Source organism: Canis lupus, chromosome 1 (assembly GCF_048164855.1).
Source record: "Canis lupus baileyi chromosome 1, mCanLup2.hap1, whole genome shotgun sequence".
NCBI classification, from domain to species: Eukaryota; Metazoa; Chordata; class Mammalia; order Carnivora; family Canidae; genus Canis; species Canis lupus.
In genome coordinates, this window is record NC_132838.1 from 3,418,920 (window position 1) to 3,473,509 (window position 54,590).

General features: G+C 45.6%; 1 long non-coding RNA gene across 7 annotated transcripts; it reads right to left on the minus strand.

Moving 5' to 3' along the window:
- Positions 1-2,789: 2,789 nt before the first annotated feature.
- Positions 2,790-49,655, minus strand: LOC140629512 (uncharacterized). Of its 7 annotated transcripts, none has more exons than XR_012027436.1 (8): positions 49,627-49,655; positions 49,274-49,343; positions 38,901-39,170; positions 35,027-35,241; positions 11,254-11,325; positions 10,612-10,679; positions 5,372-5,478; positions 2,790-5,210 (listed from the first exon to the last, which is right to left on the minus strand). It is a non-coding gene; the product is annotated as an uncharacterized lncRNA (long non-coding RNA). The 7 variants fall into 7 exon arrangements; XR_012027448.1 differs by lacking the exon at positions 49,627-49,655 and adding an exon at positions 8,142-8,306 and having other exon boundaries at positions 49,274-49,387; XR_012027483.1 differs by lacking the exon at positions 49,627-49,655 and having other exon boundaries at positions 2,790-5,161; positions 49,274-49,387.
- Between the last annotated feature and the right edge of the window lie 4,935 nt (positions 49,656-54,590).

Here is a 54,590-nt window from a genome sequence, read left to right on the forward strand (position 1 = left end):
TTACTAAAATATTAATATTTAACAGAATTTAAAATTAACTGCTCTTATTACCCTCCTCCCAAGCAATACAAAGTCTTGGAACATGTTTGTAACACTGGCCACCCTTTCTCGCTCTGCCTGGTTTTCCCGTCCAGTTTGTCACCTGACCTCCCCCTCATTGGGCATGATGACCATTGCTGTACTGCACAGTGATGTTCATCTCCTTCACCCCCTAAATGCGTCTGAAGCCACTTGAGGATCATTTTCCTCTTTCTTGAAGAATATGTTTCAAGTCTCCTTGAGCAAGGGCCACTGGTAAGACACGCTCATCATTCCTAACACTGTGTTTCCTTGGCCCCATCACTGAGTGGCAGTTGGCCAGTGGGCAGCCTTCTTGTCTCAGCACATTCAGGGTTTTGTTTCCACCTTCTCGTGGCTTTTGTTTTTCCTCTTGAGAATTCAGCTACCATGGTCTTTGTCATTCTTCTGTGGACAATTCCACTTTTTTCTCAATTTGCAATACCTTCTCCTTTTATATTGTTAAATTATTTTGTAATTTCACTTGGTTGTCTCTGATGGTTGTCATTTTTCCTCCTTCTTAGGGCTTGTTGACTTTCTGAGGCTGGGGATGCATATTTTTCATCAGTTTTGGAGAATCTTGGCTATTAGTTTGTAAATAGTGGCTTTTTCCACTCATGGCGTTATGTCCTCCAGGATGCTGAGAGATGTGTGTTAGGCTTTTTCGCTCTCTTCTCTGTATGTCTTCATTGCTTGGCACACTCCGTCTGTGGATGGGACTGGTTTCTCAAGTGTGCTACATCCGCTGCTGCACTACCTTCTCTTGAGTTGTGACAGCTCTTTTTTCTTTCCAAATCTACCAGGACATTTTTTTTTTCTTTCTCATTGCTCATGTTTCTAAACAGTTCTCTTGTTTATTCAAATATTTTAAACATGCCGAGGTTATATTCTGAAGAGCCTAGCATCCGAACTCCTGGCAGCCTGAGAATGCTGTTCACTCTCTCCATGGAGCCCCTTTCTTGCCGCTCGCGTCTGTGCCTCATGGTTGCTGCTGGTGCTTGGTTTTGCTCTTTAGACCTGCATGCGACCAGGGTATGTCTGTGGGAATTTCATAGCACCTGCATGAAAAGCACATTCTTACAAAAGTATTTCTGTTTGCTTCTGCCATTCATCCCCATGGGCTCCATCAACTCAGAACTTTTTAAGTGAATTTCTCAGCTTGATGGTTCTCGGGACATGTGAATATGATTTCAGACTCCGAAGCTCCTATGAAGAAGGTAATATGGCATAAATTCTCAGAGAAGCCCTTTTCTCCACCTGGTTCTGAAGCAGGTACAGACTTTTCGAGAAGCTGTATTTTGGTAGTTGTTTTAATGCTTCCAGGCATTTGCCACATGCCCTGTTGGAGGATAACATACCTGCCCTTACTGTGCGATAGTTCAGGTTCACTTCAGCAGCAGGAATGAGTTCCACCCAGAGACACCCTGGGATTTCATGACTTTGGCACAGGCGGCCCATCTCAGGGCTGCTTCTTGAGGCTGTCTCCTGGACAAACTCCCCTGGGGCAGGATTTCGGCTGAGCCCAGTCGACAAGTCACATGAGCAAGAAATAAAGCTTTGTGGCTGCGAGGTTCTGCACCTGACCTAGGAAGGGCTGAGAAATGCAGGCCTCGGGCCAGAGGGGTGGTGGAGCCGCCTGGCTCACTGATGGTGTAACCCTGCAAGGACCCTGGTGTTCTACAAGGGTCCCCCTTCTGATTCTCCATGTTGTTTGAATCCAAGACATTATCTTTCTTAATGGAAATTAAATAATAACAGAAAACCTATGAATTTTCACTGAAGAGTCAGCAATCTGTGTCCAGGCCCACATAAGATGGTACTTCTCAGCCCCAAGCCTCTGGGTGGAGCCGCATGAGGAGTTATGTCCAGTTAATTATGAAAGGAAGAAGGGCTCCTGGGAGGCTCAGCAGTTGAGCATCTGCCTTCGACTCAGGTCGTGATCCTAGATCCAGGGATCGAGTCCCAAATTGGGCTCCCTGCATGGAGCCTGCTTCTCCTTCTGCCTGTGTCTCTGCCTCTCTCTGTGTCTCTCATGAATAAATAAATAAAACCTTTTTTAAAAAATCTTAAAAGAAGAAGAAAGAAAGAAAGAAAGAAAGAAAGAAAGAAAGAAAGAAAAAGAAAGAAGAAAGAAAGAAAGAAAGAAAGAAAGAAAGAGAGAGAGAGAGAGAAGAAAGAAAGAAAGAAAGAAGAAGAAAAGAAAGAAAGAAAGAAAGAAAGAAAGAAAGAAAGAAAGAAAGAAAGAAGAAAGAAAGAAAGAAAGAAAAAGAACGAAAGGGAAGAAGAGACATGTCGTTTCCAGGCCAGCACAGGGTGAAGCCCATGCCTGGTGTCCATGTTCTCTCTCCTGCCTGGGTGATGGTGAGGGATGCCTGCTGCCCACGGCCAGCCAAGGAAGGGAGCTGGCTAGATCCCAAGTCACGGATGGGAAAAGTCACCCGGAGCAGCAGCACCTTCACGGAGCTGAAACAAAGCATAGCCTGTCCTTAGCAGCTCCCCAGAATCTTGGCTACTGAGTCTGGCAAAGCCCTCCCTCCAAGCTGGAATGGCTTCAATGTCGGACAAGCCATGCTCAGCTCCTCCTCCATTTTTTCGACTCCAGGAAATTTCCCATTTCCTTGAAAGCTTATTTATGGGCACAAGTTGCTTTGAAAAAGAAAACAAAACAACAAACCTAGTAAGGCCTTTCAGCAGAGAGTCCATGATACTGATAGAAAATTATGTCTGAAAACTGATTTTTAAAAGTGAACTTTAATGCCATAAGTACAATAAGTGTATTGGGGGAGGAAAATTAGAAAATGCTCCGGAAGAAAGACAATGAAAAGTTTCATGAGAACATGAAGAAATGAAGTTCCCATGCCCATGTACGTACTACCCTGTGCTCCCCTTACAGGGGAAAGTCTATAATTCAGTGTGTATTTCCATGGGTTTTCCCAGTTTGTCTTATGTAATCAAGCCCCCCCGCCCCCGAAACATGCACGGGGTTTGGATTCACAAGCTGTGGAGAGAATCGTCCCATGGGGTTTGTAGGGCAGGACGAGCAGGCAGGGATGAGGCCTCAGCTCCCCATCCTGCAGAAGGCCAGGAGGTTATCTTCCCCTTCAGGAGTGCTGCCTGCCCTCCCCGCTTACAGACCTCCGGCTCCAGGGGGCACGGGCCCATACAGGGCCCCCAATTCACCCCCAAGTCCTGGCTCCCGGGCATCCTGGCCCTGCCGTGGGCAGGCAGGCAGCTCCGGTGGCATTAAGGGCTTTCCTGCCACACACCGTGTTTGCCCAGAACCCTGCGCCTTTGTGCATCCATCTGACTGTCATTTCTCCTTTTGTTACACGGGAACACTCTCACCCATTGTTAACGCCCTGGCTACCATGCTCCCTCATTTCTGGAGTCTTTCTGGTCTTCCCTTTTAGGGCAGATCGCCCCTCCTGCTAGAATCACAGAAACCCTGCCTGTCAGTGCTCTCAGATCACTCAGCTCAATGCAGAGTAATTTTGTGTGCCCAGGGCTTGCGTTTGCCGAGCTGAAAACTCCAGAGCCTCCTCTGAGTAAACATTCTGTCTCTCCTCTATGACATTACTCTCAGCTTCTGGAAGGTTCCTGTATTAGCTCCACTTCCTGGTCCCCCTGCTGAGAGGCAGTAGTGGTCCTCCTGAGGTCACTGCAGAAGCCTCTGGAGCCACTGTCCCCACCCTCCTGTGCCCTCACTGCACGGTGTCATCAGGACCACTGTCCGCTCATGTCAGCATCACCGAAGAGAGGTGGCCTGGGAGGCCTTACCTGTCTGCGCAGTGCACACCCTGGGCTGCGAGCATCAGCAAGACTTCCTTATCGGGTGATGGTGGGTGGCACCGTCCTCTCTGTTCCTGGGCCCCAGCCCAGCCACCTGGGGCTCTCAGCCTGACCAGTTCCACTCCACATGTGGTTTTCTTAATCTTCAGACTTCTAGCACACATTTGGGATCCACCTGAGCTGGTACGGGGCCTAGGGGGCAGCATCCTCTAGTGAATGTATGGGGACCCCATTGTGCAGAAATTTCGCGATGGGTTCATCTGCCCAGCATCCCTGGTGGGTGCTGGAAACACTGTCTTGACCATTCTGCAGTAATCCTGATTGACCTTTCCCTGTCCTCACCCTGCTCCAGAATGAGCATTTGCCCATGCTTGGCCAATCAGAAGATTCCAGAAGTTAGGCTTCCTGAGCCACTCCAGATCACAGGACCTTCATAAGGTGAGAACTGCCTTTCTTGCCATGTGAAGTGAACCCTTGGAGACCATAAATAATATAGAGGAACTCAAAGCCCAGGGGTGGAGAGAGAGTTCAGAACCACATCTCTGTAGCTGCTGGATCCAGCCATACCTGAAGACTTGTCATATGAGACAATACATTCCTTTTTATTTTTATTTTTTAAGTAAATTTTAGTTCAGTTTCTGCAACTGGGAAAGGCTGTAGCACTGCTTCAAGACAAATGTCTATAACACCTCTCAACTGTTTAGATATTTATGCTCAATTTGAGAAATGAAACATATGAAACAGAAGAAAATGTAAAAGATGACATGAATACTTTTTTTTACTTTTTAAAATTTAAATTCATATAAATTAAATGGATAGATACTTGAAACTAGTTGTTTTAGCCTGTTCTCCAGATTAAAATTTTCCAGTATTTAAATTTTTTATCTTTTTATATGTATTTATGCACGTTTAAGGTAACTTGTTAAGATCTCAAAAAAAATAAGGTTTAAAAACTAGTGAGGGAGTCACATCACTTTTCATTTGAGAAATCATCTCTTTGTAAAGAATTTTTCTCTCTGTAACGCATTTGTTCTATTCATTCATTCATTCATTCATTCATTCCCTGAAGGAAATCAGGTAAATCATCACAGTATTCCTTCCTGTGGAAATTAAATGTGGTACATTTATGCCAAGAAAGGATTACTCCGTGCAGCTTTTCCTGAAGAAACCTTTCTTCCTGAACTGTAGTAAACATACAGAGGCACGTGCAGATAGCTCGCTTACAGGTTACCAGATTCTCAAAAGTCCTTCCATGCTTCATCAGAGCTGCATTCCTGAGTCTCCTGTGGAATACGCGAGGTCACTGTGCTGGGCGCTGGGAGAAAATCACAGACCAGAAAGGCAGGGCCTTGGGACTGACTGTCCTGGGACAGAGAGAGCACGGGATGTCCCATGACAGTCCTCCCTCACCTCCTTGCCATGGAGCGACATGATGTCACTACTGGGGGTGTGTGAGCGGCCGGGCTTCCACCCTCTGAGTGCTGCCCGGCGGCTGCGGCCACACAACCCGTCACCCGTCACCTACCTCAACTCGGAGAGGCTCCTCTTCCTACTGCTGTGGCCAATGCCTTATCTTCACGGTAGTTGCCCTTGTTCGTTCTGCATGACGTGTTTGACGTCTTTGCTCTCCACCTTGAAAGTCAGGTTGGATTCCAAAATCTACAAGGTGCCATTGAGGTCATCTACCCAATATTATTCACGAATCTGCTCCCTTCTCCCCTCCACTCCATCCTGAGCTTTGCGGTAAAACATTTGGGGGAAACATGATCTTTCATAATCAGGAAAAGCATGACAGCCCGGCACTGAGGGGAAGCTTCCTCCCCTGGCCCGGATGTGGCCCCATGTCTCAGCCTGACAGCCACACACCTACCCGTGCCGGGCTCTGGGCTGCGGGCCACTCCTCTCTCCCCACCCCTGCAGGCTGGTCAGCCTGAGGGCCGAGCGGGGGTCTGTGCAGGACCACAGGCACGAGCAGAGTGTCCTGCGAGACCCAGGCAGGGGACAAGAGGACAGCTCTGAACCAGGCCCACCCGTGCCAGCAAGTGCACAGGCTTGGGGAGAGCGCGTCCCTGGGAGCCTTGACTTCCTCGCCCCAGACAAGAAGGGTGATTTCAGGGTTCATTTCCTTGAAATTGTCTGTGTCCCACATCGTTACCTGACCTGCTCGAGTACTTAATAGCCCGTATGAAATGATGTAAACGTATGCACTGTGAACAGAACTCCATAGCTTCAAATTCGTTTTCCAAGAGGAGAGACAAATACTACTCATGGGAAGTGATGTGTAACGTAGGATTTACCAAACTGAAATGAATAGCACAACTGTGTGTGCGTTTTTAGAACCTTACAGAGTAACAGAACTGGAGAGACTCAATGAACTTCCTTCTGTTCCTGGCCCTGCCTCAGTCTCCCCAGCATGCACGTCCACCCACGAACGTCTCCAAGTGGTGAGGGGCTGGTTATCTCCTCTATCTGTGAGTACAAGAGAGGAGCTGATCGTATCCTGTCAGCATCCGAATAAAGAAGCTCTACTGTCCCCCTATTTTATTTCTTATTTTCACTGCAATTCGAAGCAAGCACTGCTGCCCAACAACCAAGCTAGCTCTGAACTGGCCGCAGGGAGCCAGGGCACTTTTCCGTCTCATCCTTCACAAGTGGGGAAACATCTCCAGACTCAAAGTCTCATAAGCACTTTTAGGAGAGTCTGAGCCCTAAAGTAAATCTGCTAGTCTCTGTAACAACAACAGCAAAGTGACTGAAACTGTGGGTCATGACTTAGAGGCTGATGTGTCCTCAACGTGACGTCATAGATGTTGGGGCTTTCCCCTCTTTGGTGACTAAGTGGATGAGGCCAGAGGACAGCTATGTGCACAATGGCATCGGGGTCAGAGTTAGGGTCAGATTCTGTCCCTGCTTCCTGAAGCCACCGTGCTGAGATGACACCCCCTCTGTGTGGGACAGACTCCCCCTCCCATGGGATGGCTCAGCACCTTTGCCAAATGTGTAAAGCATCCTGTGGCCACTGACAGCTCCACAGTAGAGGTGGGTGGGGCACCAAGGCCTGACACCCTTTTGGTCGTGTACACAGACCTTGACACACACGCTAAGATTTTTTAAAAAGGCATCATATCCACACCAAAAATAAGTCAATAAATCCAAGATTCCTTGTCTCCGTTTCCAATCCCAGCCTGGGTCGTTTTAGCATGCCTCAGTTTCCTGACGTCGAGAAGAGAGGCCTGACTTTGCAGAGTTTGGCTTGAATCTGTGCCTGTCAATTGTCATCTGCTCAGAGCTTGGAGCACTGGACTGCTCCCGTCAGCTTGTTTTCAAAATGTGTTTTGTCTTTCTGATTGGGTGAAAGTGAAGGAGTAGTTTCATGGTAAATATGTGATGAGGTGTCTGCAGCAAGTAGCTGTTGGTGGCCATGCTTCACCCTCTAGATCTACCTGGAGACTCCCCACGGTGGGAGGATGACACGTGAGCACCAGACCAGGGGCTATGTGTGGCATCCATCCCCCTGTCACTCAAGTGTTTTGAACTTTTCTCATCCCACCTGCCCGATTTCATCTATAACATGGCTTATCAACTCATGGGCCTCTGGCTCCTGTCCAGGTTCTGTGGAGGCCTAGAAAATTAAGGCCATTCCACTTTAAGTTCAGAGTTAGCACAAGTACAGCCATCCCAGGCACCTATGAATAAGAGCTGGAATTTACATTACTTCAGTTACAGAAAAAAAAAAACAGTTTACAGGTTAATGTCCTAGAAAGCCCCTATTAGAATGAGAACAGAGCTCAATGCCCTTGAAAGCCCCATATCAGAATGTAAACAGAACTTGAGGAATTGCTCCACCCCTTCTGGAGGTCCCAGAGACCAGCCCTTAAAACTAAGCTGAAACCCACCTCAGGGTCCAAGTCCCTGCTCCGCTGTGTCGCTGTGTCGGATATACTTGGACCCAAGCTCAAGCTTGTAAATAAACCCTCATGTGTTTGCATCGGTGTCGGCTCCTTGGTGGTTTCTCGGATTCGCGATCTTAGGCACAACAGTTCAGAACCATCCCCCAAGGACAGGGACCTGCTGATGTGACTGGACCTTCATCACTGCCCTCCTGAGCCTGGTGGGAGCCCATGAGTTCAGGTGGGGCTAGCAGCACCCCCGAGGGACCCAGGGGACTGCGCCAGTCAGGAGCCTCCGCTTTTGGGCTGCTTTCCAGTACAAGGAAAATGAAGACCCCCCTGCCTAAGCCAGTGTCCATGCATGAGTGAGACCATATGATGATTGTCCCTCTCCAATTGACTTACTTCATTATACCCCCAGTTCCATCCACGTCGAAGCAAATGGTGTGTATCCGTCCTTTCTGATGGCTGAGTAATACTCCATCGTATATATGGACCACATCTTCTTTACCCATTCATCTGTCAGAGGACATTGAGGCTCCTTCCACAGTTTAGCTCTTATGGACACTGCTGCTGTGAACATTGGGGTGCAGGTGTCCCAGCATTTTACTACATCAGTATCTTCAGGATAAACAAATCACAAGCCCAGAGCTGAACCCTTATTATACTCTTATCAGCTCTGGGCTTATGGTTTATTTAAACTCCAACCTCAGTAGAAAACCAAGAGGTGGTGAGTGAGGCCTAAACATTTACATCTTAATGAGACCATGATTTGAGTGAAATTTGTGGAATAATAAGTCCTGGTGAGTGAAGCAAAGGCTAAGGACCTATTATAGCATTCAATATTTTGCTGAAAATTTGTTTTCTCAGACCTAATTAAGACACACTTAAGAATGTATGAAAATCTCAAATTAAATACGTAGGAGATTTTTGCACAACACTGCAGCTTGTAAGAAAGTCATGAATTAAGGAAGCAGAAAAGTCTGGGATAGAGTTACTTGATCCCAGGACCCCAGATCACGCCTTGAGCCAAAGGCAGACGCCCAACCCCTGAGCCACCCAGGTGCCCCTACAAATGATCATTTTAACCTTCGCCTCATCTACATTATCCCACTAATCTTCCAAACAATGTAATGAGGTCATTTGAATCTCCTCCTTTGGTCGTGGAAATCCCCCTAAGTCTTGTTTCTCTGCCTGAACACAGAGCTAGTGACACTAGAGCCCACAGCCTGTAACTAAGAGGCTGGCCGCGGTGTGCCTATGTGAATTAGCAAGGACTTTCTCTGATAATTGTGGATCAATCAAATGTTAGTGTGGGAAAGTCGTGGGTAAGAATGACATAACTGTGTGTTGTGACATGATGCCAGCGTGCTCGTGTGCTTCAGAGATGTGTGTAAGGGAGTTGCACCCAAAGTCCTGCACTAGTGACAGATTCCGGATCAGCCAGTGTTAGGGATGTCGGCCATAGACCTGTGGTCGGTAAGTCTGTTGACCATTTCCCCACAACTCCATCTTCCATCAGCCCCACCCAGAATGTCCCAGAATTTAGAATGGAATCTTCGAGGAGAGAGTGGGAGCAGCTGAGCTTGACCTGACATGGCCGAAGCATCCCTAAGGAGGACACGTAGGCTAACGAGCCTGAGCCAGGAGCTGTCCCATGGCCAACACAGATTCTGGGTTGCTGTGACCAGCAAGGGCTCTCCCTGGTAGCTGCCAGCCTATTCAGATGGGCCGTGCTCATCTTGAGAAAGCAAAGATCCTGGCATAACCTCTAATTGGAGCAATGTAGCTGCGACATTCAGCAAAGAGGAAACACCAGAGCTGGAGATCGCAGCTGGGGACTGATGATGACAAACAGCCTGACATGTTGTCCCCTTTCCTTTTGTCCTCAATAGTGGAAGTACGGCCACTATTCCAACCCCTCCCATCCACACATCCACACAAGGGTCAACGTATCAGGCTCCCAAAACTCATTGATCTTTAAGAGACCCATGACCTGGGTCTCTTTCCCATAATGTCAGAAATCATTAGCATCTCCCTCCTTTTCTGTGGGGAAGTCAAGACTCCCACCTTCAGCACCTCCCTGCACTCAGACCCACCTGTCCAGGGCTTTTAGTGATTAAAGAGGAGCCCCTTCTCTACCCCCAAGGGAAGCAACAAACCCCTGATGCAGTTCTGATGCTCCCACAGTTCAGTCATGATTGAAAGCCACCTGGGCTTACTGCCAGCTCCCAGTAGCTATCATTTCTCCTCCCAGCCACCCACAGAGGAGACAGAGCAGCAAGAACAGGAAGAGGAGGAGTAGCACTGAATCCCAGCAATGCCATGCATGTCCCTCTTAACCTTCTCCACTCTCAAGTAAGTGTTCCCTTGGAGTGGTCGTCCAGCTGCTTCCAGCTGCATGCACCTTGCCAGCCCTGCTAATAAGGTATGCTGATTCTTTTGTGTGCACTATCACACCCTCCATCTAAGAACCAGCTGAGAACACTCAAGGCCCACTGTCCTCCCTGAGGACAAGGCCAGCCCAGAAGCAGAGTGAACATATACAGATGTCATGTACATCTAGTCTGCTCTGGGCACTTTGGCCAATGTGGTCACATTGGCTGAAGTGGTCACAGAAAGAGCCCATGGGGGATGGGAGCTCTGCCAGAAGGATGTTCCTGCCATGTGGTGGGTGGTGGAGAGTGAGCACCTGCTACACAAGAATGAGGTCCATCGCAGGCCTCTCTGGGCATGATATGTGGAGACTGGAAATGATGAATGACAAAATGCAGGCATCTGGATGAGCATCACTGTTTTCACGGATATACTGTCAATGACTATGTGAAGTCCATGAGACAGAATTCTAAATCTGTGACTTGACATCATGACTTACCCCACAACTATGAATTCATTCTTCCTCTGTTTTGGGGTATTATTCAGCTCCTGTGGTACATGAGGCACCTGTTTGGGGGTGAGGGAGGCATGAGCATACAACCGTCTTAGAACGCCATGGAACATGACCACAAATGTGTAACCCACGGCTTGCATGCTTGTAATAGTGACTATGATGAGTGCATGTTCATAGAGTAATAGCCGACAAGAGCCAATGTGGAAATGTTAACACTGTTAGCATAATGAAGGCCTTAAAGCATGGCAGTAAAGAGCATGAACTTGACATTAGGCAGAACTGGAACATGCTCTGGCTCACTCTGTCTGTGGCCTACAGCAACCAATGCAGTTCTCCTAGGCCTCAGTTAGTTAATCTGTAAAAAGGTTTGTTTTAATTATTATAAGAGATGATGCATATAAAGCACTTTGTGTCTGGCACACACAGTAGCAGTGAGAGTCATAGGAGCAGCTCCACTGATGTTCCAGCCAGAGGCACCTGTGCCCCAGATGGCACCAACACCTGCCAGTCACTTAGGTATATCAATGCCAGCATCTTGGGAGGCACCGCGGGAAGTCCTGCCCAAGCTGAAGGAAGACAGAACAAGTACACCAAGTACACACAAGTCTCCCCTAAGAGGATACATACCTAGAAACCAGTTCAGTGTTATGACCTCAAAAGAAGATTCTCGTTTCCAAACAGAGGTACTAACACCAGAACCTGCATGTATGTAAAAAGTAGTAATTTTACCCAAGATTCCAGGATATGCAGACACATGCCTGTTATTAGGGCCAGACAGATTCTAGCCTGCCAGATGCCACTTGATGTTAATTACCCAGAAAATAAGTATATGTGTAGTCCTAGGCAACCCTTTGAACTGTGTGTACAGAGTCTGTAGAAACGTAACTTTGCCAAGGTGACCCTAAAATCAGAACCCATCAAGGTAACCTCTCAAGGCTGCCATATCACATATTCCCTGTTCCATTGCCCGAGCTGGCCCTCAAGATAAACTCTGGTAGGTGTTCACCACAAAGAGAGTGTGCCAATACTAAGATTTTCAGGAAAAAAAAAAAAAAAAGGAAAACCAAGCTCCAGCAGAGCAAAGCCTGCTTTATGCACAACAAAGAGCAGCTGCCACCATGGCTTAAAATGCCTGTCAAGCCAGAGGAGTTTCCTTGCCCCTGGAACGTGCGAGCCATTCCATATTGCTTGAAGTTTTAACTAGCAATTTTACTCTTTCTGTATGAGGTCTTGATCAGCGTTAAAATGCAGCCTTTCTGGAAAAGGGGAGGGGAGAGTTTCTTGAGAAAAAGCAGCAATGAGAAAGGACATGGAGACACAGGGGTGTGGGACTCTGTGTGACGAAATGGAGAAAGGAAGAAAAAGGAGGTGGAGAAAACCATCATCAAAGGTAAGCACAAAGGAGAGGAGCTTAACAGTGGGGTAGGGAACGATTTCGGTGCAAGTGACAAGCAAGGAACCCCATATCATGTTCGCCCACTAAAGTAATGAATCAGCTGACAAAAACCAGTCGGAATCAACTTTTTCAGAATTCTGGAGTCTAAAAGAGTTTAAAACAACTGGGGTGTGCTCCTTGATGAAAAACTGCTGAGTCTCGGTGAGAGAATTCTGTGGTGCTTTAAGACCACTGCTGCCACCTGTCACCTGCCAACAGGGTGAGCCATGAGGGCCACTGCTGCCTGCACAGGTTGCTAGTGCCAGAGGAAGCAGCCCAGACCATACTCTCAAAGACAGCCATTGTGCATTTCCAATGTCAGTGGCTCCCTGAAGATCAGCTCATGGGCTGTCCTCGTCTCACCTGCCTTGGGGTTCTCCATGACAAAGGTGGGTTCCCAGGGAGTGTTTGTTGAATGTAATTAAAGGCAAATATATTAGCCATTGCCACATGGGCCAAAGGATAACAGTTGAGGCAGGTGAGAGACAGACCGAATATCCTGAAAAGGAAGATGCTTGGAAAGGAGATGCGTGGGAGGAATAAGTACTTGGAAAGTGTCCACGGCCATCCAAGGCCATGTGCATGCCCAGTGTTGGGTGGGTGCTCAGGAAAGAACGGAGATGACCTCAAGCTCTAGCCCCTGGTTGACCTTAGGCTTCATGCTACAGAAAAGCAAAGCAGAGTGACAGACAGCCTGGCTACATGGGGAGGGCTGGCCAACAGAGAACCAATCTTCAAGGACTAGGAAAGTAGATTTTTTGTTTGTTTGCTTGTTTGTTTTTGGTGCCAAGTGTTTAAGGAAGTCACTGTCAAAACACTAGCTGTCCACTCATTAATAAAACACAGATGCAACAAAGGGTACAGGGCTTACTAAGCTAGTTCAGAAGCCCCTAAACAAGTAAGCAACATTGGAAAATACACAACAAGCAGCAAACCACAAATCCTGGAGAGGGAGAGACAATCTTATTTCCATGGTTACCTCATTATAGTGTTCAAATTGTCCAGTCTTCAACAAAAAATTGCAAGGCAGGGCACACAAAGAAACACAAAGTATGGTCCATTCACATGAAAAATAATTAATGGAAACTTCCTTTGAGGGAGCCAAGACTTACTAGAAAATGACTTTAAATCAACTTAATTACACCAAGAATGAGAGGAAACCAAGAGTACAAGGTCTCCAGAAGTAGAGATGTTGATAAAGACAGACAGAGTATAAAAAGGAACCATAGAGAAATTAAGGACCTGAAAAGTACAATAACTGCAGTGAAAAATTCATTAACAGTATATGAAGATATACAAATTAAAAAGAAAAAATAAAACTGACTTTATTCACAGATGACATGATTGCCTGTGTAGAAAATCCCCTACACATCCAAGAAAGCCACAGAAGATCTCCATACATAATAAGTGTGTTTAGTCAGATCACAGACTGCAAGGCAATTATACAAAAGTCCATCCTTTTCCTATACATCAGAAGCAAACAATTAATATTTTAAACTAAAAAAATACTATTTATGACAGCACTTGAAGCTAAATAATGTAAGTATATATATAACAAAACATGTGCAGGATCTGTAACCTGGAAATTATGAAGTATGAATGGAAAAAATAAAAGAAAACTTAAATAAACAGAATGATATCCCATGTTCATGAACAGGAAAGATTCAATATGTCAAGATGTCAGCTCTTACCAAATTGGACTAGAGTCCATGCAATGCTGTTATAAACTCCTGTAAGCTTTTCTGTAGATATTGACAACGTGATTTTAAAACTCATATGGAAAGCACAGGTAATGGAGGAGCCATCCCAGTGTGTGTGGGAGGGGAAGGATCCACAAAGCGCACGTTCATGACTTACTATACAGCCACAGAAACAAGACAGCATGGTGTGGATAAAAGAATAGACGCATATGTAAAAAGAACAGAAGAGAGCCCAGAAATAGACCCATACAAATACATACAGAGCTGTCGTCGACAAGGTGCCAAGACAATTTCAAGAAAAAGTGCTGGACACCTGTTAAGCAAAATGACTCTTCGTGTGAACATTAATTCAAAATGGATAGCAGATCTAAGCATAAGAGACAAAACTAGGAAACTTCCAGAAGACAAGATAGAAGAAAACCTGCATGAGCTTGAGATTAGGTCAAAGGTGTGATACAAGAAAGAAAACACTCGGTAAGTTAGATTTTGTTAAAATAGAAAACTTTTACTCTGCAAACATACCGTTACAGGACTGAGAAACGTTACATGAATGAGAAACAAGATGGGGCTCCTAGAAGAGCACACAGGAAAAGCCAGGTAACCTTGGGTGTGGCAGTACCCTTTTAGATATGGCACCGAAGACACGATCCTTCAAAGAAAGAACTGATAGGCCAGAACTTATTAAAATTAAAAACTGTTCTGTAAAAGATGATATCAAGTGAATAAGAAGACAAGCCACAGACTGGGAGAAAAGATATTTGCAGAAGACCCATCTGATAAAGAACTGTTTTCCTAAAATACACAAAGAAATTTTAGAAGACATAGTAAGAAAGAAACAACCCAGTTGGAACTCTCCTTGAGCTGCCGTCCCCTCCACTTCTCCCCATGGATGTCCCAGGGTAATGTGCACTGCACATCCTGGTTTCTTCACCTGTCACGTGCTAGAACTGTATCCTGTCATGGAAATGGGTGCCTGATTCCCTGACACCCCCATGGAGAACGGACTCAGAAGGCTGTACGCATAGTAAACAAATCTGTGTGTGACAGAGCTGTGGAACATCAGCCCTAGTTAACACCCTCTGGGACAGGTGAGACCATGCTGTGTGTGCAGGGTGACAGGAAACAATGATTAACCACAGAACTCAGCAGAAGACTAAGACTTAGGGCATAAGAATATGAGAACCCCCACCCCCCCAAAAAAACTTTAGAAGGAAGAGTCACAGATGTAGAAGGAGAATGGGTGGGGACACAAGAAGAGGGACAGAGGGCCACGTGGGCACAGGCAGGAGGAATTTCCACCCACAGGCACCGTTGGCAGTGGCGTGAACATTTTCCATGGGCCAGGAAGAGTGAGGATTGACAGTGAGGCTATTAAAGTGAGCAACCAAGTAACTGGGATTGCATAAATGTGGGTTCCAGTGGATTTTCTTTGGATGATTACTAATAGAGCATCCACAAAATTACGCATCCTGCTTTTATTTCCTCAACCCTAAAAGACATTCCGACATGCCCTATGTTCCTCTTAGCTATTGTTTTTAGTCCACTGTGTGGACACATAAAAACTTCTGTAGTCATCCTCCTTTTGTTTAAGTATTTGGGTTTCTAATAATGATGGAATACTGAAAGCAAGGTCACGATGAATAATCGTGCTTATAGAAATCAGTGCTTGTGATGACGTACTCCCTTAGGAGAGATACCTGGAAGTGTGGCGATTTTACACATACTGCTTGGAGCCCCTGGCACTTATGCCATTGAAAATTAAACTAGTTCTATTACTTTCTGCTAATTTAATATCTCTACTCTTTTATTTATTAAGGTGGTTTAATAATGTCATCACAAGCTGTGAGGTAAGTGCCTCATGTTTCATGACCTACTGTCCTAATCAGCTTGTTACAATGACATTCCACAGAATTAATCATCATGTATGTGATTTAACCAATAACCCCTTCCCGTGATGTGGCCAGTAAACCAGCTAATAAAGGAACAGTATCTTTGGAATTACTCAGAGGTGAGCTGCCCCTGTATTTTGAAAGAAATGGTATATGGAGTCATTCTCTGACATAGGTGTACTCCTCGTTCTCCTCGTTACCTCGTTCTCCACGAGATCCTGTAAAAGAACATTCATTGGGATGATTTAAAACTGGGAAGCATAAAAAGATTACTGCAGAGTGAAAATGAGGTGAGCCTTTGCTTTGCTGTTTTATAAAATGATGTGTTTTTACTCCCAATTCTGAGTTCTCATTCTAAATTTCTAGGCAATACTAACATTTTAAGTGGATTTTTTTCAATAGTAGATGCTACTGTTATTTTTAGCCTATAGAGAGAACACTGCTAAAGGAAAAAAATAAATAAAATAGACAAGTGTATGTAGGAAGCAAACATGGCTCCTATACTTTGGCTCTGACAACCTTGTGAACACTTGTAGAAAATGAAAGTAGCTGGGGGTTAGAAAACTCAAGAAGGAATGAAGGGCATACAGTGGGAAGTGCCTAAGCTTGTCAAATCCTTAGAGACGGAAGGCAGGTCAGAGATGGGTCAGCCATGGCTCATTGACCAGTGTTCAGATGGGGAAGGGGGTGCTCGGGGAGGCGGGGGGGCGGATGTTTGGCCAGGGACACCAGACCACTCTGGGAATGGAAGCAGTGATGACCACACAGCGCTGCCAGTGTGCTGCACGCCAGAAACGGTGCACTTACAACGGTTAGAAGGGTAAATTTTATGCATACTTAACCAAAATAAAATAAACTCAAAATATTGGCAACACATAAAAAGAACCAAACAAAGGATATAAAAACTTCCTCCCCCTTAGCCCATGCCTATCCTGCCAAAACAGTCACTGAAATGGTGTAGCAATGGGGAAAATATTATAAGCACACAGGCCCTTAGATGTAAATGTATTTGGTAAACACATTTTATTTGCATGAATAGGAAGATGGCACATACAAAGATCCAGATCTTGCTTCTTTTTCACCGAAGATTTCTTGAAAATCTTTTGCCACCAACAAATGAAGATGTACCTTCTTCCTCTTTGTGTCACTTGGGTTATTGCTTATTACATGACTTACAATAAATCATTTACCTGGGCTACGCCTGCCTGCTGCTGACAATATTTAGATTGGCCTCTTGTCTACATATCAACAGAATCTGGGACAAATGATAACTATTTTGAGAATTTTTAAAATAATAATGGTGCCAAGATGGAGGCAGCACCACTCCATCTTCCCAGTGTTGATACCCCATTGCTGCCGCTTCTGACGGTGGAAGATGTTACCTTAGTAAATGGCTATTTCATTTCTCATATGGCCTTGCATGGAGAGACAATTACATCACATTCCAGGCTTCTTCTGGTTCAGTCAAGAAGCACTTGGTAGGTGCCTACTAGGTTTCTGTCTGTGTCCTAATTACTGTAAGTCCAGGATTCAAAGTGATAAAGCCCCTGCCCAGAAGGGGTTCATGTTCTAGGGGGAGAAGACAGGTGATCATACAGACAGTGATCACAGACTGATCACAGCCTCTGGGTGGGGTGCAGGGATCCTGTCTCAGGTAGGAAACCAGGAAAGACCATCTGGGATGGTGACAGGTGAGCTGAGCCTGTGTACAGAAAAAGCAACAGCCATACAAGGGTCTGGAAATAACATGTCAAGCAGAAGACGGCAGGGGCAATGGCCCTGACCCATAGCAGGCAGATCCAAGACTCAGAGCATCTACCCTGGATGGAAACCAGAGCACATGGAGGGGGTGAGGCCCAGGGGTTCCCGTGGGGTTTGAGGCCACAGCGAGCTTCAGACCATACTCTGGATGCAAAGGGACACCTCTATAAATTTCTATGTAGGAGACTAATGGGGCTGGTTTATATTTCTAAAAGCACATGCTGGTATTCCCAGACCACAGGCCATAGGGAGCAGGTGTCAGTAGTCTAGACATTGGGTGAGACCTAAGGCACCTGAACATTAGACTGAAGCAACGAAAACGGCAAGGACTGGCCAGATTTGGAAGGTGGTCTGGGAAGAAAAGCAGGACAATTCCAGTTCTGTCCTAAAGAATTTGGATGCTGCCATCAGTTCTGAGGGGGGAGCCCCTGAGGCAGAGCACACCTGAAGGGGACTTCAGTGATTCCCACTGGGTTGATCGGGGTCATACTTGATGGATGCCAGTGATATCAGGTCAGGGTTCTGTGAGTCAAGGGATGGGGCGGGAGAGGGAGGGGTGCCAGGAGCCCACATGGGCGAGCCGGGATGGCTTGGGGAAGGCACAGACAAAGGGGAGGCTGAGATGGAGGAACCAGGAGGGAGGACAGAGGTTTACAGGATGGGAGGAAAATTGGGTCAGGGGCCATGGAACCCCAAGGAAGAGGTCTTTTCAGCACAAGGACCGTCAACCACTCTGCTTCTAGAAGATTCTTCTTATTCTATTTTGTGCTCCCACGATGATGACCATCTCTCTCACTCAGTTTAGACCAGCCCCATCTACTGTCCTGTCCTGACCTGTCCGCTCATCGTAGCCTAGCTGCTCAGGATGATTCCACTATGTTAGAAACAGTGACAGCCAATTCATGGAGTCAGAGAATGGGTACTTTCTAAATCTCAGGATGATTCACACTCGACTTTTATCCTTGTGCCCAGGACAACTTTGAGTATCATGTGGTTTTTGTATGTCCTGCCACAATTATGCCTCCTTGACCAGAACAACATCTTGGTTTCCGCTCTCATCCCCCTGGAGTCATTGTTGAGAAGCAAGTCAAGTCATCAGAAATGTCAGATCTTCCCATTTCCGGGAGGACCATGTCTACAGGGCTATGATTAACAGGGAGGTAATGGTAGTAATGGGGACGGACCCAACCTTCAGAGTCATGTTTTGTTACAACTATTTATATCAGGGTTGGTTAGATGGGAACTGACCAGCTGATTAATCTTGGACGCTTGCTGAAGCATTTAGTGAAATCGTCACGGATCAATCATTAAGTGTTTACTGAATGCTTAGCCCTCGTTAACCACACTATAGGTGTTTTATACAATCTATTCTGTCTTGTTTTGTAGGATCTATTTTATATGATATATTCTATATGCGGACCTCCTCTGAAAAAATCTGCACCTTTCATTTTAAAGTACTCGGAATCATCATAATTAATTTCTCAATATCTTGGCCGTCATTTATTATCAGTCAAAAAGCTTAGAAACCTATTGCTTCTCTCTATTAACCTTTGCTTTTCAGTTTGAATGTTTAGTTATTTCCAGAAAACTTTCTCAGGCACAATTACAAGCTAACCGCCATTTCATTGCTTTATTGTTTTATGAAATTATGATTTAAGTTGATATACTTAAAAATACTGGTATGTTTATTGATAGGCATAAAGTCTTAACACATTTTAATTTTTTAAAGTATTAAAAATACATACGTAAGTACAAAAATGTTACCCAGAGGGTTCTAAAAGTTGTTACTACTTAAGTAAATTTTAATAAACAAATATCATGCACTCATGCAATATCCTAAGCTTTTAAATTGTATAGTGCTGACAATTACCACATGTGGCTGAACCTGGGAACCTCAAAAGGAATGGCTATTTTAATGAAGGCTAGTCTTTTTACTTTAATGGAATGGAAATGGGAGTAAATGAAGTTCAGTGTAATTCAAGTGGGAAGAAGAAGCATTCAAGAAGTCAGGATACATGGGCAGGAGAACCAGTAACTCAGCATTTACTATGGAAAAAGTAAATAATTATTGCACAAAGGGCTGGGACCAGGAGAGCATGTGAGGCATGTTTGAGCGAGGACAGGACCCCCTGAGGCTCCCAAGGAGGCCCGGACAGAGAGGAGAGGGATGGAGGGAAGGTCAGTTGGAGGAGAACCTTCCAGAAGGCCAGGGTCAGAGTGAGGCGGTGGTGAGGCAGCGGGAGGTGGTGTTGTAGAACCAGGGCCAGCCTGGCAGCCGAGAAACAGTTGAACCACACATGCCACATCCGCACAGATTCTCAAGAAGCAAAGTAACGCAAAGACAGCAGTAGAGATAGTGGGGAGTGTGGCAGGAAGCAGTCCAGGCTGCGTTCTGGGGCCGCCCTGAAGGGGGGCAGAATGACCCACAGCTCGGTCTCCAACTGCCTCAGGAGAGGGTCCCTTACCCCCCGCCTCTCACTCTATCAGAGCCAAGGTGCCAGGTCAGCTTCCGTGGCTCAGAGCCCATGGCTGACCGTCCATGAGATGTATGGCGCCTGGTTTCTGAGGCCCCCCTGGAGCGCTGGGGGCGGTGGACACGTGCACTTGCTGCAGTAGCAGGCTCCTGCCTCCAGACACCCATCCCTCTCTCTCTCGTGAAGGGGCTCCTGGCTGGAAAGGGTCAATGTTCCAGAGCCCGCATTGGGGTCCCCCCGGCCTCCTGACAGTCCACCCGTGGCTTTTTCTGCTGGTGCCAGCTGAGTGGTGCCTGTGTCAGCTGCCCACCTCTTGTTTCACCACTGGCACTGCTGCTTCTGCATTGACCCTGTAGCTCTCTGTGGGCCTGGCTGCCACTGTTGCTCTGCTGGTCATTGGGGTAGTCGTGTCCATCCAGCTCCTGACTGAGGAAAGACTCGTTGCCTCAACCACAGCTGAGGTCTTATCCTTCCACCAACACCAGCCACGTTCTATACCAGCATTTCTTCAGTTGTCCCAGGCCCATAGGGCTCAACTCTCATGGGTGCATTTTTAGTGACCTATTAATTAATGATGTGTCCGGCATATCATCCTGGAAAAAAAAAAACCCGAGACGTCTTCCGTCTACACAGGGTGTACCCATCCAGCCCCTTCTCTGCTTGGGCAGCTCCTCCTCTAAGACCACAGCCGCTCTTCCATCTGACTAGGCAGGCAGGCCTTCTTCCCTCCCCACCTCGGGCCCTTGTCCACAGTACTAAATCCTGTGTCTCAGGAGTGCTCCCAAGTCAATAACCTCTTCCATAACGGGTCTGGTGTGCCGGCTGCCTGCCAGGCAGCTTCAGAATCCCACCCCCAGAGCACTCCCACCTCACACCAATGCTTCCAGGCAGATTACGTGGCTTTCCTTTCGTATCATGACCAGGGTGTCCCCAATGGGCCAGGCAGCACAGTGCCAGCAGCACAGACAGGCTTTTGCATTTCATCTGATATCAGGCCTGATATTATTTATGATCAAGCATAAAATAACATATTCTGAGGGGAAGAACTCCTACTTAATTACGTAATTGAAAGTGGCCGATGTCTAGTGTTTGAATAGAGAACTTCGACTTGTTCCCTGGTGTGGTAATAAGAGTGTGGGATTTAAACTGTCCAGCTCCAAATCCCAGCCTTGCCCTCAGGAGCTGTGCAACTTTAGGAAGCCTACTTTCTTTTGCACATAGGTGCTCATCTGAGCCACGGCGGGGGATGACAGCCGGGCATGAGGGCTTATTCCCCGGAGGCTGTTGTCCTTCTGGCAGCCGGAGTGGCCTCTCTCAGACATAGATCAGAGGCTGCCCTCACCCCTTGGAGCACAGGGAACAGAGCCTTCTCTTTGCCCAGGCCTCAGACCCCAGCCACAAGCACATCCCTGCCAACCACTCCACCTTCACTCTGGCCACCCTGACCCTCTTTCTGTTGCTCAAATAGCCCAGTTTCTCCCACTTCATCTCACCTTTGAGCTCTGTGTCCCTCTCCTGGATCTGCCCAGATGGTTCCCTGGCTAATCCGTCCTTGTCACCAGGTGTCAACATGCCTGTCCTCTCGGCCCCGCCAGCACTTGGTACCACCTCCTCCTTTACTCTGGATCTGTCTGCCCCTCTGTGGTGACCAGCACGTGCCCAGTGGGGGTCAGTGTCTGAGACACAGGGGGGCTCCCAAACCTTAGCAGGTGTGGGTGGAAGAGGCGAACGGGAGCCCTCATTTCTGAGACGGACGCAGTCCCAGCTAGAGTGTTTTCCAGCCACACATTCCCAGGATATGTTGTTCCAGCCACATCATGAGTGCCGCTAAAGACCCTAAAGGTCACAGACAAGTACCTTGTAGGAGTTACTTCAGGTCCACACACCGCAAGGTAGATGGTAGGAAAATGTGGAGAAAGGGAAGCAAGAAAAGGCAGAGGGGGTCCAGGCTGGAGCAGAGTGGCTGCCGGCGTACAGCAAGGTCAAGAGATTGGTGGGAACTGAGCTCAGAGCTGAAGGGTGGACTAGAGGAGCTCTGGCTCTTACTCTGCTGGGGGCAGGAAGCCACCAGGGCTTTCGGCAGAGGAGTGATGTGACCAGACATAACTTCTCAAACAGGGTCCTGGCTCATGTTGCATGAGTGAGTAGTGGTGTGGAATGTGGGACAGAAGCAGGGGTGCAAGAAGATGATGCAATGGTCCAGGTGAGACGCAGGGTGAGCTGGGACCACAGCGGTGAGGCCTGATGAGGAAGGACATTGAGTGCTGCGGGATCCCCTGATGGGTAAGGAGACTTGGGGCGTGGAAGCCACAGACCATGCCAAGAGGTCACTTACAGAAACCAGGAAGGCCAGGGGAATTGTGGGCTGGAGCCTGGGCTAATCACTTCCACCCACGGGCAGGTGCTGGAGTTCTGATTGTCACACTGCCACCGTCCAGGCATGAGGCTCTATGCTCATGTCTCTCGTATTCTCCAGGTCACACTGCATGACTGAGTAATGTAAGGACCAATATACTTAAAGACATTCTAATAAGTAGAGGCCATCGCACCGTACATGAATTTAGGTCTGTTCCTAGTCTATTTGAACATATGGCCTGGAGTAATCCTTCCTTTTTGTTTCGTTGAGTTGTCTTATATTTTTACAAGCTATATCAAGCAAAGCAAGTTTTTAAATGACTGCAACACCAATAGTGACTAATCTAACATCAATCTAGTGTTGGATTTGACCAAGTAAAATATGGGCACTCTTTATAAAGTGGTCAGATCACGGGGAGTAATTAATCACTCCCCAAATACTCTAGGCAGAGTGAAAGAAATGGTAGGTAGGAAAAGATGTATGATCTCCTTCAAAAGTGACACATATAGGTCACCTTCTGAGATCTATGGCTTCACTGGCTACACCCAGTAACAAACTTTATGTTTCCAAGTACTCAATGGAGAAGATACTGCAAAGATGTTCACATTACTCAGTGTCTGGCAACTTCACTTTGTGATGTGAGTCTTACTCCTGTGGGTATAATAGGTCACTAGAAAAGAAATTAAATTCTCAGTAGATTTTAATGTAAGCCAATACATTACATCTTGACTCTACCACGAAGACGTTTACCATCATATTTTGTATGTGGAGAGTACTGTATTCAGACTTGGGATTATTCTCTCAAGTTAAAGGGAAGTGACTTATTAGTAAACCAAAAATTAAAATCTGTGGTCAAAGCCAAATCCCAGGGATTGCAAGGGATTTTCTTTAAAGATTAATCTGTTTATTTAAGAGAGCCAGCAAATATGGGGTGGGTAGGGAGAAGGAGAGAGAGAGAGAGAGAGAGAGAGAGAGAGAGAGAGAGAGAGTCTCCAGCAGGGAGCCCAATTGTGGGGCTTGATCCCACAACCCATGACCTGAGCTGAAACCAGGAGTCAGATGCTCAACCAGCTGAGCCCCGTAGGTGCCCTGGGATTATAAGGGATTTGGGGTCCTGGAGATGATGACTCCATGTCATGTCAGGTCCTCGCCCCTTGATTCATGTGCATCGGCCCTTAAATCTGCCTCCTTCATTTCTCCTTCATGGATTTTGACAAGGCAGGTTGATGGCAGCAACAGAAGTATCTTTATGTCAGATCAAGCCCTGGTGTAATAACTCAGATGAATGAATCACATGATGAATCTTGACATTCAAGATTCCATGCTTTTCACACAGAGCTAATATTTTCTAAAGTGTTAAGGAATAGAAGCCTCATTTTCGGGCTCTAATGAAGTCTCTTGCAAATTGTTACAGAATGTAAATCGAGAATGAAGACAGGCAGGCAAATTAATATCAAAATCTTGAGAATAATGAAAATAAACAAAGATGAACCTAAATATTTTATGAAATGCCCTCAAAAATCATAAAGTGCTTGAAAAAATAAGTGGCTCTGGCAGCCTTTATGAACACTGCACACAACTCCTGGCATAAAGAAGCAGATATGCTGTGAGCTCCCTTGAGAAACGGAGCAATATTTTACCCCCAATACCCTCCACTGGCCACCACTTGCACCCCTCAAACTCCACCCTTCTACATTCAGATACGGATCCCTGACTGTAAAAATCTGGAGAAGAAATAAGCAAAGCATGAGGGAGACAGCAGTCGTGCGCAATGTGTGACAGGTACGCAGCGGGAGCCCTCGGAGGGAAGGCAGCAGGTAAAAAAGCAGCCTGGGGTTTTCAATCATCAAAATCTTCACACTCAGAGTAAAAAAGCACAAAAATTAGGGTCGAAAATGGTGCATCTGAGCAAATCACAGAGGGAAAAACAAAGAGACATTCAGAACCAGATCGGCAGCCATGGGGATAGACTCAGAAGGAGATGCTCCCACACAATGATGGGGAGCCAGGCCCAATGCATCCAGTGTGCTAGCTGAGCACGTCTCAACTCGCTTGAGTTTGAGTAAAAAGACAAAATGTGGGGCGCCTGGGGGGCTTAGCGGTTGAGCATCTGCCTTCGGCCCAGGGTGTGATCTCAGGGTCCTGGGATCGAATCCCACATCGGGCTCCCTGTGGGGAGCCTGCTTCTCCCTCTGCTTGTGTCTCCGTCTCTCTCTCTGGGTTTTTCATGAATAAATAAATCTTTAAAAAAATGTATAATGTGACTGAGATATTGTCCAAGTAAAACAATCTAGAATAGCCAATCCAGTTTAAATGCCCCATTGAAGATCATCAGACAGGGAGGGGAAGAGGGGGGATCTTGGAAGAGGAAGATTAATAAACACTGACACAGGAAAAATGGAGATAACTCAAGGAGTAGACAAAATTTAGCTTTAATTAATATTCTAAGAGATTCACTAGATTACTACATTCACAAATGACTGAGTATCCTATTAGCTGGAACAATCAAAGGACAAAAAGGCTTTCAACTTCAAAATACATTTATAACCTTTTTAAAAAATTTTAATTAAAATTCAATCTAGTTAACATTTAGTGTATTATTAGTTTCAGGGGTAGACTAGAGATTCATCAGTCTTGTATCACACCCAGTGCTCATCACACCACGTGTCTGTCTCCTTCATGTCCATCCCCCAGTGACCCCATCCCCCTCACCTTCCCCTCCAGCGACCCTCAGTTTATTTTCTAGAGTTACAACTTTTTGAAAGTAGGGTAGAAGAGAGAGGTATTCCAGAGTGAAACGAAGAACAAAAGAATAAGAAGGAAGAGGAAGAAAATAGGAGAGCAAAGACCATGTGAGCCAGTGTGGGACCAGCGGCAGACCTCCGAAGGCAAAATAGAGGTAAGGAGTCCACAGAGAAATAATGAAAGGGCCGTCCAGCACGTCTGGAGAATACCTCAAATGTTCAGATGGAAAGGATCCCTTCGGGGACAAGTAGGAGGGATTTTTAAAGGCTCATCTTTGGAAACATCCTGGAAAATTCTGACCGAAGCAGAGAAATGGCAGCTTCCAAAGAGAAGCAAGGCCACCGTGTAGGACCAAGAATGCTGCTGGCCTTGACCATCGTCAGAGACACCCTGGTTTTGTTTGAACCTGCCTGACACCTAGAGAAATCATCAATCACAGGCAAGGCTGAAATAAAGACACTTACAAATAGGGATTAATTCAGAGACAGTGGCTTTTTTTATAAAACTACTTGACGATGTTATAAACAATGTTATTCAGAAATAAAAGATATGATGCAACACACCGTGTATAAGATCCTGGATGCATTTGAGGATGTGGAAGTTATCCATCAGAGGCACGTTCTCAGGTCAGTGGGAAAGAAAGAGGCAACTAAAACTTCACCAGAAGGATGCCTGGGTGGCTCAGGGGTTGAGCATCTGCCTTCAGCTCAGGGCGTGATCCCGTGGTCCTGGGATCAAGTCCCCCATGGGCTCCCTGCATGGAGTCTGCTTCTCCCTCTGCCTGTGTCTCTGCTTCTCTCTCTCTCTGTGTCTCTCATTAATAAATAAATAAAATCTTTAAATAATAATACTAATAATAAAACCACCAGAAAAAAATTAAAATTCTACCATGGTACAATTTCAAGCAACTGATAGGGAAAAATATTTCTAAAGGGAAAGAATTCATGCGATGTCTACATCCTGAATATTGTCTTTTTAGTATCACAACTACCCTGACCTCTGCCGACAGAGCCAGGCTGGTCGTTCTCCAGAGGGCATGGTCTGCTCAGATGCCCCCAGCAGGTGCCAACAGGGAATTTGGATTCCAAGCACAGAGACCCAGACCCCAGATCTGCACTTCATGGCTGGAGGGACTTTGAGAAAGCTACTGAAACTCTTTTTTCTGTTGCTATTTGGCATTCCACATAAAATACTGTTTCAAATATGCAGTTTTAACGACAATGTTTTTCTTGTGAATATAAATGATGCATTTTTAAATTTCTTGTCTTTTTTTAAAAAAACTTCTTTTTAAAAAACTATCTTTCATAGTTTCTAGACATTTGCCCTTTTTCTCAACTGGCTACATATATAGGACTAAAATAACTTATGAAATGTTGTATTTACTCATACTTAAATATTAATTTTGAAAGGATATTGAATACAAATTCATATGCCATTCTATGTTAGGTCAATAGATGTGATCATTGGGAGGAGGCGGGGCAAGGTGGTGGAGGAGTGGGGTCCTCAACTCACCTGGCCCCACCAGTTTACCTAGACAACTTTCAAAACATCCTGAAAACCTAGGAATTTGACCTGAGATTTAAAGAGAGAACAGCCAGAACGCTACAGAGGGAAAGGTTTTTGTTTCTAACAAGGTAGGAAGGTGAGAAAAAAATAAAATAAAAAAGAATCAAGTGGGGGAGGGTCCCCATGAGGAGCCAGGCTGAGGCCCGAGGGGAGAGGATAGGATGGGAAAGCCCAGCCCCAGAGACACATGAACTCTAAAAATCCGCACTGGATTCTTCCGGACAGGAAGGTGCTTAGCAGGAAAATCCAGCCGAATCTCAGGAGGGGCGGTGGGGCCTCCAGTCTCCCGGGGTCACTCACAGAGGTGGGCACCCGGGGGAGAGCGCCCCACACCGCGGGTGGAGCCATAAAGGGCTGGGGTGCCCGGCGGGGCCTCGGGGAGAAGCTGGGGGTCAGGGGGGACTCTGCGGGGAGGGGGCTGCACCTGCTGCCTTCGGAGGACCTGGCCCAGAGCATGATCCCAGCAGCGCAGGCCCTGGATCCCAGGGCGCCGGGGACACAGCCCAGGATCCTGTGCTCCCTGCGGGACAGGTGGAGGCCATGAGGGCACAGGATGGTGAGGATGCTCCTGCCACCAGGGCTCCCAAGCTGTGCAGAGTGGCGCCCCCCACTCCCGGAGCATCCAGGCCCCTGCGGACTGGGAGCTGCCGTGGTTACTGCAGGACCTGACTCCAGGGCTGGAGAGCTGGCCACTGCCAGTGTCATTGTTCCTCCTGGTGTCACCTGTGCCTGGGAGGCACGGGGCCCTAGGGCACAGAGGCCTCACGGGGTAAACAGCTCCCTGAGCCCCGAACCCAGCAGGGGGGTGGGGCATCTCCTCCAGGTGCACACACCTGAGAGTCAGCACAGCAGGCCCCTCCCCCAGAAGACCAGCTGGAAGGACAGGGGGAGAGCAAGTTCTTGACCGAGCAGCACTGGAAAGCTCCACGGGAAGTCGAGGGATTTACAGTATATAGAACCAGAGGGGACCCCTCCTATTTTTTTTCTTCCATTTTCCAATACAACTCGTTTTTATATCAGACTGTAAATTTCCAATTTTTTTCTCTTTTCCCTCCTTACCTACAATATTTTACCATTTTTTCATTTTTAAGATTCTTCCTTTATTGACTTTCATATTTCTACAATTACAGGTCTTAGATATATTTTCCACTTCTAGATTCCCTTCAATATATTCAATTTAATTTGGGGAGATATACAAGATATGTTTTTTTTGTTTTGTTTTATGTTTTTTGTTTTCTCTGCCTCATTTTGTTCTACAATGTTGGAAGTTAATACCTTCTACAACATGACCAGTATGCACCTACAACCAAGTGGCATACTGTGCTGGTTCATTCTGTGAGATTCCTCATTCCCATTCTGCCCTCCTCTTTTATCTCATTTATTTTTTGGTGGTCAATGTTGCAGCCTTCTACAAGTATTTATATAAATACTTTATGTAAATACTGGTTTATATAAATTTGGGACTGAGTATCTTCTAACATACATAACTAAATACACTCAGAAACAAGAGGAATACCCTCTAGAACCCCTCAGGTAGACTACATTCTCCCTACACAACAACTTTGCCAACATCACCATCTCCCAGTTAACCTCTCCCCCTTCTTTTCTTCTCTCTCTTTTTTTTTTTTTCTTCTTTGGGATTCTTGGTCTTTTATTTTTTACTACTTTGTTTTAAAATTTGTTTTTTACTTTAGTGGTCATTTTGCTTTATTTCATTCTGCTCTTTGTTTTCAATTTCTGGTCTCTGACCTCGACAGAATCATCTAGGGTGAAATTTACTTGGGTCGTGATTGATATTCTTGGCTCAGCCCACTCATACAGCCACTCTGCACTGAGCAAAATTACTAGCAAAAAGAACTTACCATAAAAAAAATCATAAACAGTACTCTCTGCCACAGTTACAGAATTTGGATTACAATTCAATGTCAGAAAGCCTATTCAGAAGCACAATTATAGAGGTACTAGTGGCTCTGGAAAAAAGCATAAAGGAATCAAGAGACTTCATGACTGCAGAATTTAGACCTAATCAGGCAGAAATTAAAAATTACATGAGATGCAATCCAAACTGGAAGTCCTAACAATGAAGGTTAATGAGGTAGAAGAAAGAGTGAGTGACATAGAAGACAAGTTGATGACAAGGAAGGAAGATGAGGAAAAAAAGAGAAAAACAATTAAAAGACCATGAGGAAAGGTTAAGGGAAATAGATTATAGCCTCAGAAGGAAAAATCTACATATCCTTGGGGTTCCAGAGAGCACCAAGAGAGACAGAAGGACAGAAAGCATATTTGAACAAATCATAGCTGAGAACTTCCCTAATATGGGGAGGGAAACAAGCATTCAGATCCAGAAGATAGAGAGGTTCCTCCTCCCAAAATCAATAAAAACCATTCAACACCTTGAAATTTAATAGTGAAACTTGCAAAATCCAAAGATAAAGAGAAAATTCTTAAAGCAGCAAGAGACAAGAGATCCCTAACTTGGAGGGAAATATTAGATTAAAAGCAGACCTCTCCACAGAGACCTGGAAGGCCAGAAAGGGATGGCAGGATATATTCAGGGTAATAAATGAGAAGAACATGCAGCCAAGAATGCTATATCCAGCAAGGCTCTCATTCAGAATAGAAGGAGCAATAAAGAGCTTCCAGAATAGGCAGAAATGGAAAGAATATGTGACCACCAAACCAGCTCTGCAAGAAATATTAAGGGGGACTCTGTAAAAGAAAGAGGAAGCCCAAGGAAATAATCCAAAAAAACCCAGGGACTTAATAGGTATTATGATGACACTAAATTCATATCTTTCAATAGTAACTCTGAATGTAAAAGAGGTAAATGATCCCATCAAAAGATGCAGGGTTTCAGACTGGATAAAAAAGCAAGACCCATCTATTTGCTGTCTACAAGAGACTCATTTGAGACCTAAGGACACCTCCAGCCTGAAAATGAAAGGTTGGAGAACCATTATCATTCAAATGGTCCTCCAAAGAAAGCAGGGGTAGCAATCCTCATATCAGATAAATTACATTTTATCCCAAAGACTGTAGTAAGAGATGAAGAAGGACACTATATCATACTTAAAGGGTCTATCCAACAAGAAGACCTAACAATCATGAAAATTTATGCCCCTAATGTGGGAGCTGCCAAGCATGTCAATCAATTAATAACCAAAGTAAAGACATACTTAGATAATAATACACTAATACTAGGAGACTTCAACATGGCACTTTCTGCAAATGACAAATATTCTAAGCACAACATCACCAAAGAAACAAGAGCTTTAAATGATATGCTGGACCAGATGGATTTCACAGATATATAGAGAACCTTGCATCTGAACACAACTGAATACACATTTTTCTCAAATGCTCATGGAACTTTCTCCAGAATAGACCACATACTGGATCACAAATCAGGTCTCAATTGATACCTAAAGATTGGGATTGTCTCCTGCATATTTTCAGACCACACATGAATTAAAAAGATTCATGGAAACTAATGAAAATGAAGATACAACTGTTCAAAATCTTTGGGATACAGCAAAAGCAGTCCTGAGAGGGAAACACATCGCAATACAAGCATCCCTCAAAAAAGTGGAAAAAACTTAAATGCACAAGTTAATCTCCCACCTACAGGAACTGGAGAAAGAACAGCAAATAAAACCTACATCAAGCAGAAGAAGAGAATTAATAAAGATCTGAGCAGAACTCCATGAAATAGAGACCAGAAGAACTGTAGAACAGATCAACAAAACCAGGAGTTGGTTTTGAAAGAATTAATAAGATAGATAAACCATTAGCCAGTCTTATTAAAAACAAAAAAGACTCAAATTAATAAAACCATGAATGAAAGAGGAGAGATCACAACCAATACCAAGGAAATGCAAATGATTTTAAAAACATTTTATTAGCAGTTATACGCCAATAAATTAGGCACTCTAGAAGAAATGGGTGCATTTCTGGAAAACCACAAATTACCAAAACTGGAACAGGAAGAAATAGAAAACCTGGACAAGCCAATAACTAGGGAGGACATTGAAGCAGTCATCAAAAATCTCCCAAGACACAAAAGTCCAGAGCCAGATGGCTTCCCAGGGGAATTCTATCAAACGTTTAAAAAAGAAACAATACCTATTCTACTAAAGCTGTTCTGAAAGATAGAAAAGGACAGAATACTTCCAAACTCGTTCTATGAGGCCAGCATCATCTTAATTCCAAACCAGACAATGACTCCCCCAAAAAGGAGAATTATAGACCAATATACCTGATGAACACAGATGCAAAAATTCTCAAAAAGATACTAGCCAATAGGATCCAACAGTACATTAAGAAGATTATTCACCATGATCAAGTGGGATTTATCCCCGGGATGCAAGATTGGTTCAACACTCGTAAAACAATCAACATGATAGATCACATCAACAAGAGAAAAAAACAAGAACCATATGATCCTCTCAATACATGCAGAGAAAGCATTTGACAAAATGCAGCATCCATTCCTGATCAAAATTCTTCAGAGTGTAGGGATAGAGGGAACATTCCTCAGTGTCTTAAAAGCCATCTACAAAAAGCCCACAGCAAATATCATCCTCAATGCAGAAACACCGAGAGCATTTCTGCTAAGGTCAGGAACAAGACAGAGATGTCCACTCTCACCACTGCTATTCAACATAGTACTAGAATTCCTAGCCTCAGCAATCAGACAACAAAAAGACATTAAAGGCATTCAAATTGGCAAAGAAGAAGTCAAACTCTCCCTTTTCGCAGATGACATGATACTGTACCTAGAAAACCCAAAAGACTTCATCTCAAGATTGCTAGAACTCATACAGCAATTCAGCAACATGGCAAGATACAAAATCAATGCCCAGAAATCAGTGGCATTTCTGTACACTAACAATGAAACTGAAGAAAGAGAAATTAAGGAGTGAATCCTATTAACAATTGCACCCAAAAGCATAAGAGACCTAGGAATAAATCTAACCAAAGAAGTAAAGGATCTATACCCTAAAAACTACAGAATGCTTCTGAAAGAAATCGAGGAAGACACAAAGAGATGGAGAAATATTCCATGCTCATGGATTGGCAGAATTAATATTGTGAAAATGTCTATGCTACCCAGGGCAATTTACACGTTCAATGGAATCCTTATCAAAATACCATGGACTTTCTTCAGAGAGTTGGAATACATTATCTTAAGATTTGTGTGAAATCAGAAAAGACCCTGAATAGCCAGGGGAATATTGAAAAAGAAATCCAGAGCCAGGGACATCACAATGCCAGATTTCAGGTTGTACTACAAAGCTGTGATCATCAAGACAGTGTGGTACTGTCACAAAAAGAAACACATAGATCAATGGAACAGAATAGAGAGCCCAGAAATGAGCCCTCAACTTTATGGTCAACTAATATTCGACAAAACAGGAAAGACTATCCACTGGAAAAAAGGACAGTCTCTTCAATAAATGTTGCTGGGAAAATTGGACAGTCACTGGACCATTCTCTTACACCATACACAAAGATAAACTCAAAATGGATGAAAGAGCTACATGTGAGACAAGAATCCATCCAAATTTTAGAGAAAAACACAGGCAACACCCTTTTTGAACTTGGCCACAGCAACTTCTTGCAAGATACATCTATGAAGGCAAGGGAAACAAAAGCAAAAATGAACTACTGTGATTTAATCAAGATAAAAAACTTCTGCACAGCGAAAGAAGCAGTCAACAAAGCTAAAAGACAACCTACAGAATGGGAGAAGACATTTTCAAATGACATATCAGATCCCTATCAAACAGTATCCAAGATCTATAAAGAAGATCTAGTATCCAAGATCTATAAAGAACTTATTAAACTCAACTGCAAAGAAACAATCAATCCATCATGAAATGGGCCAAAGATATGAAAAGAAATTTCACCAAAGAAGACATAGACATGGCCAACAAGCACATTAGAAAATGCTCCATATCACTTGCCATAAGGGAAATGCAAATCAAAACCACAATGAGATACCACCTCACACCAGTGACAATGGTGAAAATTAACAAGACAGGAAACAATAAATAATGGACAGGATGTGGAGAAAGGGGAACCCTCTTGCACTGTTGGAGGGAATGTGAACTGGTGCAGCCACTCTGGAAAACTGTGTGGAGGTTCCTCAAAGAGTTAAAAATGGAGCTACCCTAGGACCCAGCAATTGTACTACTGGGGATTTACCCCAAAGATACAGATGCAGTGAAACTCTGGGACACCTGCACCCCAATGTTTATAGCAGCAATGTCCACAAGAGCCAAAATGTTGAAGGAGCCTCAGTGCCCATCAAAAAATGAATGGATAAAGAAGATGCGGTCTATATATACAATGGAATATTACTCAGCCATTAGAAAGGATGAATACCCACCATTTGTTTCAAGTGGATGGAACGAGAGAGTATGATACTAAGTGAAGTAAGTCAATCAGAGAAGGACAAACATTATATGGTTTCATTCATTCGGGGAATATAAAAAATAGTGAAAGAGATTAAAGGGGAAAGGAGAGAAAATGAGTGGGAAATATCAGTGAGGGTGACAAACCATGAGAGACTCCTAACTCTGGGAAATGAACAAGGGGTAGTGGAAAGCGAGGTGGGTGGGGAGGTGGGGTGACTGGGTGACGGGCACTCAGGGGGGCGCTTGATGGGATGAGCACTGGGTGTTATAGTATATGTTGGCAAATCGAACTCCAGTAAAAAAATACACAAAAAAATAAATTTGATCAATGGGCACAGACCAAGAATACTGAGGAGAAAATGAAATAATCTGGGTCCATAGACCACTAAGGCATAAATGGGGTCTGTCAAGATGCCAAGGAACCCCCCTCTTTTTTTAACTCTTTCAAAATAAAGGGAATAACAAAACTTCCTAAAATATTTCTACTGAACAAAGGTAAGCAATAATGGCATCTGAACAATAAAACAGTCACTGAAATAATCTGAGTGCCATTAATGGAGTATGCCATTAACAGAATATGGCAAGAAAATAAATAAATAACTAAACAATGTTGGAAAGGACAACAAAATAGGTTTTGCCCACATGGGATGATCCTAAACATCAAGAGGAAAAAACTAATAGTTTTTAAACCCAGGGTTCAGTAAATTAAGTAGTTCAATATAGGATCAACATAGAAAAGTATTAATTTTCCTCTAAACTAATGAAAGAAGGTAGATTTCTTTGCATACACAAACCATACAGACATGCTGTATAAATGGACCTGAGACAACAATGAAAATCCAATATTTTACCTACTCCATAGTAATCTTCCTCAAGTTAATCCAGAACTCAATACACCTTCCCTGAAAATTTCATGGCACTCGCTGAAGGGTGGTAGGGAACTTGACAAAATGGTTCTGTACTTCACATGGAAGAGGAAGTCGTAAAAACTTCACATTTTCTGAAATGAATCAATCATCGTGGAAACACCAAAATTCAAGAGTGGTTTGCTCCCTTTCAGCAATCATTCCCACAGAAACAAAGACACGTCAGGGGACTCAGATAACAGGTGCTCATGCTGTATTTGGCCAGAGTAAGAAAATCGGAGATTATCTGCTGCCTATCTAAATTGTGTTAATAAATTAATAAATAAGTTGATAAATTAACTCTGATACACTGCTCCTTACGCTTCACCCACTCACCGAAATAAACACTGTCTGTGGGGCATCGTGAGAATACTAAGATGTGGAGTCTCGGTCTCCGCTAATAGGGAAGAACAGCGAGAGACACTTGGAGATGAAAGAACTTACAATGTGTACAGCCCTGATCACATTTCTCGAAAACATTTCCTGTGTGAGCTACATTTGTATGTAATAGTCAAGAGTAGAAGAATCCACCCAACTTCTGAGGAGCAAAAAGATAATGACATCTTCTGCTTTGTACTTGATGTATTTTACGTTATTCCATCTTATTAACCGAGTGAACGTTTTGTAGGGGTTTTTTTGATGATAAAAAGGGAATTCGCAATTATCTGGTGATTTTTTAAAATGTTTCTTTCCATAAATAGAATCATTTGCTGCTCATTGAAGTGTCTGTAGCTTAGTAACTTTTATCTCTGGCAACTTTTCTCTTTTCTATCTGGCAAACAGTGTTTATTACTTGGTGACTTGTCTCTCTGACAAACAAGTCTAACTTCCATGGAGAGGATGCCTGCCTGCACCTGCAGCCGGCTGCGGGAAAGCCAGCAGAGGGTAAAGCTGATTTTCCAGCAATGCCCTTGTTCTACCCTGGAGCACTGAGTGGAGACCGGCGGTGCCGCCAAGCATGGTTCTAGAACGCCCTCTTGAGTTCTTTCTGAAGAAATCTCTGGAGACCCACAAGGCACTCTGGCTGGTGCTCAGGAGGATGTCCCTAAAATCCTAAAGCCGCCATTAAGAACTGAAAAAATCTAATCTGCTGTAAAATACTTAAGTAAGTAATCAGGAAAGGTCGTTCACGTAATCTTAACATTACCTGAGTGAGAAGCTTGTTTGTGGAAGAAATGATGCTTCTTTGACCGGCTAACGACAGAAATCAGGCCACAAAGTACAGGTTCACCTGCCGAGACCTAATAGTCCACTTGTGCTGCCAGGACCGTGAAGACAGTGCCTACAGATTTGTTTTACTTTCTCTTTCATGTCCTCCTTGGTGTTTAACTGTTAAAATTCATCTTGTTTTATTCTTGGGAGCTGAAAAAAAATTTAGGAAACTGAAAAAAGATGAAATAAATACAAACTGAACAATAACTGGTCATTTTACTAACATATTTCTTATCAAATATTACAAACTCTGAAAATTGGTGATTTATTTATGCCATCAAGTCACTTAAAAGATATCAAGTTGTGAGGTTGCTACGAGAAGTAATGTCAGACCACCTGGAAGTGGCTGTTTCTAACATCACCATCCATGACCTGGTGACCTCATCTTGCTTCTACATAGAAGCGTCCTGCTGTGTGGACAGGAGTCACTGTTCCGCCCAGAGACCTAGGATGGTTTGGCCTGTACATGGCAGGTAACAGCTTGATAAGTTTCCCATGTATTTATCCTCTGAGAATTCAGTGACCCCCTAGCCTCTACCACTGATGCTCATACCTCGAAATGCTCTGGACGCCCCCCTTTCACTGCGGCCCTTTCTCGGGGGGGGGGGGGCGGTGACTGTGGCCTCTGTCACCCTGAGATCTCACTTCTCCCCTCCATGCCTGGGCACCCCGGGCAGCATCTCCCTCAGGCTGCAGAGGTCAGCGGGCACGGACTCCTCCAGGAGGCTGCCCTGTGCCAGTGCACTTCCTCACGTGTCCAGGGAGTGGGGTTGGGGGGCAGTAGGACAGACTGTTCATGATAGATCCACCCCTGCAGCCCTGCAGCCCAACTCTTCGGGCTGCCTTCTCAGCAGCAGTTCTCAAACTGTGTGTCCCTGGGCCGATGGTGTCACCATTATCCAGGAACTTGGTTGAGATGCAGATTCTCAGGCCTCACCCCAGACCTACTGTGTCAGGAACTCTGGAGAAACGTGCGGTTTCCTGACACCTTCTGGTGATCCTAGAGACCACCGGTGTGCAACACTCTGGAATTCTGTGCTCACTGGCTCTGTCTTTGCTGAGGATGATCCCTAGCCAAGCCAGCTGCTAGCACATTCCCAGCTCCCCAGCCAACAAAATAACCCACACCCACCAGTGACCCATGTCAAAAGTCAGGCTCAAGATGTTGTCGTTCTGTGGTTTGGGGCTGATTCCCCCCTGGTACCCAGTTGTAAGCATGTCTTGGGTTCCTGTCACTACAGATTGAGAGACACTAAGTTGCTATCTTCTTGAGCTGGAGTGCCGCTCCTCCAAGAAAATCCTGCTTGTGTTTGCATGTCTGGAGGAAGTAAACATCATGGGGGGGGGGGGGTATGTCCTGGAGTCACAGTCAGTTACAGGAGGGGACGCTGCCGCAGGTGCAGCCACCAGAAAGCTTTCAGGCAGGTGGCTGCTCCAGACGGGAGAGAGTGGCTGCCTCCCAGCACAGAGGAGGCTCAAAGAGCTCAGCATCACCAATCTGGTGTCACTTCCTTTTTTTTTTTTAATAAGATTTTATTTATTTATTCATGAGAGACACAGAGAGAGGCAGAGACACAGAGAGAGAAGCAGGCTTCCTGCAGGGAGCCCAGTGTGGACTCGATCCAAGGACCCCAGGATCATGCCCTGGGCCATAGGCAGATGCTCAACCGCTGAGCCACCCAGGAAGGCATCTGGTGTCACCCCCTGGTGGCTCAGAGACACCCCCAAGCCCAGTCGTTCCTTGCCTTAGCACAGGAAACGAGCCAAGGCAGGATGTTCATGCTGTAGTCGCACAATTGCAACCAGGTGCGCAGGCCTCCCCCAGCTCTCGTTCCTCTGTCACCTCAGGATGGGGAGGAATTGCCCATGCTGTGGAATCCCCAGCGAGGTTTTCTGACTGCCCATTACCTCCAGGGCAACCAGAAAGGTCAGCCACCTCTAAGGTCTGCACAGGGTGCTGCTGTCATTGTAGCAACCGTTGGTGGGGCCCTCCGATCCCCAGCCCGTCTCTCTGTGCTGGTGGTCATGTCAGGACACTGTGAGTGATAAGCTATAGTCAGGCCCCCCATGGCATGAAGCAGCTTGTATCATTCCCTGTGCTCAGGCCCCTGGCTGCCATCCCGGCCCTTCTCACTGAGGTACTTGTGCTCACCTGGCTTCCACTGAGCAGGGACCGTGACGCCGGGCTCAATCCCAGGACCCCAGGATCATGACCTGAGCCTTCAGCTCAGCCACTCAGGCACCACTTTATTTTTAATAAATCATGGCCTTTCTGCAATTTTTCTCCTTATTAAAAACCTAAGGCCGAACTCTGTGTCATTCAGATCTAACAAAAACAGGATCTGTGTTAAGTGGCTCACAGTCTCCTGTTCCATCATCAAAGACCTTTGGTTGAAAAGTCCTCTGAAAACAATCGTTGGCAGGTGGAAGGTTGAGGTTTACCAGAAGATGTGAAATTGTAAAACATAGAGAAGTGCTTCTCAGACCTGAGGACCCCCAGAGGGCCTGTAGACACATAGCTGGCTGGTCCCGCCTCCCCACCGCAGGAGTCCTGATTCAACAGTGGGGAGCAGGGGCCCCAAGTGTGCGTTTTTAGCTTGCTCTCAGGCCGAACACACTGGGGCTGCTGTCCAGAGATCACACTGATCCTTGGGCTTTTTATCTCATTTCTCTTCCGGAGTGTTCATCTCTTGTCTCTGCTTCCTACTCTTCTGTGTCTGGATGTGGCTTACACAATCAGACTGGTCTGTTAAACCCAACTACCACAGAATATTCATAAGAAGGAGCACTGACCCATTAATGGCTAATTCTGTTATAAGTTTCTAAGTATGACTCCCTGACTCTAAGATTTTCCCAAGTGTCAGGTGTAGAGGCCCAAATTCCCAATGTTGTGCTGGGAGAGGTCAAAACATAAGACTTAATTGCTGTGGAGTTGTTAGTACCTCCTGCTTGGTGTTTCCAGCATCAAACACACAAGCCCAGCACAAGTTCCTCTAGTACCACAGTGTCATTTGCTAGACGTAGATAGACACAGCCATATCTCTGCCCAGCCAGCACCAACCCCCTATTAGAGAACCAGAACTTCCACTAACATTGCCACTTCCGGACACACTAACACTCAATGCAAATTCTGTTTTGCCTCCTTTGAGGTGAGCAAATCATAACCAGAAAATAGTTCCTCCTCTGACAAATTAAGATGTTTCTTTCTCCAGGTTTTGCCTTCAATTAATTTTTGTCTAAAATTAATAAATTGTGGTGTTGGCCTGGTTGCTAAATAATTGCATGGTGATGCTAAATTCCCAGGCCAGAAGTAGCTCTCAACCGCTGACCGTCCCAGGAAGACCAATCATCCAGCTTTCCCTCTGAGTCCCCTAGAACCTTCCCATTTGGCTTAATCAAGGACACAGATGGAAATTTCATCTGATATTCTGTTATAGATAGTCCATGATAAATTTTCCCAAATGATACACATGGTTTGACTGAGGGGAAATGTGATGTGAAAATCATTTTCAAAGAAATTCAGTTTCCTTACTCCCAAATATGCCTCTAACCTTCTTCTCTTGCTTCCAATCTTATCCCTTCTCCTGTCTAATTGCTCTCCTGAGGTCAGAGTGATTTTCCTAAAAGAAAAATTGTATAATTAAAATATACCATGCTCTTTTGCATTTAACCCTCTTGCCCTAAGGATGAAGCTCAAATCTCCTACCGAAAGTCACTAATCCAGACAATCTCCATCTTGTCTTCAGACTGTATCCTTAGCATCCCCCAGACACACCCCCTGTACGATTATTCCAACTGTCTTAACTTACCCAGACTTTCTGAGGCTCAGGGCGTGTATGGACTGTTGCCTTGCTCATCGGCAGTGGGCCTTCAGATCTCAATGCATGAGACAGGACTCTCCATGTGCGCTCTCAGCCTGCTGTGGGCTAAGTGCCCACATCCAATTGTCCTGAGCCACTGTCGGGGAGGAAGAAGTTTCTCTCCACCCTCTTAGGGTTCCTGGCTGGTCTGGAAAGTCAGCTGACATAGACAGTTTAACGGGAGAAAAGTAGACACACTGGTTCCATGTGACATGGGAGCTGTCATAAGGAGATGAAAACCAGAAGAGACGGTGAGCCGAGTGCTATGATGCTGAGTGTGAGGAAGAGCGGGGGGTGTGGCAGGACAGACAGGTGGGGAGCAGGAGGTGAGTGCTCCAGGCTGGGAGAGACAGCATGGCCTGCCTGTGAGGATCCTTCTCAGGTCCCTGTAGCTTTGGAGATAAGGAAGTTTCTGCCTTCTGGGTCCAGTGAGGTGCCTCTCAGGAGGGTTCTATGACCTACTTCAGGGAAAGGGGTGACCTTCCTACTTCTGTCAGGCCTTAAACTCCTTCAGCTTAAAATACTCAATGCACCACGGCACCATATTTGGAGTAGTGTGTCTTGAACCCCAAGACTATCTCTACCTCTTCTCTCAAAGCAACTGTCACACTGGATTTCCCAGGTATTTGTTGGAACACTCCTCTGTATTTGGAAGAGATGATTTCTAACTTACTTACCAATGTATTTCCAGGGCTGAACAGAATGTCTGATACTTGTTAAGTGTATGCTGGCTGGCTGGCTGGCTGGCTGGCTGGATGGATGGATGGATGAATGAAATCCCAGTAAAGGAAGAATTTCTGAATGCTAAGGATAGCACACAGACCCCCTGCTGGGCCTATTATAAATGACTATGGAAAGGCCACTTCTGAACCACTATATTGAATTCTAATGACTAACTTTCTAAAAGCTGGGTGCTTGTTTGGAAAAATCTAATTTTCCCTTTTCCAGTCTTATTTTCTTGAGTAAATTCCTCAGAATCAGAGAAGGGAAGAGATAAAACTTTCATTCTCTGAGCTGAATTTTGCGCATTTTCTAAAATGTCTGAAGTCGCGATCCCTAATGAGAAGGAAGTGAGTATATCTACTTTGCGCAATCCCTAATGAGAAGGAAGTGAGTGTATCTACTTATTCACTTGGTTTTACTGGAGAAGTTGCCAGCAGTTTCTGAGCAAGTCACCCGGAAACCTATCTCTGTTCCATGGGCAGTCTTCCTAAATTCCCCCCCTCTCCTGGCTCACACAAAACTGACCACCTCTGTAAGACACACAGAAGGAAAGACCACAGTCCCTCGCTTGGGGGAACAGGACTTGTGCCCTAGATAGTCCCTCGAGAGCCAGACTGCCCTCATGCTGGGGCATGGGCTTTGTGGCTGGGATGTTGTGCTCCAGGGACACTGCTAAGGAGTCCTCTGACTCGTACAAATGTAAATAGAGTCAAGTCAATAACCACTGGCTCAAGGAAAGGAAATAACAGGTTTCCTGGGGCCCTCCCAACACCACTTATTATGCAAAGCCAGTAGCTGGGAAACGGTAGGAGGGCTGTATAGAAGAGAGGTAATCAAGAAATGTATCCCCCCCCCTTTTTAATACCAGGTTGTTGGGAACAATTACATATAGCAAAATTCATCCTTGTGAAGTCCACAGATTTGTGAGCTTTGAGAAAGCAATGCAGTTGTGAAAATGCCCCCCCACAATTAAGATACAGACCATTCCCACCACCCCAAAATATTCCCTCCCATCCCAGTATGGCTAATCATTCCCACCACTTGTGGCTTTTCACAAGCCCTATCTGATTCCATTCAAACAGTCTTGTGTTTCCAGAGTATCATATAGATGGACTCCTACAATATATAACCTTGAGTCTAGCCTCCTTTACTTGTCACCACTATTCTGAGATCCATCCATGTTGATGCATGTTCAAAAGTTCACACATTTTCATTGCTGGGTGGCATCTCATTGGGTAAATGACTTACAGGTTCTTTACACAAAGGTTGGTGGACCGTTTGTTGGGATACTCCAGTTTGGTTGTATTGTGAATAAAGCTACTGTAGACAACATAGAAATCTTTGTGTGAACACATGTTCTCATTTATCTTCATACCTAGGGGTTGTACTGTAGGTTGGGTGGTAAGCATACAGTTGTTTAGAAGTTACCCCACACATGCGCCACAGTGACTGTCCCATTCTGCACCCCCACCAGCCGTAGATGAGGGTTCCAGTTGCTCTACATCCTCACCAGCATTTTGTATTATCAGTTTATGTTTTTTAAATGTTTAAGTCATTCTCACTGATCAGTGTCTTGGGCAATATTGTTCCTTTTGATGTCTTTATTTCATTTCAAAAACACCACTACAGAATTCCTACAATTTCAAGTCCTAAGAAAAAAAAAATTAGCTTTCTGTAAACCCTTTAAAAACATTATGTTTGGACAGAAGTTAAGATGACACTAATATTTGTAGAATTTACTTCTTTCCCTTTCTAAGAGCAAATAGCTAGCTAGCTTTAAGCCAGTGAACTGAAAATAATAAGTAGAAAAACAGTATCAAGGGCATAGCTAACTCACAAGCTGTATAAAGAGCTGACTCTACCTAACTGAACTTAGAAATCTTAATGAGATTCTCTTGCAAATACATATGAGATGATCTCAATTTTTAATATCTCAAGATAATTTAACTCTCAAAATTGTCATAACTTGTGCTTTAATAGGGGAAAATGGAAATTAAGTCTGTAAGGTTATAAGGTTGTGGAAGAAAAAGATGAAATGAATAGTGGATGAGGCCAAGCAGGGGGGACCCTGGGGCAGGGAGGATGGAGAAGCATCGAACAGCCATTCCCCTCTCCCAGGCATTAGAGAACAGTGTAAATGTCTGCATTCTGGAATCAGATGAACCAGATCTATCTGTGTATTTTTTCAACACACACTGAACCTCACCAAGTTTTGGTTTCCTCATCTGTAAACTGGTGGTGAGAGTAGCACAGAGATCATAGTTATAAGAAGTCAATAAGCAAACCTGTCAAATGTTCAGCAAATAGGGACCAGGTGGGGTGGATGGTGACAGTAATGACCTACTGTAAGGTGTGGGCAACAGTGGAGACTCATCGGTGAACAGGTAAACCCTAGAGGAGAATCTGGTAGTATTAACCTGTCTAGTCCTCCACCAATTCATTTATGGGAAAAGAAAGTAAATTACGTACTAGAAAAGAACATATTTCAGCCCATAAGAGAAGCCCAATGTAAAAAATCAAATGTAAACTTGGAATTGGACAGATCACTGTGCACACAGCCTGCCTCCACTATGAGAAAAGTGAACAAGGACTGAAAAATATCATATTCCATTATGAAAAGACCTCACTTTGAGGATGAGTAAAGAAAAAAGTGTTCATCTGTTCATTCAGAGACTAATTTACATAATGGCATATGGATCCACACCAACTCTCTAGAAAACTCAACAAGATCCATTTTGTTAACCTAGTTGGATAAGCAATTTTACTTAGAATTTTTTTATTGGAGTTCAATTTGCCAACAAATAGCATAACACCCAGTGCTCATCCTGCCAAGTGCCTCCCTCAGTGCCCATCACCCAGTCACCCCAACCCCCTGCCTATCTCCCTTTCCACTACCCCTTGTTCATTTCCCAGAGTTAGGTGTCATTCATGTTTTGTCACCCTCACTGATATTTTTCACTCATTTTCTCTCCTTTCCCCTTTACTCCCTTTCACTATTTTTATATTCCCCAAATCAATGAGACCATATAATGTTTGTCCTTCTCTGATTGACTTATTGCACTCAGCATAATACACTCCAGTTCCATCCACTTAGAATTTTATCTTACAGATACATGGGCATGTCTACACAGTTAGAAAGGTGTATGTAGGGACGTCTGGGTGGCTCAGTGGTTGAGTGTCTGCCTTTGGCTAAGGATGTGATCCTGGTGTCCTGAGATCGAGTCCCACATCAGGCTCCCTGCAGGGAGCCTGCTTCTTCCTCTGCCTGTGTCTCTGCCTCTCTCCGTGTATCTCTCATGAATAAATAAATAAAATCTTTATTAAAAAAAAAGAAAGGCGTATGTATGTATAATCACTCTGGCCGTAAGACTATAAGCAATGTATTATCTATGAGAAATGGATCAAGTTAAAATTGAATACATTCAGTACAGTTCAAGTCATACTCAACAGCAACAGAAAAAAATGAAGAAGCTTTTTATGTTGTGATAGATTAACATCTTCAATATATTGTTAAGTGAAAATGACACAGGTTCATTGAATTCCAACAGGGGAGCCAATATAATTCAATAGGGAAAGAAGGGTCTTTCAACAAGCAGTGCTGTATCAACTACAAAAGGATAAAGCTGGACCCTTACTTCACATCATATCCAAAAGTTAACTCAAAATGGCACAAAGACCTAACAATAGGAACTAAAACTATACAGCTCTTAGAAGAAAACACGGGCATAAATCTGGATGATTTTCTAGCAGCCAATGGTTTCTTCAGTTTAACACCAAAAGCACAAACAACCAAAGAAAAAACAGATAAATTAGACTTCTTCATAATTAAAAAACATTGGTGCTTTAAAAAACAACATCAGGGGATCCCTGGGTGGCTCAGAGGTTTGGTGCCTGCCTTCGGCCCGGGGCGTGGTCCTGGGGTCCCGGGATCAAGTCCCGCGTCGGGCTCCCTGCGTGGAACCTGTTTCTCCCTCTGCCTGTGCCTCTGCCTCTCTGTCTCTTGTGAATAAATAAATAAAATCTTAAAAAAAAAAAAAAAAGACAACACCAAGGAAGCTTAAATACAATCATTAGACAACACTTCTCCCAGGAGAATGGAGGGGAAATGCTTGCAAATTGTGTATCTGATGAAGGCTTGTGTCCAGATTATATAAAGAACTCTTAACAGTGAAAAGACAGTTCAATTAAAAGGTAGCAAAAGATCTAAATAGATACTTCCCCCAAAGAAAATACAGAAATAGCCAATTAGCTCCAAAAGTTAAACAGTGAGCGTTCACATAACCAGCAATTCTACTTCTAGGTATACACCCAAAGAACTGAAAACTCCACAAAAAAACTTGTACATGAACATGCATGCCAGCCTTATTCAAAATACCCCCCAAAAAATAAACAAGTGTCTACTGACTAATGGATAAATAAAATGGAATATTATTTGGCCATAAAAGAACTAAGTACTGATTCGTCCCACAACATGGATAGACCTCGAGAGCATTATTCTGATTCCGTTTATATAAAGTGTTTACAGTATGCAAATCCATTGAGGTAGAAAGCAGATAAATGGCTGCAAGGGTCAGGGCGAGGGGTGCAGTATTTCTTTCCAGCGTGCTGAAAATGTTCTGGAACTACACGGTAGTGATGGTTGCACAGTTGTATGAATAAACTACTGAACTATAATCTTTAAGTGGCTAAATTTTATGACATGTCCATTATACTTTCAATAAAGCTGTTATTTTTCAATGATTGCATAGGAAATAGTAGTTTAAAGATATTTTGAATATGTTAAAACCATAATAATGAAGAAATATAATCAGATTTTATGACACAGAGAATGTAAATGAGCCAAAAATCCATCCTTCGTTATCGAGGAGTTTACAGATACTGTCTTTTGCCAAGAGTAAACACATAGATGTATAAATAGGTTCTCTAGAGGGACAGAGCATCTTCCCATAGAACTGAAGACAGGAACAGTTCTAAGCTACAGCCTCTGGATCATAGCAGGTTCACGGGGAGGCTCTTTGTCTTCAGCTTTGTTATACTATCTCATCTGTTAATGAGTGAATACTGTAGTTATTTTAACCAAATATTTTTAATTATGATAGATTAGAGTTACAATAATGGCTTGGTTCCAAGAAATAGGTTAAGAAACCAAGTTGCAGAAGAGAACACATAATATGACTCCTGGGCTGCTGTTGTTGTTTTTTAAAGGAGACACCGGAAATTCTTGCACAGATACCCTTGTACGTGAGTGGAAGGTGTCCATATGTGTGCAAAATGACCGGCAGGAATCAGCTGGTCCTGGCACCCACAGGCCAGTGAATCTTGCAGAGACAGGAGACTTCCACTTCCCTATTTGTGCTTCCAGACTTTTCTCCACAATGACTGTGCTCACTCTGTGATATCTTAATGTTTATATAGGCCATGGAAACCACTCTTTTTTTTAAGTGTTTTTAAAATTTAGTCTGGTTTTCTATTGCCTTACTAAGACTAATCTTATTAGTCTTAGTAGTTTGAAAATAGCCGAAGGGCAGATAATTCAATCTTTGGAAGGTCAGTTATACGTGACAAGAGAAAGGAAGGCAGCGGAGTTATTCTTTTAAGACAGAGGAAAAAAAAAACAAAAACAGAACAACCTTCTTGCTTTGACCTAAATTAAACTTGTGGAGACTTTGGCAACTTTTCTCATGGTCTCCTCTCCCCTGCAGAAAAATGCACAAAGAACTTGAAAAAAAAAACAAACACTGAAGAACAGGGAACATATCATCCAAGTAGAGCAAAACACTTAGCCAGAGGATTAATGAGCTGAGTCCAACCAAAGAGCCAGAAGCAGAGGAAAATACAGTCCCCAAGGGGGGGAAAAAAGCACACAGACAAGACAGAAAAGCTATAAAAAGAAATAGAAAGAAGAGTCAACTTTGTGCAGATTCCTACACAGATTGTAAAGGCTGAAAGAAAGACTTTTTTTCCTATTTGATTTCTGATATATGGAAGATGTAACATACCCAGCTAAGGTTCGATTGTTTAAAGCATGAATTTCTCAGAAAAAAAAATGAAAGGACTTGGAAATGTATAATGTATATAACTAGTTTCTAGTGTCTGGCTCAATGGAATAGTTCAGATTGATTAACTGTCTTTCTGTCACCACTTGATGGCAACAAAGTTAATCCCCAAGGGCGGCATGGGGACCTGGGGCCCTGATGCCAGCAGCGTGGATATGGATGGCCCTGCTTTGTGGACCGAGACCCATTTCGGCAGAAATTCACAAGAACAGGGAAGTTATTTCAGACCCTCCAAAGTGACGCATAGATAGGTCTTTGCTTTCTGAAAGATGGAGCAATATCTTTTGGCATTCTCAGGAAGGAAGGAAGAAAATATTGCTGGCGTTCAGAAAAAATTTTAATTTGTCTAGCTACAGTAATTGGATTTTTATTCACAAGCACTATGTAGAGAATCACAATAGAATGCACTCAAATTAGATTAAAATGATATCTTTGAAATGTGATTTGCAGAATTACTTTGTAATACACAATATTCCCCTGGCCTAATGTTAAGTGGATTTTGGATGATATGTCTCAGAGCAATTTTCCATTTGAAATTTTTAATTCCTATCCTCCCCTTCCAGTCTGCATTTGGGCATGTCGCACGGGACATTTCTCCCCTCTCCTTAGTTTTTGCATGGGGTTTTCAATGAAGCGCAGAATCTAGAAGGAGTAGCTCTGGCAAAGCAAGCAGTGATCGCCTGCTAGACCAGCGCTCTGGATGGTCCACCTCTATCGAAGGGTCCTCGACCCCAGGGATTCATCTTTGTAAAAAACTTGCATTAGGGCTCCCAGAGAAGCACCTGGGAGGGTGTTACACATGTTGATAGAGATATTTACTGTAAGGTGAGGCCCACACCACCTATCATGAGGGTGAGATCTGGTGTCTGTCACCTGCAGGCTGGACCCCCAAGAAAGCCAAGGGCCATGTGATGTCCTGAGAGTGGGAGGCCGGGGGCAGGAGAGGGTCTACATCCCAGCTCAGCAGTTAGGCACAGTGAATCCAGCCTTCCTCTGCCTTTTTATCTGTTCCGTTGGCCAGAGAGGATATGACCTGTGCACATGGGGGGCAGGAGGACCATGGGCTTTACCCTGAGCCTGATCTCACATGTCAACCCCTTCCAGAAACACTCTCACACACATACCCAGGAATAACATGTAGCCAGATGTCTAGGCCCATGGGGCCACACCAGGATGACGTATAAATTTCATCATCACGACGAGTTTCCACTCCTTAGACCGTGCAATAAAGTACAAGTACGGAAAGTGCACAACCTTGTTCAAAATTACACAAATGAGTACCTCTGTGTATTGAATATTGAAGCTGATTTTTAAGTGTGATTTTTTTTTAAGATTTCATTTGAAAAAAAAAGAAAAGAAAAAAAGATTTCATTTGAGAGAGAGAGAGAGAAAGAGAGAAAGCAGGTGGGTAGGAGGAGGGGCAGAGGGAGAAGCAGACTCCCCGCTGAGCAGAGAGCCCCACACAGGACTTGATCCCAGGACCTGGGATCACGACTTGAGCCGAAGGCAGACGCTTTACCGACAGAGCCACCATTTCGCGTGATTTCTGATGTATTCCACGGTAAGTCCCAGGCTACCCCAAACAGAGACCAACTTGCAATTATCCCACAGGCAGGGCCGGATGGACAGCCTGAGCTCAGAGCATCATCCTGTGCTGCCCACACTGCCATCAGGAGTGATGGGGCTGCAGTCCGCAGCGTTAGAATGAGATGCCATGGAGAGGCTGCTGAATGGTCGGTAATTACCCACAGTTTATTTTCCTATTTAGCAATCTCAAAACACAGAGCATAAATAATTAGTAAATAATTAGTGCAACAGGCTCCTGAATACCCATACATCGTCTACTCCATGTAGGCATGTTAGGATGAATTCTCCAGTTATGCATGCACTTGGTAACTTCCGAGTGCTGAACTTGTAGGAAAACCATCTATTGGTTTCCTCTCCCAAATACTGGGTGAGCATCTACTCTGGGCAGGCCCGGCGGCCTTGACACTGCGGACACCGCATGGACCGTCAGAGAAGACCATCCACGGAGGTTAGATGTTCTGGTTCACGGGAGGCTCCTTGGGCGCTAGACCTTGGTCACTCAACATAACGCTGTGCAGGGGTAGATGCCTCACATCCTCCATGACCCGATGCAGCGGCAACCAGACCCGCAAAGGCAGCGAGTGCTTGGAATGTGCCCAGAGTGAGGGAGAACTGAATCTCTAATTTTGTTTTAATTTTTCTTGATTTAAAATAACCAACTGTGGCTGGTAGCTTCCCTACCGGACCAGGTGGAGGGGCCTGCCACACAGCAGCTCCCTGCGTGTTACTGGAACAAAGCAGGAGGTTCCCTGCCCTCCTGGGCCTGCCCTTGTAACACAGGGACACCTGGGGCTCAGTCAAATGATGATAAAGTAAGTCTCTGATTTCAGATTATAACCTGGCCTTTGAAAGGTGCACAGTGAAAAGAAGGAATAGGACCAAAGGCCTGGAGTCCCAGGGCGCGGTCTCTGAGGAGTGACCTTGGATCAATCAGAGCAGAGGGGGCCATACAGAGGCAGAGAAAGAAGGAAAAAGGGAGGGAGCCGGGAAATGGGGGCGAGCAGGTGGGGGGCACTGTTGGGGTGCACGGGGAGGGCGAGCAGGTGGGCGGCAGCAATGTGGAGGTGCACGGGGAGGGCGAGCAGGTCAGGGTGGGGGCAGTGCTGTAGGGGTTGCATGGAGAGGGCGGGCAGTCGGGGGGCAGCACTGTTGGGGTGTCCTCTGTACCATAATAGCGCCTACGCCCCCATGGAGCGTGCTGGGCCCAGAAGGTCCTCCGAGGGACGCGTTCTCTAAAACTCATCCGTCTCCAGATGTGGAATCTCAGCTGGAAGGGGAGGAGCAGAGGCGGGAGGACCAGGTGGGAGGAGCCCAGACCTGCAGGCTGCTCGGTTGCGGCGCGGAGGGCACAGCCGGAGAAGGCCGCGCATTCGCAGGGATGGGGGGGCCTGCCCAGCACCTGCCGAGGGGACCAGCTGCCCCGTGTCCCTCCGCGTCCCCGCGAGGCCTGGCACACGGGCTGGGGTCACCCTGGTGCGTCGCGGTGTCCACGCGCATCTCCATGCCCACGTCAGACCGCAGCTGTGAGGACGCTGCTTCCGTCAGGGGTTCCTTCGCCCGTGTTCACCGAGTGACAACCAGATGCCCCGCACCGCCTCCCGCAGCCGGCTGAGCCCGGAGCAGGGCGGGCGGCCCCCCAGTGTGCATGTGTGCGCCTGTGGGTGACGCAGGCACGGTGCCCACCTCCCCCCACCCCCCGCGTGAGCAGGGCCGGGCTGGTGGGGCACCTGGGGTGGGGGACGATGGCTCAGGCCGGCTCCGCAGCCACACCTGCCTGTGCCGCCCCCGCCTCGGCGACCTCCTCCCCCACCTGCTCCTGAGCGGTCAGTCCAGGGTTGTGCGAACCGTGGGGGCCCAGCAAGGCAGGACCCGTGTCTCTCGGGCAGGCTGGAAGCTCCGACTGCTACTGGCCTCCGCCCGCCCCATCCTGAGCACCCTCTTGGCTCCCCTGCTCACCATGTCCATTTGGTTCAGATGGAGAAGGACTGTCACCCCGTCCAAGGCAGGAGGTTCACAGAGAAGGTCCCTGCAGGAGGAGGGGGACAGGAACAGGGAGGTGGAGGGAGCCGGCTTTTGAGAAGTGGGAAGGAGGACACCTGTGCCTCTGAGCAATGCTTGGCACCTGGGGGCCCAGCATGTGAACCACCAGGTGCTGAGCGGCCGGGTCCACGCCAGCAGCCTGGGGCCAGTCTCGCCCAGCAGGCACAGGTGAAACACCCCCGGCCCCTGGACCCTTTCTTCCTTGTGCAGTAAGCTCTGAGTCGGTGATTCTGTGGTGGGAATAGATGGCATTCAGAAACAACACTTACAGGTTTGAGAGTGCCAACAAACGACTTCCATTTGGGGAAGGCACCTCCTGGACAAGCAAAGGAAAATTCAGTTTAACAGGTTAGAAACAGATTTGCGTTGCGCAATCAGAAGAAATTCTCTTGGGAGCACACACACAGGGACTTGGCCGGGCTGCCAGGTGCACCTGACACGGGCTGTCTTCCACCTCCACTCTCGCTCCTCTCTGCTGTTGTCAGCCACAGGGGAGCAGGCCCCTCCAGTCTTACTTTGGGAGAATAAACACATTTCTGTCTTTTCTTTTCAGAAATTTGCCCAAACTAATAAAAAGGAAATAAACTCAAACTCCACCTTTAGCAGAACCAGAGACACATCTATTCTTACAAATCCCAAAACATGAAAACAGAAGACAGGCGTGGAAGTGGGAAGAGACTCGGGTGGGTCGGGAGGACTGCACAGCCACAGGCAGGTGCCCCAGAAAGCCTCAGAGTTTGGGGTGTGATTGGTCGCTGGCCGGGACTCAGGTCCCCCCCAATGCCCCACACACTCACCAGCTATCCCTCTCACACTTCCCAAAGGGCAAAGAGTAGGTCCCAGTAGGGTCAGGCAGAGAAGAAATGCAGTGAGCAGTAGAGTAACACGGTAGGGATGCCGTAAGGGATCTCTGTGTGCCATGTTGGGGTCTTAGGAAACACCTAGTTGGGAAGAGTTAATGATTATTTCTTAGCCACCCTTCATGCACGGACAGCCCCTTGCCCGACAAAGAATTATCCGGCCCAAAATATCAAAAAATGCCCCTGTTGAGATGCTCTGGTTTAAGCCTATAAATTTTCCAGCCAATTCCCTGATACATGGGCTACACAGCAAGAAATAGAAAAGGAACAAAAGGCAAAGGGAAGCATGACTAGCCAGTTCCCATGGACACTACGTATTTTTGTCTGTTTCTGAATCCTATTAAAGGCAAAGGCTAACGTGGCATGACTAATCGCCGTGAACTCCTTGCTTTTATGCATGAGTAATATCCAAAATCCGGAACAACTTAATAAGCTGAACACAAGGTTTTCCCTGCCAATATAGACTTCGAGCTTAAAAATACCCAATTCAGTGCCACCTGGGGAGAAAGAGTACAGATGCCGAGTCTGGGCGGTTGAGACCTGCAGAAAGCAGAGACTACCAGCCTAGGTGCGGACCATGAGAGATGCAGGGAGGCGCTCTTGAGGCCCAGGGCTCCCAGAACCGTGCGAGGTCAGATCCCAGACGCCTTGTCCTTTTCCAATGGACTCAGCACAATACCCTCCAGGTCCATTATATGGTCTCATTCATTTGGGGAATATAAAAATTAGTAAAAGGGAATAAAGGGAAAGGAGAGAAATGAGTGAAAATATCAGTGAGGGTGACAAAACATGAGAGACACCTAACTCTGGGAAATGAACAAGGGGTAGTGGAAGGGGAAGTGGGCGGGGGGTTGGGGTGACTGGGTGATGGGCACTGAGGGAGGCACTTGGCGGGATGAGCACTGGGTGTTATGCTATATGTTGGCAAATTGAACTCCAAAAAAAAAAAAAAAAAGATCCCAGACGAAGCCAAAAATCCATGGAGGGGCCGAGTGCCTATGGCTGAGTGAAGGAAGCCAACCTGACGTGGCCACACACTGTGTGATTCCAGCTCCGTCCCAGGAAAGGCCGAGCTGTGGACCCAGTGAGAGACCAATGGTTGTCAGAGCCTGGGTTAGGGGACAGATAACTAAGCAGAGCAGAGAGGAATTTTAGGGCAATCTTTAAGGAAACTGCTTTTCCTGATGCCACAGTGGTAGATGCGTTTGTCCAAACCCACAGAACGCACAGCACCAGGCGTGCCCTCATCTACATCGTGGATTTGGGATGATGTGGACGCAACTGTGTCAGTTCATGGACCATCACAAATGCGCCGCTCCAGAAGGATGCTGACTATGGCTCAGGAGGCTGTGCGTCTTGGGGGCACAGAGGGGATGTGGAAAATCTCCGTACCATCCCCTCAATTTTGTGGGGAACTGAAAACTGCTCTAGAACATTGTCTTAATTAAAAAAAAAAAAAAAGTCTGTTAAAAATAGCCCGAGAGCATCCTCCATGACAAAGGTGCACTCTCCAGGTAAAAAGAGCTTCCCAGAACCTCATGACACCTGTGGAAAGACACCCTGGCCCCACTGAAGTGTGGGGTGCTGAGGGTCACAGCCCGGGAACAGGCCCGCTACACAGCACAGAATGCTGCCTGCCCTGCACACGCCCATAGCAGTGAGGCCGCACTGTGACACCAGCACATTCCGGGTCATGGGCTACAAGGGGGACCCCCCCGACAGGAGGCAGTGTGGGAGAGGCTGGAGGTCAAACAGCAGAGAAAACCAGGCCCTGTGGGGCTGATGGCTCTGGCATCTGCAGCCACAGCGCACGCGAAGCACCTGCTCCTCGCTGGGGGCGTGAAAGACTTCACGCTAAAGGCTTATTGCCCTCCCCCTGCCCCCGGCCCCATGGCCTAGTACATCATGTTCAGCTTTCAAAAACCTGAACAAAAAATCAAGTGTGTTAAAAGGAAGAAGCACAGTCTGAAGAGACAAGGCGAACATCAGAGCCAAACTCAGACATGGCAGAGATATTGGAATCTTCAACCAGGAATTTTACAATTTTTTTTTAAGATTTTTATTTACTTATTTGAGAGAGAGAGAGAGAGAGAGAGCAGAGTGAGAGAGAGAGCACCAGCAGAAGCAAGGGGCAGAGGGAGACGGAGAAGCAGAAGCAGACTCCCCGCTGAGCAGGGAGCCCCACGTGGGACTCTATCCCAGGACCCTGAGATCATGACCTGAGCCAAGGGCAGACGCTCAGACCACTGAACCCCCAGGTGCCCCAATGGTGGACTTTTATTATTACTCACTAGTTACAAGTGTAACTTGGGGTGGCTGACTCACATGTAAGATTTGAATTCCTCTCTCTTTTTCCCTGCAGACTGCCTTCAGCCACACTAATTACGATACGCCAGCTAGGATCCTGCTCGGTTCACTGGACGAGGGAGGTGTCCCAACATTCCGTAGGGGTCACTCCTCACAATCTGCAAGGAGAGAGACTTCGGAGTATTAGGGCTTTTGCTTTCACGCTGGTGAACAGATAGACGTGACAAATGTGCCCAAGGTCCTAACCGTATACACACACAATAGCACCGGTATGTATAGATGGATTTTTGATAGGAAAATATACCTCCAGACACGTGGCCAGCAGTCTACATGTTGAGACTGTGACCACGGCAGCAGCTGAAGCCTATCCAGATTCCTGAGATATCAGAAGAGATTGCTGTCTGCACACATCTCGCTTCTAGGTGGCATTGTTCTCGTAGATGATACCTGCGCATCATCTGACATTTTACAATGCGCAGACCTAGTTTGGGACCTGTGCGATCCTAACATCTCTGTGTAGACGTGAAAGCCAGGAATTTCTGACCATTGCCATCTGCAGACCATCTCCTGTTTGGTACATTTGGCTCTGAATAGACATCAAGAACCTTAGCAATTATTGCCTTTTGTGCAAGTGATTAATGATAGACAATAACTAGGCTCATAACGAGATTATTTTAAAAAAAAAAAGTGTTTAGATTGGATCTCCAGTCTTAATGCCTTACCTCAGGATGACCTGGATATCTCTCGGCTGTCATGAGCCTGATTTTGCTGCAGCCAAGCCACCAACATCCCCAGTTATTGTCATAACATCCTAGTTGGTCCATTGTCTTCCACACTTTGCTCCCTCCGGACAGCTCAGGAGTGACTTTCCATTTGTCCAATCCCTCCTGTGTGGTGTGTAGCAATACCGGCACTGAGAGAGGTGCTGCCAATGACCACGGGCTGCTGCCCGCTGGTGAAGAGCGAGAAGCCAAAGCCCTGTCACAGGCTTCATGCTTTTTCTTTCATGTGCCCTTGCTTTCAAGCCAAAGCAAAGATTTTTTTTTTAAAGAAAACCACACATAGAATCCTAGAATTAAAATAAAAAGGCTAATAAATTGTAGGCTGCATAGATTTAATATAATTAATTCCCCTTGCTGATCCCTACTAGAGATGCAACCAGCAGAGATTCTAAGTGAACTGAGTACTCTAGCAATCAAGAACACAATTATTTAGCTCTGGTACTTGTGCCAAGTACCCAGGGCCCAAGCATTTGCTACAGCTTCAAAGACCTCAACCATCACAAGAAGAGATGGTTTTGCAAGACTCCCACATGCTGCCCAGAGACAATGGCCTATTGAAAGGCAGCTTTGATGAAAGATAATGGATGATTACATCTGAAATCCTCACAAGGGCTTCCTCAAAGTGGGCTTGAAGCTGGCATCTCAGCTTGTTGACCAAGCACCCCACCGAAAGTCCATGCCCCAGGATCCCGATTATGAGGACGCACAAGCCAAGACGAGAATTAGAGAGGTGCGCTATTTCGATTAGACGACAGGACACCCAGAGACACATGCAATTATCCCTTCCCTCACCCCCACATCCATCAGCTAAACATCCGGAGTCATCGCAGAATTCCCCTCCAGAGCCAAGGAATGGGGAAAAGCCGTCTGTTAACAGATGGAAGATGGAAAAATTAGAAATAGAGCTAAAAGGCCTGCTTGTGCAGACTCCAGGTGTCGGTGCCCTGGACGGTGTGGGGTGCTTGGTCCCAAGGGGACCAGGTTGGCCAGACATGAATCATGGTAGGGGTGGGGTGGGAGGGGGCAACCAGAGTCCCAGGCACAGCCTCGGAGGTGCCCGCACAGCCTGGTCTGGAGGCACCCACTGTCTGTGTCTGGATGGTGCCACCGAAAGAAGCTTGTGGGCTCAGAATCAGGAGACACCGGTTCGGGGCCAGACGGCAACCACTCAGGTGAACTTGAACACAGTATCTGACTCCCTGAGCCTCAGTTTCTCCAACGTACACACATTTCACACACCTGTCTGATTTACAGGAGCTGCCCTTAACTGTTGTTATTAACCAC